The 51611-nt window shown below is 41.9% G+C and overlaps 1 protein-coding gene and 1 pseudogene across 2 annotated transcripts; both read right to left on the bottom strand.

Annotated features, from left to right (window-relative positions):
* Window positions 1–15160: 15160 nt before the first annotated feature.
* On the bottom strand, window positions 15161–18223 carry LOC117521980 (annotated as a pseudogene).
* A 16378-nt stretch (window positions 18224–34601) lies between these two features.
* dusp28 (dual specificity phosphatase 28) lies at window positions 34602–42416 on the bottom strand. 2 transcript variants are annotated; one of them, XM_034183344.1, is made up of 3 exons: window positions 42331–42416; window positions 36598–36950; window positions 34602–34946 (listed from the first exon to the last, which is right to left on the bottom strand). In XM_034183344.1, exons 2-3 carry the CDS (start codon window positions 36940–36942, stop codon window positions 34824–34826), a joined length of 468 nt encoding a protein of 155 aa, XP_034039235.1. In that variant the 5' UTR covers window positions 36943–36950; window positions 42331–42416; the 3' UTR covers window positions 34602–34823. The 2 variants fall into 2 exon arrangements, with proteins under 2 accessions (XP_034039235.1, XP_034039234.1); XM_034183343.1 differs by having other exon boundaries at window positions 36598–37016.
* Window positions 42417–51611: the final 9195 nt, after the last annotated feature.

Below are 51611 nucleotides of genomic sequence, written 5' to 3' on the forward strand. Positions count from 1 at the left end.
CACAATGCACCAACGACACAGGCAGTGTGTGAGTCACACACACACACACAGAGAGTGAGAGAGAGAGAGAGAGAGAGAGAGAGAGAGAGAGAGAGAGAGAGAGAGAGAGAGAGAGAGAGAGAGAGAGAGAGAGAAAGCAAGGAGGAGGAGAGCTTCAACAACAGTATAAAAATATTAGAAACTGAAAAAAGACTACAAAAAATCTTGGCAGGTGAGAAAAAAATGGAGAGAAAGAGCTAAAAATGGAGACCAGACAGATCTTACTGCCCGATATTAATACAAGTACACACACACACGCACACACACGTGAGGTGTGCACATTGACAAACTCTTCCTCTCGTACTGTGACCAGAGAAAGACAGCCAGAGATCAGTGGGCCTCATTCACCAGTATCATCTAAAGAATCTTCTTAGATTCCTTAAGCTGTTCTTAAGAAGGTTCTTAAGAAAACTACGTCAGATTCATCAGCATGTTCTTAGTTTTTTGTTTGTTTTTTTTATGACTGCATAAACACTAAAAACAAAAGAATTACATAATGGCCAACACCTTACACTCTAGGAGCAAAACACTGGACCAGATTTTCAACAAACACAAAGTCAGCCTCACACGTTTTGCAGAATAATACACACAGTGATTTGCGAAACACTAAACACACTTCATACATTAGACACAGACGTATATCACGATCGTGATGTTTTTTCTTTGCAATTCCAAAGTTCTCACTGACAAAATCACCACACCCATGAGCCAGTGGATTAAACAGACATGAGGTGTGCAAACACATGATTGCTTTATTGTAGACACAACAATCAGGTTTGAGCACTATAAAAATGCAGCAGGTGAGTTCACCTGCTTTCAACCAAAATGGAAGAAGTCAGAGGAAGAGTGAGGGTGAGAGGGGGAATCCGTGGAGGACAAGCAGGAGGTAGAAGTCGAGGAAGAGGAAGACCTGAAACAGGAGGAGAACGTCCTCAAAAAAAGGAGGGGACCAACTTTGTCAAATGAAATTTGTGCAACACTAGTTGTTCATGTCATCAACCATGGATTGACGCTGAGGGAGGCTGAACTAAGAGTTCAGCCAAATCTTAGCAGATCTACAGTGGCTACGTTTACATGCTGTTAATATTCGGGATAAGGTCAATATTCCGGTTTCTAAATCATTAGGAATAACCCGTTTACATGCTTAAGCAGACAGTTACTCCTGTATACGTGGTCATTGGTATCATTTGGAATATCCCCATCTAAACAGCAACGCATGTCTTCCACCGGTGCTTGATTTGGTCTGGCATTCATGCAAATCCTGCTTCGCGTAACTTTTCGGCCACCTTCTTGTAAATGTCGCTATCTCTGCATTTTCTACCGTCAATAAAAGACATTATACTCATACTTTCCTCCTCGCTCCAAAAGTGTGGTGCTGTGCTGCCGCGTCTGGATTTCCTCATGCTTGTTTACATCTGCTTCTGTAGTTGCCGTACTCAAAAGACCAAGATTCCTTGCGGATAGGACATGCGCAGAACACAAAATAATGTTCCTTTCTATGGGGATATTCCAATGCACATTTATATGCGGGTTAGAAAAGGAGTAACCCAGGGGTCATATTCTGGTTTTTAAAAACCGGAATATGAGCATATTTGGGTTTTTGCAGGTGTTTACATGGCCGTGCGCAACCGGGTTATTGCTAATATTCTGGTTATGAAAGGGTTATGAAAGGGTTATTGGCTGCATGTAAAGGTAGTCAGTGACATCTGTCATAAGGACATTTCTGTTATGTGTCGGACGCAGCTCGGAGAACCGACCAGCGTTTGAAAGACCCAGTATGAAATAAGCAGAGCACGGTACAAAGGCTAACTGAATTTAATACATAACAGTGATAATAACAAAAGATAATATAACAAAAAGGTGCGGTCTGGCGTGGTGCGCTCCCAGCAGCGTTAACGGTCCGGAGCCAGAAGCTGTTTCGGACTCAAGGACCCCGCCGACACCCCCCAGGTGGCCGCAACAACCGAGTCTGTGAAAGAAGGAACCATTATGTGAGTCCACACTCTACACACAGAACACTTAAAGGTGTACAAACAGCAAACACTTCCTGGCTTGATTGCTGATCAGCTTCCCAACCTGCAGGCATGGAACATCCCGTTCACAAAACTCCACCGCAGTGGAAGCTGATACATGACTAACATACAGCTCAATACAATAAGGTGTGAGGGACACCACATTTACTGACTGTATAACTGTTAGTCACAAAATCCAACGTACCTCAGGAAGTGTGCTGACGAGCGTGAGACCTCACCCCCTCCTCTTTCACAGACCGTGCATCAAACCTGGACATTCTCAGCGTACGCTGCTGATGAGATGGCTCCCAAGACGACGATCTCACCCGTCTGGTCACAAGGTCGAGTCTCTGGCAAATACACACTGTGCACTCCAGTCTTAAATGCCAACATGCTCCAATCCATCCAGATGCACCTCAGCTGTGAGTCCTGACGAGTCGCAGGTGATCAGGGTGAGGTCCTGACAGCCTCAGCAACACAGCCACTCAGTCCCAAATGCACGCCACCTGGGAGGAAACCAAAAGGCAAACAAACCGGCAGCCAGGCCCCCCCAGCCATATAACAATTTCAACAAGAAAACAGATAAAAAAAAAAAATCAGTCAACAGTTACAGTAATCATTTGCTTACTGTGTTATATGCACCATATCTGTTGGGAAAGTGTAGTGACACAGACCCACAACAGGGGGCGTAAATGAACGGTCAATAGATGAGCCAAAAGGTAACAATTTAATGTTGTGAATGTGCACAACGAAATACAGACAATCACAGAATTTGATATCAGTCAATATACAGAGGTGATGTGTGGGCAGGCTCGAAGACGTCTGTCCAGAGAAGAGTCGGGTCCCACACGATTTCCACTGCCAACAGATCTGAAGTACGCCGGAGTCGCCAAGTCCTGAGTCCCCAGGTGGCCACTGTCTCCAGCTGTCAGATCTGGTACTGCTGGCAGGAGGCAGAAAAACAGTTAAGGGTGAGTGTGTGAAAACACACCCAGTAAACAGTCAGCAATACGAGTCTCTCCTTTGTCGGGTGGGAACAAACACCTCCACCTCTGAACACCAGAAAACAGTTTGTGTCGGGTTAACCTTCTACTTGTTGCAGTTCGGAGTGAGGAGTGAAAATCGTTCACTCCTCGGCCATCCACGAACCCCAGCCTCCAGCTGACAGTAGTGGGTTAAACACCTGCAAACAGTTCACAACAGGAGAAAGCAAGCAACGTGCGTCGGCACAACAATGGCTGAGAATTTACCTATAGGGTAGACGATATCTCAGCAACGAGGTGGAGTTGCTGCCCGGCTTTTATGGTGATGGTGGTTTGTGGTTGATGAGTGACAGCTGGTGATGAGGTGGTGATGACTGACAGCTGTCACTCCCGGCTGCTCCTGCGAGGTGGCTGCGCCCTCTCATGCCTGAAGCCCGCACTTCAGGCAGGGCGCCCTCTGGTGGTGGGCCAGCAGTACCTCCTCTTCAGCGGCCCACACAACAGGACCGTCCCCTCAACAGGCGCCTCCTGACGCCCGACCAGGCTTGTCCGGATGACAGGCGTAGAAGTCGGCCAGGAGGGCCGGGTCCAGGATGAAGCTCCTCTTCACCCAGGAGCGCTCTTTGGGTCCATAACCCTCCCAGTCTACCAGATACTGGAACCCCCGTTGACGAAAGTCCAAGAGCCTGTGCACCGTCCATGCAGGCTCTCCGTCGATGATCCGGGCAGGAGGCGGCGCCGGTCCGGGGGTGCAGAGTGGTGGAGTATGGTAGGGCTTGATGCGGGACACATGGAATACTGGATGAAGCCGCAGTGAAGCAGGAAATTGCAGGCCGATGTGGGACCAGGGGCAATGAGGCACCGGTAGCGGCTGGAGGAGTCCTTGTGTCTTCTGGTGATCCGCCTTGCCCCTGGCGCAGGTGGTACAGGCCTGGACGTATTCCTGGGAGTCGGCCTCCATGGACGCCCACCAGAAGCGCTGCCGGACCACTGCCACGGTTCTTCGCACCCCTGGGTGACAGGAGAGCTTGGAACCATGACAGAAGTCCAGGACTGCAGCTCTGGCCTCTGGTGGGACGTAGAGTTTGTTCTTAGGGCCGGTCCCCGGGTCCGGGTTACATGCCAGGGCCTCCCGGACGGTCTTCTCTACATCCCAGGTGAGGGTGGCCACGATAGTGGACTCAGGCATGATGGTTTCCGGTGGATCTGACAGCTCGGTTTTGACTTCCTCTTCGTGTACCCGGGACAAGGCGTCAGATCGTTGATCCTTGGTCCCGGGGCGGTAGGTGATCTGGAAGTCAAAATGCCCGAAGAACAATGACCAGCGGGCTTGCCTGGGGTTCAGACGCTTGGCGGTCCGGATGTACTCCAGGTTCCGATGGTCCGTGAAAACCGTAAAAGGTACCGCAGCTCCCTCCAACAGGTGTCTCCACTCCTCAAGAGCCTCTTTCACCGCTAGGAGCTCCCGATTTCCGACGTCATAGTTCCTTTCTGCCGGGGTCAGCCTGCGGGAGAAATAGGCACAGGGGTGGAGGACCTTATCGGACTCTCTGCTCTGGGACAGCACGGCTCCTATCCCTGAGACAGAGGCATCCACTTCAACTATAAACTGGTGGCTAGGATCGGGCTGCACCAGAACTGGTGCAGTTGAAAACCGGCGTTTCAACTCCCTAAACGCGGCCTCGCACCCATCCGACCAGGTGAAGGGGACCTTAGAGGAGGTCAGGGCTGTCAGGGGACTAACCACCTGACTGTAGCCCTTAATAAACCTCCTGTAGAAATTTGCAAAGCCGAGGAACTGTTGCAGCTTCCTACGGCTTGTTGGTTGGGGCCAATCTCTCACCGCCGCAACCTTGGCCGGATCAGGGGCGACGGAGTTGGAGGAGATTATGAACCCCAGGAAGGACAAAGAAGTGTGGTGGAACTCGCACTTCTCGCCCTTCACAAACAGCCGGTTCTCCAACAACCGCTGCAGGACCTGACGTACATGCTTAACATGAGTCTCAGGATCCGGGGAAAAGATGAGGATATCGTCCAGGTATACAAAGACAAATCTGTGCAGGAAGTCCCGCAAGGCGTCATTTACCAAGACTTGGAACGTCGCGGGGGCGTTAGTGAGGCCGAACGGCATGACCAGGTACTCAAAATGATCTAACGGGGTGTTAAATGCCGTCTTCCATTCATCTCCCTTCCAGATCCGAACCAGGTGATAAGCATTCCTGAGATCCAGTTTGGTGAAAATCTTGGCTCCATGCAGGGGCGTGAACACTGAATCCAACAGGGGCAACGGGTATCGACTGCGAACCGTGATCTTGTTCAGCCCTCTGTAGTCAATGCATGGACGGAGTCTGCCGTCTTTCTTGCCCACAAAAAAGAAACCAGCACCCATCGGGGAGGTGGAGTTTCGGATCAACCCGGCAGCTAATGAGTCCCGGATGTAGGTTTCCATTGATTCGGGCTCTGGACGTGAGAGGTTGTACAGCCTGCTGGATGGGTACTCAACGCCCGGGATCAAATCAATGGCGCAATCATACAGATGGTGCGGGGGGAGAGTGAGTGCCAGATCTTTGCTGAAGACGTCGGCAAGATCATGGTACTCCTCAGGCACCGTCGTCAGATTGGGGGGGACTTTAACCTCCTCATTAGTAGTCAAACCGGGGGGAACCGAAGATCCCAAACACTCCCGGTGGCAGGTTTCTCTCCACTGAGCCACAACCCCAGACGGCCAATCAATCCGGGGATTGTGTTTTATCATCCACTGGAAGCCCAAGATTATGCGGGAGGTAGAAGGAGTCACATAAAACTCAATCTCCTCCCAATGATTCCCAGACACTACCAGAGTTACAGGTAGTGTCTTGTGTGTGATTAAAGGGAGAAGGGTGCCATCTAGCGCCCGCACCTTCAAGGGTGAAGGGAGCGCCACTAGAGGGAGCCCTACATCCCCTTGCCCATCTGCTGTCCAGCAGATTCCCTTCTGGCCCCGTGTCCACCAGTGCTGGGGCTTGAAGGGTTAGATCCCCACTCAGGATCGTAACTGGGAGACATGCAGAAATACATGTGTGTCCCACGTGAATTTCTTGGCCCACCCTTAGCCCAGTTTCTAAGGGCGAGCATTGGTGTTTAACCACTTGGGGCAGTCTCTCTGCTGATACTCGCTTGAGCCGCAGATAAAGCACTCCCCGCGGGCCAGTCTCCTCTGTCTGTTAGAAGCTCTTAATTTTGCCCTGCTCGTGTCCATAGCATCATCAGCAGGGGGAGCTGTTGCCACACGGAGCGCTGAGGCTGTGGAGCGTGGGGAGGGCGGAACCTTTTCGGACCCGGAAGGGAGAGGGACAGCGCGTGCCCGGCCACGTCCTTCGTCTCGCTCCCAACGGCGTTCTTCTAACCAATTATCTAATTTTATAACTAGATCAATAAGCCCGTCCAAATCCCGCGGCTCATCCTTAGCCACCAGGTGCTCCTTCAGGACCGACGACAGTCCGTTTACGAAGGTGGCGCGGAGCGCAGTCGTATTCCAGCCGGACCTCACAGCCGCAATGCGGAAGTCGACTACATACTCAGCTGCGCTCCGACGCCCCTGTCTCATAGAAAGCAGCACTGTTGAAGCAGTCTCGCCTCTATTTGGGTGATCAAAGACTGTTCTGAACTCCCTCACAAACCCAGTATATGTTGCTAGGAGCCGTGAATTCTGCTCCCAAAGCGCCATAGCCCAGGCGCGTGCCTCACCTCGAAGCAAATTAATTACATAAGCCACCCGACTGGAGTCTGACGCGTACATCACGGGACGCTGTGCAAAGACGAGCGAACACTGCATCAAGAAGTCTGCGCAAGTCTCCACACAGCCTCCGTACGGTTCCAGGGGACTTATGTATGCTTCAGGGGGTGGTGGGGGGGGGTCGTTGAATGACCATTGGAACGTCTATATTTGGCACCAGGACAGCAGGAGGAGGAGCTGCAGCAGCACCCTGTGCGCGCGCTTCCACCTGTGCGGTGAGAGCCTCCATCCTGCGATTGAGAATGACATTCTGCTCGGTCATTAAATCCAACCGAGCAGTGAAGGTGGTGAGGATTTGCTGCAACTCACCTACCACGCCTCCCGCTGGCGCCTGTGCACCCTGCTCTTCCATTGGTTGTTCAACAGATGGTTGACGCCCCTCGGAATCCATGACGCTGGCCGAGATATCCTGTTGGGAAAGTGTAGTGACACGGACCCACAACAGGGGGCGTAAATGAACGGTCAATAGATGAGCCAAAAGGTAACAATTTAATGTTGTGAATGTGCACAAGGAAATACAGACAATCACAGAATTTGATATCAGTCAATATACAGAGGTGACCTGTGGGCAGGCTCGAGGATAGAAGACGTCTGTCCAGAGAAGAGTCGGGTCCCACACGATTTCCACTGCCAACAGATCTGAAGTACGCCGGAGTCGCCAAGTCCTGAGTCCCCAGGTGGCCACCGTCTCCAGCTGTCAGATCTGGTACTGCTGGCAGGAGGCAGAAAAACAGTTAAGGGTGAGTGTGTGAAAGCACACCCAGTAAAGAGTCAGCAATATGAGTCTCTCCTTTGTCGGGTGGGAACAAACACCTCCACCTCTGAACACCAGAAAACAGTTTGTGTTGGGTTAACCTTCTACTTGTTGCAGTTCGGAGTGAGGAGTGAAAATCATTCACTCCTCGGCCATCCATGAACCCCAGCCTCCAGCTGACAGTAGTGGGTTAAACACCTGCAAACAGTTCACAACAGGAGAAAGCAAACAACGTGCGTCGGCACAACAACGGCTGAGAATTTATGGTGATGGTGGTTTGTGGTTGATGAGTGACAGCTGGTGATAAGGTGGTGAAGACTGACAGCTGTCACTCCCGGCTGCTCGTGCAAGGTGGCTCCGCCCTCTCGTGCCTGAAGCCCACACTTCAGGCAGGGCACCCTCTGGTGGTGGGCCAGCAGTACCTCCTCTTCAGCGGCCCACACAACATCAGCACTTTTGGTGCCCTTCAAGTGTCATTTTACAGTAGCTTACATGTATTTTTACATGTATTCCTACTTTTAAATTCTAATAAGACAGAAGTCATGGTTCTTGGTCCATGCAAGATATCAGCATAAATGTGATCAGCTAGCACTTAGCTTAGGTCCGTGTGTTATACATCATATGGATAAAGTGAGGAAACTTGGAGTAATTTTTGATCCTACGTTGTCCTTTGATCTCCACATTAGAGACATTATGAGGACTGCTTTCTTCCATTTGCGAAATATAGCGAAGATTCGTCCCATCCTGTCTATGGCTGATGCTGAGACTTTGATTCATGCATTTGTCTCTTCTAGTTTGGACTATTGTAATGCTCTATTTTCTGGCTTACCGCAGATTAGGGGTCTTCAACTGGTTCAACACGTTGCTGTCAGACTCTTGACACAAAGCAGAAAGTTTGACCACATTAAACCCGTTTTGGCGTCCCTGCACTGGCTTCCTGTTCCTGCAAGATCAGATTTTAAAGTACTGTTATTAGTTTATAAAATCGTTCATGGACTTGCACCTCCCTGTCTGGCTAACCTGGTAAGGCTCTATGTACCAGCTTGGGCCCTGCGTTCTCAGGGTGCAGGACTTCTGTGTGTTCCCAGGGTGAATAAAAAGTCTGCCGGTCACAGAGCTTTCTCCTACTGTGCTCCAGCTCTGTGGAACGATCTCCCAGCACACATTCGGCAGTCGGATACTGTGGAGATTTTTAAGTCACGTTTAAAGACTCATTTGTTTTCTCTGTTTTATCATTAGTATTATGAAGTCTTTTTATTCTTGTATTCTTTTATGGTTGTCTTTCTTTTATGGTCGTTTTTTTTTTATTTTTTTTATTGTGTTTTAAATTTTTTTAATTGTTTTTTGTGTGAAGCGCCTTGAGACGATTTTATCGTGAATTGGCGCTATATAAATTAATAAATTTGAATTTTGAATTTATTTTTTTTCTGTATTGGATTGAGGGCCAAGAAGGACAAGGAGGAAGGGGCTCATATTCACAGCAAAAGAGAGAGAGATCATAAACATGGTTTTGGCCAATAATGCCATCAGACTCAGAGGACTTCAAGTCACCATCATTGGTGACAAGGCCATTTTCAATAATGTCCATCAGGTCTCTCTGACAACACCAACACACATCCTGAAAAGACAAAGTTCAAATGAAACAACTTTATTTGAGAGGAATTGAGAGAGGACCAAACAGCTGTGACATGAATATGTATTGTTCACTTTAACATTGTCATGTTACAGATTGCACACGTAACCGTTTTTACATCTAAATTTATCGTATACTAGACCTATGGTGAACTACACGATCTTATCTTTCACTTTATTTCACAGAGTTTTACAGATGGATGCTGAGGAAATCCCGCATGAATTCATGTACATAGATGGGGCAAGGTTCAACCAATGCAAGAAGGAGAGGGGAGAAATATCATTGGCCACAGGGCAGTTTTTGCCCACTGCTTAGACTAAAACTTCCCTACTAAACTAAAACTTCAAATCCAAAACTTCTAGCTAAAACGCAATGTGACAATACCTTAAACACATTTTCTGCTTTGCACTTTGCTTGCAATTCCTCAACATAGCTGTTGTAGAACATTACACACAGTTTCCTACATTAGACACTGAACTCAAAGATAAAATACCTTGTTATCACACGTTTAAGAAAAATGCAAAACACATCTGGCAAGTGGAAATACTTATCACCAATCAGTCTGACATTTGGCGCAACAAATCGAGCTCTTTTAAGACATTTTGTCAAATCTGCAAACATGGAGGCGATAAGCCCCAGAGGAAGAGGAAGAAGACAAGGAAGACAAAGAGATACAAGGACAAAGAAAAGCAAGAAGGGGAAATGTTTCAGGTGACATTCAAGCAACTTTGGTGGACCCTGTGATGAACCATGGCCTCTGAGGGAAGCTGCACTCTAAAAAAGGTGCTGTCTCTATAACAAAAATTGATGTAACAATTTGCATATATTTTTTCTTTTATTTCAATTTAGTTATTTCATAATGCCACAAGATATCTCTAGTTACGTAAGTTGAAATAACTTTACGTAGTGACGTTACAGTAAAAATAACTTAGTTTTTTCAACTGCTTACACACATTTTCAAAGCTCTGTGTCGTTTTCTCAAAACTTTACACACAAATCCAACTATAGCTCACACGAAATGCAAAAAGTGCACTATCTCCTGCGCAGTGAAACACAGTATTCAAAATATTCTAAACACACCTCAAAAGCAAGCATTTGTGTCACACCATAAACACATTTACCATAGTATCACATACCTGTGTATATAATTTACACACTATAGCTCTAAATCAAAAGCTCTTTTTTTTTGGGCTTTTTTTTATATATATATTGCCATACAATAATGAAAATACAGTATTATGCAAATAGAAGTCAACACAAGCAATACTGGAACCAAAAATATTTTATTTTCTGAATAAATTGGCTGCTGTTGCGAATGCAGTATTGTACAGCATACAAGAAAAAAACAAAGCAAAGTACACCAACCACCACTTACGGTGATATAGCAACCAAAAAATAGACATGTATGAAAAAGTGTGTTTTTGTTGATGGGGGAGAGCTAGTTGGGTGTTTATTTAGGGTCAATCTCTCCTCCGGGCTGGGTCTGGCCACAATATTTCATCAACATTGCATGCTATATTTTTTCTTGCTAAAAATCGAGGAAAGAATCTTCTTGTGTGGCGAATCCAACCTTGGATAGAAGTAGCATCAATGTCACCACATGCTTCCTCCATTGCCTGGAGAAGTGTAAGGCGGGCATAGGGACAATGATCATACACTTTCCAACGCCATGTTGAGAAGAATTGGTGAATATGGAGGCAAGTTGACAACAGAAAAATGGGGATGGTTGACAAACCAATTTTGGACCAGCTGGGAGCAATGAAAACTGACATTATCCCATATAACCACAAATCTTGCCTGTTCTGGATTCTCTTCATTTGGAGAAAGAATACCATGAATAGTATCCAGAAGTGTCAGGATATGACCAGTGTGATAGGGACCAAGTGTTGCATGGTGATGCAGGACACCATCCTGTGTTATGGCGGCACACGTTGACATTTCCTGCACGTTGGCCTGGGACATTGACAACTGCCCTCTGTCCAATGATGTTTCTCCCCCTCCATCTTGACTTAGTGAGGTTGAATCCCACCTCATCCACATAAATGTATTCATGGAGGATGGGGTGGGCATCCATCTCCAAAATTCTCTGTATTGGACTAAAGAATAGATTAGGATACGCACAATACAGTAGTCTGTCTCAGCAGGTGAAAGTCTGATGTCCTGGTAGTGCCATGTACATACCTCCACATAGTCACGCTGCAGGTTCTTGAGTCTGTCACAATTAGGGTTGCCAACCGTCCCTTGAAAAACGGAATCGTCCCTTATTTGGAAATAAAAGTGTGCGTTCCGTATTGACCTGAAATGGGACGCAGTTTGTCCCGTATTTCTGTGAGAATCAAAAAGTCTGTAAAATGTCAATGGAATTGACTGGCGCTTTATATGGAAACTTACAGTAAATTTGATCCCAGCCTCTCTCCTGCTTTTCACCAATGAGCTGACAGACACGAGTTGACAATACAGAATCACTCTTATCTCATTGGTCGAGGGACATCTGCTCGCAAGAAGATACCGACGTCATGAGCCGACGACGGTCGCTGGATGACAATAACAAAGCAGCATGGCTGATATCGATACAGACACCGACACTAGCACTGCAGATATGTCTACGGACAGCAATGTAAAGTCGTTACTACTCCTCCTAAAAAAAACAAAAAAAAAAAAAGAATGCAAAAATACAGGGGAGAATGAGAAAAGGAAAATGGCTGGGTGGAAAAGGTGCGCGACAACAGTATTGTTTACTTTTCAGACTTTATTTTTTGCACTTTTTATTACACTAAATGTGTAAATGTGCACTGTTACATTGTTTTGGATGATGCAAATTTTCTATTGTTTTTTTTTGTTAATTTATACAATTTTAAGTTAAGCAATAGCACTACAGAGATTTATTTTTAAAGAAGACAGAATGCTCATATTGAAATTGTGAGTGAAAATTTATTTTGCACTAAAAATAAATTGCTAAATAATAATTTGTTTTCCACGTGTTCATATCAGAACAAATGCATGTGTGCATCTACCTAAATTCAGGGTCAAGTCAACAGTCAAATGGTTAAAAATCGTTTCACACAGACGCTGGGAAGGGTGAAGGCAATGGTCAGTCGGCCGGTCGGCCCTTGCGGTGAGGTGTCCCTTATTTATTTTTCAGAGAGTTGGCAACCCTAGTCACAATTCCTTTCAAATGGGACCCTGTACAGCTGCTTCATCCGTAACTGATTCCTCTGGAGGACCCGATGAATCGTAGATAGACTAACAGCAAAACGTGATTTTGAATCTCACGGATTCTAACGGCATTATTTGCCAACACCATATTCACAATTGCGGTCTCCTGCTCTTGTGAGAATATACGACCTCATCCTCCATGATACTGTTGCCTTGGGGCAACTGTTTGTTGTGATTTGGCGCTATATAAAAAAAAAGTTGATTGAAGTTGATTTCCACTCTAGAAAATTCAGAAATACAGTAGTAAGAGTGCTGTATAAAGTCAAGGTTGTGCTGCCCTGTAACCATTCATACAGTGTCGTGCAGTAAAATGGATGCTTGGAGCTACAATAGTCAAGTCAACTCAAATTTAGTTATAGCGCACATTTAAAAACAACAGACATTGAGCAAGGTGCTGAACAAATGAAAAAGATAAAAATTTGAATAGAATGTCTGGAGTTGTTGGAAGACAGCTTTTTCCAGGATCTTAGACAAAAAAGATAGTTTAGATATAGGATGAAAGTTAGAGAGAACTGAGCGATCAAGATTTTGTAGGCTGCACCACAGCATGTTTGAAATCATTTGGAACTACTGGTATAACTGGTCCTTTTGAGGAGTGGGTCTTTTTCACTGTAAAGCACTTTGGCATTCCTTCCTGTCCTTCTCCCTAACCCCTGCTGAGTAGAGTGTAACGGCCTCACTTACATAACACTGGTGACAGGCTGGGCTGTTCACAGCTGCCATTTGGCACCACCTTGGGATTTAAAGGAATAAGTGCCATTTGGCACCACTCTAGTAGTTCCATCGTGCGCACAATATAATAAAACATGCGCACAATATAATAAAACGAGCGCACAATACAATAAAACGTGCGCACATTATAATAAAACGTGCACACAATATAATCACACGAGCGCACAATAAAACGTGCACACAATATAATAAAACATGCACACAATATAATAAAACATGCACACAATATAATAACGCGCACAATATTGTAATACGTGCGCACAATATAATAAAATGAGCACACAATATAATAAAACGTGCACATCAGACCAGAGAATTTTGTTTCTCATGGTCTGAGAGTCCTTCAGGTGTCTTTTGGCAAACTCCAGGTGGGCTGCCATGTGATGTTTAGGAAGGAGTGGCTTCCATCTGGTCACTCTACCATACAGTCCTGATTGGTGGATTGCTGCAGAGATGGTTGTCCTTCTGGAAGGTTCTCCTCTCACCACAGAGGAATGCTGGAGCTCTGACAGAGTTACCATTGGGTACTTGGTGACTTCCCTGACAAAGGCCCTTCTCCCCGATCGCACAGAAGAAGGGTGGCCAGTTCTAGGAAGAGTCCTGGTGGATCTGAACGCCTTCCATTTATGGATTATGGAGGCCACTGACTGTGCCAGTGACTGTGCTCTGACATGTACTGTCAACTGTGGGACCTGATATGTAGACAGGTGTGTGCTTTTCCAAATCAAGTCCAGTCAAGCTGAATTTACCACAGGTGGACTCCAATTAAACTGTAGGAACATCTCAAGGATGATCAGTGGAAACAGGATGCACCTGAGCTCAATTTTGAGCTTCATGGCAAAAAGGCTGTGAATATTTATGTGCATCTTATTTGTTTATTTATTTATTTTCTCGTCTCATCTAAAGACCCACTTTTATTCTCTGGTTTTTAACACTGCATGAGTTGTGTGGTCCTCTGTTTTATTGTTTTTTTTATTTTGGTAGATTTTATTGGTATTATCTTTTGCATGCTGTATGTATGTATGTATTTATCTTGCACATTCTACTTATTTTTATTGTTAATTTTCTTATTTTTAATTTATTTCTTGACTATTGGGGTTTTATCTATCGTGATTCTATGTGCAGCACTTTGGAATGTCTTTGATGTTAAATGTGCTATATAAATAAAGTGGATTGGATTGTTTGTTTGTTTTTTAATACATTTGCAAAAATCACCCTCCACCCCAAAAAAAGAACTTTCATAACACTGCCATTATGGGGTATTGCATGCAAAAATTTGAGGAAAAAAAAAAGGAATTTCATCCATTTTGGAATAGGGCTGTAAAATAAAATATGGAAAAGTGCAGCGCTGTGAATACTTTCTGGGTCCACTGTACTCATGCACAGTAAAATCACCACTGTTAAATTGTCCATTGTGTCCATTCTCTGATGCTTTTTCAATTAACACTTTTTCAATGAGTTAATGGTTTAATACTCAGTTATTCCAACTCTGGCAGTGCTGAAAAATGATTAAATTCTGATCAGTGTTCATAATATCGTTTGGCTTCTCCCTTTTTGTTCTGGATCACTACAAGCAGGTCTGATGTTTTACACCAGATTTCCTTTCTGGTACAACTCCAAATTATATGCAGAATGAGCCCAGGTGGTCTTGAACCAGGAACCTTTTGTTTGAGAAGCAGGTGCACAAACCACTTAGAAACCATGCCGCCCTGCAGGAACATACACTTTGTGTTAAAAACAACACTGTGGGTTAGAATTCTGAACTTCTGCTTTTGCTGTGTGGCAGTTTACTGTGGAGAAAGTAAACACACACTGTAACCACTGATGGTATTTTATATTGTACTTTAAGACACTTTTTTAAATCATTTCCCATGAGGTAATGTGTTCAGCAGAGCATCTTAAAGATGTGATTCACAACAAATTTGGTCAATTAATTATTCACATGCCTTGAAAAGTTACAAGTGTCACACAATAAGATGATAGCATGCTAACATTAGCATTAAAAAGTCTCTTGTGTCACATGAAGTTAACGTGCTAACATTATCATGAGCTCTGTACCGCCGTTGTGAGCGAGAGGATTTACAACACGATTTGATAAAACTGTTAAAATTTTGCTTTTAAAAACTGTAGCGTAAATATTCAGGCAGTTTTACATGGTGCCTGAAAAACTGGCAAACAAACAGTGTGTTGTTTTTTAGTTTTTCACTCGACAGACTGACTAAAACATAAGAGACACAGATTTGGGCCTGAGAGAATTATGGTTTACAGTTTTTCATCCCCTTTACAAAATATTCTCTAATACTTTGTATGTCCTGTCTTTGTCTTTATAACCTCCTTCAACCTCTTTGGATCTTTCTGAGCAGCTTTTATATGCTCTAATAAAATATATTCATGGATCAAGGATTTATAATACAATATGACACCATGTGGTCAATTTGTTTGAAGGAAGAGGTTCTCAAAAACTGAGTGACTGCAAGAAGGCCACAAGTGAGGGAAGCCACCAAGACAACAGTGATGAGTCTAAACGAGTTAAAGGTTTGTCCAGCCTTGAAAGGAGGAACTGCAATATGCAACTTTTTTAAATTTATAGATGCATTTATTAAACTGATGTTTTTATGATGAGACATCAACAAAGAAACAAACAAAAAAAATCTCAGCAAAGGCTGATATGCAATAAAAGACTGAACAGTTAAAAAAAAATAAGGTGCAAAAAGTGGAGTCCAAAAGTTAATCCACAGTAATACTCAAATGTACTGAAGCCTCTGATGAGTTCAAAAATTGGAGCTCTGGGGTTCAGATCCTCACAAAGTGACCCTTTAAAGAGTGAAGCAAGTGTTCACAAGAAAAAAACAAAAACAAAAGAAACGTCAACACAACCTGAAACAAACTGAAAAAAATAAAATAATCTCTGCCCTGACTACATTCTTTAAGTGTCAGGTGACCGCAGTGAAGAGAACATCAGAAAAAGCAACAGACTCTCAGGAAAAAAAAAGGACACAAACAAACAAAACAAGAGTAACCTGAGAGCACAATATCCCCCGCTGGCAAATGTTGCTTTGGCACAAGTTCTTGGTCCATTCTGGTAACTTTTGTCAACACACATCAGCTATTTGCACTTCTAGAAAAACTTTCAAATTAACTGTGAAAGTATGAATCAGTGTGAAACAGCAACGAATCAGGAAAGTTTAATGCTGTTGTTGGAGACTTTCTGCCTCCTCAGCTGACAGCTGCCACATGACCACAATAAAATTTCTTAAATGTCCATTTGTGTTGTGCGTTGGTGGATTTTTTGAGGCAAAACTGGTGAAAATAAAAATAAAAATTTTGTTGTATCGTTGTATCAGTCTTTGATTTGAAATTTATTTCCTCTATTTGAGCTCACAGATCTCAGCAGTGTCTCCAACAGTAAAAACCCAAAGTCCAAAATAGAGCGGCTGTGTGAATGTGGTCTGGACTCTGCGGAGGAGATTCATGGTGTCAGAGACACTGTAGAAGGACAGAAGACCTGCTCTGTGATCCAGATACACTTCGAGTCTGGACGACACACGACCTGAGACTGGAGCGTTCATACTGTTATGTCTGAAATAATATTTAATGCTATTACAAAATAACACCCAAGATATTTGATTGTTACCAAATACACATTCTCTATCGAGTCCTGTTCTCTTAATATTCTTGTATGTAACTCCAACATAAAATCCCTTCCCGCTCCACTTCACCTCCCAGTAACAACGTCCACTCAGACTCTCTCTGCTCAGGACCTGAGACTTATCAGTAAATCTGTCTGGATGATCAGAATAAGACTGTTCCTGATCCAGACGTTTTACTTTTCTGTTTTCTTCAGATAATATCAACAGTTTGTTTGCTGTATTTGGATCCAGTGTGATTTCACATGAATATTTTAGAAATCATTTCTGAGTTTTGGTTCTGCTTCTGGCAGTAAAACATCCACTTCAGTCTGTGCACATGAGATCTGCATCTGTTCCTCACTCAGAATGTCCTGTAGCTTGACTTTGACCTTTGACACGGCCACCATCACTTCCTCAAAGTACCTCAGAGGACGTGTTTGGATTCTGGGTGAGTCTGTAGCTTCAGGGAGGCGTGTCAGTGAGGGGTATTTTTGGAGAAACTGGTTGTGATCCTCTGACTGTGAAAGCTGATGAAGCTCAGCTTCTTTCCTCCTCAGATCAGTGATCTCCTGCTCCAGCTTCTCCTGAAGATCTTGGATTTGACTCATTTCGATTTTCTGCTGAGACCTGATCTGCTGCTTCACATCAGATCTTTTGACCTGATCTGCTGCTTCACATCAGATCTTTTGTCAATGAGCTGGATCAGATCGGTGAACATCTTCTCACTGTCTTCCACCGCTTTATCAGCAGAGTGACTGATGACCTCCACCTCTCGCTGGAGCACCTTCACCTCCTCACCTCTGACCTGGATTCTCTCCTGGATTTGCTGTAGACTCACCTGGACCTCTCTCTGCTTCGTGGTCCTTTCTGCAGCAGCTGACACCGTGTCGTGACCTTTATGTTCATCCACAGAGCAGAGATAACAGATACACTGCTGATCAGTACAACAGAACATCTTCATCACCTCGTTGTGATGACTGCAGATGTTCTCCTGGAGGTTCTTCGAGGGCTCCACCAGCTTGTGTTTCCTTAACGGAAGCGACATCATAGTGAGGCTGGAGGTGTTTCTCACAATAAGAGACCAAACACACCAGACAGGACTTGAAGGCTTTTAGTTTTCTCCCAGTGCACAAATCACAGGAAACCTCTTCAGGTCCAGCGTAGCAGTGATCAGCAGGAGCAGCTTGGAGACCAACTTTCTTCAGTTCCTCTACAAAATCTGCTAACATGGTGTTTTTCACCAGAACAGGCCTCACTGTGAAAGTCTGCCGACACTGAGGACAGCTGCTGATCTTCTTCTGATCCTCTCCATCCCAAAAGTTCTTGATGCAGTTCATGCAGTAATTGTGTCCACAGGGCATAGTCACCGGATCCTTCAGTGGATCCAGACAGATCGAACAGCAAAGCGCTACTCGGTCCAGCTGAATTTCGTGCTGCGCCATTTTACCTCAGTGAGTGTCGAGCAGTTCTGACGTAAGCAGCACTGAGGAAGGAGGCGGGGTATAGTTCAGTGGTTTGAACAGAGGAGAACTCACTGATTGGGAGAACAAAAGGAAGAGGGAGGAGTTTTTACCAGACCACTTCATTCCAGCCATTCTGCTCAGTGCGCCGCTGCTCGTTGGAACGACAACATACAGGATGTCTCTTCCCAGATAAATCTCTTTCAGTGCAGCTTCTTCTTCTGACTTTAACACGAACACCCACGTTTTTCATCCCCACCTGTAAATGGTAATCAAAACTCCATCCTGTCAATGTGTGCTTGAGCACGTGAAGTTGCTCCTAAACTTCTTAAATATTTATTACGACCACTCTTAAAAAACTTCAGTTATCTTTATAATTTTATTACTGGTCATTTTAGAATTAATTTAGATGAGATCTACTCATTATCTCAGGAAGACGTCACAATTATCTGGGAACTAGTTTTTGCGCATGAATTCATCAAACACGTCGGCCGCGGGCGCGTATTAACACATAATATCCAGAAACTGGATAGTTGTTCGGCCAAACCGAGAGTATCCTCAAACGATGCTTAAAGATGTCAATCATGGCTCACTTTTGTGCTGATTAAAGTTACTAACTGGGACTCTTGTCTTGTTGCAGACAAGAAACGAGAATCGTCCTCCGTTCCGTTCACACAGCTACAAACGCTGCGATGCTCTAGTCAAGTTTGAGTCGGGTCGGAATCAATAACTTCAAAGCGAATCGCAGTTTTAAATCAAATGACACCTTTTTCCAAACATTCTAATACAAACAACAAACTACAATCAACTAAACCGTTTTTTTTTTCCCCTCCCAAAATGAGACATCCTGCGTTATTGAGGAATAACATTGATGCAGACGTACAGCCGGCTGAGCTTATCAATATCTTATCAATACCCATCCCAAGATCTAAAAGACATGGTGGGATGTTGAAGAGTTTCGCTTGTTCATGTCCGCGACATATACATATTATACAAATCAGGGCTGGATCCAGAGTGAAAATCTGACATGCATTTTTGCCCAGTGATAAAATAAAAATCGTACGCGTCTTGTTATTCAATCATCTTCATTCTTTTACTCGTGTGCACTGTCACACTTCTTTTAATATATAGTTCATGGACCATAGTGAACACTTAAATGTATAAATATGATGTCCTAAAAACACTATAACAAAAATTGACTGTAAACAGGATCAAATTTATTGCCAAAATCTTTCAATTATACCTGAATCTATATATGATTTTTTTCTATTGATAAAATCAATAAAAATGTGACTGCATATATTGTTAATAATAACATACTAAGATACAGACAGTTCACAGAAGACATTTTTCATTGATACCAATCAAAATTAAACAGTCCAGCAGGTAACAATATTCATCATGTCCATGAGTAAATATACTAAAACAAATACATCACAATTGTATGTGATGTATTTGTTTTAGTATATTTAGAACATTTTATTGAGTCTTAAATCAAATCAAATCATTTTTATTTATATAGCGCCAAATCACAACAAACAGTCGCCCCAAGGCGCTTATATTGAAAGGCAAAAGCCATACAATAATTACAGAAAAACCCCAAGGGTCAAAACGACCCCCTATGAGCAAGCACTTGGCGACAGTGGGAAGGAAAAACTCCCTTTTAACAGGAAGAAACCTCCAGCAGAACCAGGCTCAGGGAGGGGCAGTCTTCTGCTGGGACTGGTTGGGGCTGAGGGGAGAGAATCAGGAAAAAGACATGCTGTGGAGGGGAGCAGAGATCAATCACCAATGATTAAATGCAGAGTGGTGCATACAGAGCAAAAAGAGGTGAATAAAAGAAACACTGGGTGCATCATGGGAACCCCCCAGCAGTCTAAGTCTATAGCAGCATAACTAAGGGATGTTTCAGGGTCACCTGATCCAGCCCTAACTATAAGCTTTTTCAAAAAGGAAAGTTTTAAGCTTAATCTTAAAAGTAGAGAGGGTGTCTGTCTCCCTAATCCGAATTGGGAACTGGTTCCAGAGGAGAGGAGCCTGAAAGCTGAAGGCTCTGTCTCCCATTCTACTCTTACAAACCCTAGGAACTACAAGTAAGCCTGCAGTCTGAGAGCGAAGCGCTCTATTGGGGTGATATGGTACTATGAGGTCCCTAAGATAAGATGGGACCTGATTATTCAAAACCGTATAAGTAAGAAGAAGAATTTTAAATTCTATTCTGGAATTAACAGGGAACCAATGAAGAGAGGCCAATATGGGTGAAATATGCTCTCCTTCTAGTTCCTGTCAGCACTCTAGCTGCAGCATTTTGAATTAACTGAAGGCTTTTCAGGGAACTTTTAGGACAACCTGATAATAATGAATTACAATAGTCCAGCCTAGAAGAAATAAATGCATGAATTAGCTTTTCAGCATCACTCTGAGACAAGACCTTTCTAATTTTAGAGATATTGCACAAATGCAAAAAAAAGCAGTCCTACATATTTGCTTAATATGCGCATTGAATGACATATCCTGATCAAAAATGACTCCAAGATTTCTCACAGTATTACTGGAGGTCAGGGTAATGCCATCCAGAGTAAGGATCTGGTTAGACACCATGTTTCTAAGATTTGTGGGGCCAAGTACAATAACTTCAGTTTTTTTGTCTGAATTTAAAAGCAGGAAATTAGAGGTCATCCATGTCTTTATGTCTGAAAGACATTTCTGCAGTTTAACTAATTGGTGTGTGTCCTCTGGCTTCATGGACAGATAAAGCTGGGTATCATCTGCATAACAATGAAAATTTAAGCAATGCTTTCTAATAACACTGCCTAAGGGAAGCATGTATAAAGTGAATAAAATTGGTCCTAGCACAGAACCTTGTGGAACTCCATAATTAACCTTAGTCTGTGAAGAAGACTCCCCATTTACATGAACAAATTGTAATCTATTAGATAAATATGATTAAAACCACTGCAGCGCAGTGCCTTTAATACCTATGGCATGCTTTAATCTCTGTAATGAAATTTTATGGTCAACAGTATCAAAAGCTGCACTGAGGTCTAACAGGACAAGCACAGAGATGAGTCCACTGTCTGAGGCCATAAGAAGATCATTTGTAACCTTCACTAATGCCGTTTCTGTACTATGATGAATTCTGAAACCTGACTGAAACTCTTCAAATAGACCATTCCTCTGCAGATGATCACTTAGCTGTTTTACAACTACCCTTTCAAGAATTCTTGAGAGAAAAGGAAGGTTGGAGATTGGCCTATACTTAGCTAAGATAGCTGGGTCAAGTGATGGCTTTTTAAGTAATGGTTTAATTACTGCCACCTTAAAAGCCTGTGGTACATAGCCAACTAATAAAGATAGATTGATCATATTTAAGAATGAAGCATTAACTAATGGTAGGGCTTCCTTGAGCAGCCTGGTAGGAATGGGGTCTAATAGACATGTTGATGGTTTGGAGGAAGTAACTAATGAAAATAACAATTGGAGAGAAAGAGTCTAGCCAAATACCAGCATTACTGAAGACAGCCGAACATAAAGATATGTCTTTGGGATGTTTATGAATAATTTTTTCTCTAATAGTTAAAATTTTATTTGCAAAGAAAGTCATGAAGTCATTACTAGTTAAAGTTAAAGGAATACTCGGCTCAATAGAGCTCTGACTCTTTGTCAGCCTGGCTACAGTGCTGAAAAGAAACCTGGGGTTGTTCTTATTTTCTTCAATTAGTGATGAATAGTAAGATGTCCTAGCTTTACGGAGGGCTTTTTTATAGAGCAACAGACTCTTTTTCCAGGCTAAATGAAGATCTTCTAAATTAGTGAGATGCCATTTCCTCTCCAGCTTACGGGTTATCTGCTTTAAGCTGCGAGTTTGTGGGTTATACCATGGAGTCAAGCATTTGTGATTTAAGGCTCTCTTTTTCAGAGGAGCTACAGCATCCAAAGTTGTGCTCAATGAGGATGTAAAGCTAGTGACGAGATCATCTATCTCACTCACAGAGTTTAGGTAGCTACTCTGCACTGTGTTGGTATATGGCATTGAAGAACATAACAAAGAAGGACTTCTACTGTAATGAAACTTATTCCCCACTTCTGGGTAGTCCATTAAAGTAAATTTAAATGTTGTTAAGAAATGATCAGACAACAAGGGGTTTTCAGGGAATACTGTTAAGTCTTCAATTTCTATGCCATATGTCAGAACAAGATCTAAAGTGCGGTTAAAATGGTGGGTGGGCTCATTTACATTTTGAGCGAAGCCAACTGAATCTAATAATAGATTAAATGCAGTGTTGAGGCTGTCATTCTCAGCATCTATGTGGATGTTAAAATCACCTACTATAATTATCTGAGCTAAGCACTAAGTCAGACAAATGGTCTGAAAATTCACAGAGAAACTCACAGTAACGACCAGGTGGACGATAGATAATAACAAATAAAACTGGTTTTTGAGACTTCCAATTTGGATGGACAAGACTAAGAGTCAAGCTGTCAAATTAATTAAAGCTCTGTCTGGGTCTTTGATTAATTAATAAACTGGAGTGGAAGATTGCTGCTGCTACTCCTCCTCCTCAACCCGTGCTTCGAGCACTCTGACAGTTAGTGTGACTTGGGGGTGTTGACTCATTTAAACTAACATAATCATCCTGCTGTAACCAGGTTTGTGTAAGGCAGAATAAATCAATATGTTGATCAATTATTATATAATTTACTAACAGGGACTTAGAAGAGAGAGACCTAATGTTTAATAGACTACATTTAACTGTTTTAGTCTGTGGTGCAGTTGAAGGTGCTATATTATTTTTTCTTTTTGAATTTTTATGCTTAAATAGATTTTTACTGGTTATTGGTGGTCTAGGAGCAGGCACCGTCTCTACGAGGATGGGGTATTGGGGGATGGCAGGGGGAGAGAAGCTGCAGAGAGGTGTGTAAGACTACAACTCTGCTTCTTAAAGTAAATAAATATGAAATTGGTCACTGGATCCTTAAACTTTGGACATAATAAACTCTACATGGTGGATCCTTGATCTCTGGACATATATATAGGGATAAACAAAATCTGTACTTTTTGTCAAAAGCATTTCCTTTCAGACATTATTGACATGAATGTCTTTCCATATATCTGAGCTGATTCTTACAGCTGCTGTGCTTCACTTCAGAATGTAATTTGTAAAGAAAATACAGCACGTCTCATTTTGGGAGGAAAAAACATTTTAGTCGATTGTAGTTTCTTGTCTGTATTACAACGTTTGGAAAGAGGTGTCACGTTATTTAAAGCAGCAATTCGTTTTGAAGTTATTCCAACCGGACTTTGTCTCAGCAAAGAGCCACGCAGTGTTTCGAGCTGTGTGAAAGGAACGGAGGACGATTCTCGTTTCTTGACAGCAACAAGACAAGAGTCCCAGTTAGTGACTTTAATCCACACAAAAGTGACTCACGGTATTTTAATGGCTTTGAGAGGGGTTAAGAAGCGCACTTGCTGTTTCTGAAGAGCAGTGAATCAACGAACCAACGAGCTAGTGGATCGAAGCATTGCTTCAATGGTTCACGGCTTCAAAGTGAAGCCGCGCCAGTGTTGCCAGATGTACGATAATTATCGTATTTGTACGATAGTTTTGCCCTCTGTGCGATGTACGATCAATAATGGGAAAAAATCTGAAATGTACAATAATTTCAGTTGGTTACCCAAACACGCATCTCTCTCTGACACCCAAGAATCATTTCGCAGGTGTTGCACTCAGGCGGCATCAAAGACACAACACACACAGGGCTGCTGCTAGCTTTGGCCGGCCCGGGACAAAGTCATTTGAAAGCCCACCCCCTCTCCATACAAAGTAATGAGTTCCCAATTCTCGGCCCTGCCCCTCCCTGGGCCCGAGACAACTGACCTGTAATGTAGACTGTTTTGGCTGCACATGCACACATACGTAGCTTAGCCCACCCCCGTCAATATTGGAAATTAAAAAAAACCGCTAAAATAGCTACATTGTATGCGTTTTGTTTGTGTACGATAATTTCTCCCAAAATACGATAATTTTGAGGTTTGGGTACGATAGTTGCATATTTCCTATCCTACAGAGCCGCTGCAGACCAAACCCTGAATATCCGACTTTATTTGTACGTCCATATGACTCTGAAACTCGGAAAAATATGTATAATTTACGGACTATAGGCTGACATGAAAACCACCGAAAAGCTGTGTTCACCGCGGGGACACGTTCGGCACTATTTGGGATTATTCAATTTTTTTTTTTTTTTACCAATGACGAACGATGCGTAAAAAAAAATTGACCGATGCAACTGCATTGGTCCAAACCGGTCTGGATCCGGGCCTGCAAATAATGAATGTTTATAAGTTCAATGGTATAAATCTTTCATGAGGTGAAAGATGGAATGTTCCATTTCGCCTCGTTGAATGGAACATTCCATCTTTCACCTCATGAAAGATTTATACCATTGAACTTATAAACATTCATTATTTTTATAGAACAGCTAAAATAGATCCTAGTCATTTGACGTATTAATTTATAAACAACAGACAAGGGACTTACAGTTCATCAGTGGTGCTTTGACATCCAACAACTTTAAAGGAGACCTGCATTGGAAAAAAATGCAGTCAGATTTTTTTGAACAAAAAATGACTTACATTTACACATGAGATCCTTCTGAATGTAGTAAAGTAAATCTGCAAGCCCAGATCTGTCATTCAACGGAGAAATCTTCATTTGAAAATGACAAATTTACAGCTAACATTTAGCCCTCCGCAAATTGTCCCTCTCATCATGGACGCTGCCGAGACGTCACGGACAAGACCCTCTCCCAGCATGCATTGCGCAAATTGTAATTTGTGGATTTACATCAGTTTGCATCTGCACCTTTTTCTTGTCTTATACGGAAGGATCTACTTTTTTTAAAACTTCATATTGTCTTGCGGCACGTTTGGTGAGTACACATTTCTTTTATTTGTGCTTGAAAATTATTTTGGGGGACTTTTTCATATGCCCGTTTGATTGAGTGGTGTCACAATGAAAATCTACTGTCTTTCGCCTCCGGTACCATCGCGGGATATGGAGGCGAGACCCGCAAAGAATACCAGTCATTAAAAATATATAAACCTCTCTCAGCATCCATGGAGCTCTGGGGCTCCGATTGCCGAGACGTGCGGTGCTGTGGATTTTGCCGCAAGAAGTCTGTCCTTGCAGCAACAGGTGTACCGGCCGCTTCGCATTAAAACAGCGAGCGTAATTTCAGGACTTGTGCCAAGTGTGCTGCAGCTCCATTCAGTAGACAGAGAGGTGATGCCGGTGTTGTGCGCTGAATCTGGCACAACACCGGCTGCAAAGCAGACATGGGCGGTGTGAGTGGGCCGCGTCAGCGGTTAACGAGCTCGTTAACGAGCCCGCAGACTTAATAAGCGCAGCGGAGGCAGAGAGCGGGAGAGGAAGCTGTCGGTGGTTTTTCCATCAAGTGATTATCCAAGAAATTGTGGATGTGCCTGGACATGCCAGAACATGTCCCGTGAGGCTTCATCACGGCGTTGCTGTGCGCCATGCGGCACTGCCACGACGCGCGAAGCCTCCGCTCCTCTTTCCATGACAAAAACTCTTGTAACAGTGGAATGTGCCATTCATTTCCAAACTGGACGCTGTGTTTTATCCGGGACGTCGTCTGACTAGCACAGGAATTGTGAAAAGACGTGGACATCAGCACTTTTTCGGCACATTGAGACAGACGTGCGGAGGAATTCCGCGCGTTGCGGCGGTGCCGCATGGCGCACAGCAACGCCGTGATGAAGCCTCACGGGACATGTTCTGGCATGTCCAGGCACATCCCCAATTTCTCGGATAATCACTCGATGGAAAAACCACCCACAGCTGTCTGAACGCCATCTCAAAGCCGTCCTGTGAGACCAAAACGGAGGTGGTTTTGTCTCGCTCCAGTAGCGAATCCATAGTGACGCGCGAAGCCTCCACTTGGCTTTCCATGACAAAATCTCTTGTTAAAAGTGAAATCTGCCGGAAAATGGTTGATGTCCAGCTCTTGTGATAACCAGAGAAATGGCACACGATGGTCATGGATCCAGACAGCCATCCGTTTAGAAATGAAATGGTCGTTCAGCCTGTCGATGGCGGCTTCGGAGCGCGGTGCGCCCCACAGCCGCTGGGGGCTGTCCTTAAAGTGACAGTAACACTCCTTATTCTCTATCAAGCCCGTAACATTTTCACCGAAAGCCAGATAAATTTTTCTAATGGTTTCCAGCTGCCAGTCTCTAACAGTTTCTGAAAAAATTCTGATGGAAAAAAAGCCCAAATCATTCCGCCTTTCCTGACAATGAAAATCCGCCGAGGGGATGGACCACTCCTCACTCAAAGCCTGCTCAACAGGCGAATGACGCAACCGACAGGCGTGGAAAAACTCACACATGCGCACGAGGGTTCAAGCTTGTCTGACGCAATCACACGATTCAAATCCATATGGTTTGTGAAAAAAATAATAAGGTCGGATACTTTTATAATAGACCTCGTATTTCTTATTGTTACATGGGAAACAAGGTACCAGTAGATTCAGTAGATTCTCACAAATCCAACAAGACCAAGCATTCATGATATGCACACTCTTAAGGCTATGAAATTGAGCTATTAGTAAAAAAAAAAAAAAAGTAGAAAAGGGGGTGTTCACAATAATAGTAGTGTGGCATTCAGTCAGTGAGTTTGTCAATTTTGTGGAACAAACAGGTGTGAATCAGGTGTCCCCATTTAAGGATGAAGCCAGCACTTCTTGAACATGCTTTTCTCTTTGAAAGCCTGAGGAAAATGGGACGTTCAAGACATTGTTCAGAAGAACAGCATAGTTTGATTAAAAAGTTGATTGGAGAGGGGGAAACTTATACGCAGGTGCAAAAAATTATAGGCTGTTCATCTACAATGATCTTCAATGCTTTAAAATGGACAAAAAAAAACAAAAAAAAAACAGAGACATGTGGAAAAAAAACGGAAAACCATCAAAATGGATAGAAGAATAACCAGAATGGCAAAGGCTCACCCATTGATCAGCTCCAGGATGATCAAAGACAGTCTGGAGTTACCTGTAAGTGCTGTGACAGTTAGAAGACGCCTGTGCGAAGCTAATTTATTTGCAAGAATCACCCGCAAAGTCCCTCTGTTAAATAAAAGACGTGCAGAAGAGGTTACAATTTGCCAAAGAACACATCAATTGGCCTAAAGAGAAATGGAGGAATATTTTGTGGACTGATGAGAGTAAAATTGTTCTTCTTGGGTCCAAGGGCCGCAGACAGTTTGTGAGACGACCCCCAAACTCTGAATTCAAGCCACAGTTCACAGTGAAGACAGTGAAGCATGGTGTTGCAAGCATCATGATATGGGCATGTTTCTCCTACTATGGTGTTGGGCCTATATATCACATACCACGTATCATGGATCAGTTTGGATATGTCAAAATACTTGAAGAGGTCATGTTGCCTTATGCTGAAGAGGACATGCCCTTGAAATGGATGTTTCAACAAGACAATGACCCCAAGCATACTAGTAAATGAGCAAAATCTTGGTTCCAAACCAACAAAATTAATGCCTCGCAGATGTGAAGAAATCATGAAAAACTGTGGTTATTCAATTAAATACTAGTTTATTGATTCACAGGATTGCTAAAAAAGCAGTTTGAACAGAATAGTTTTGAGTTTGTAGCATCAACAGCAGATGCTACTATTATTGTGAACACCCCCTTTTCTACTTTTTTTTACTAACAGCCAAATTTCATAGCCTTAAGAGTGTGCATATCATGAATGCTTGGTCTTGTTGGATTTGTGAGAATCTACTGAATCTACTGGTACCTTGATGCCCATGTAACAATAAGAAACATACTCAAAACCTGGATTAATCTTTTTAGTCACATAGCACTACTATTATTCTGAACACTACTGTACCTTAGTTCCTTCCTGTGAAGGGGTCCTGGGTTGTGCCTTGTGTATCAGACGAATTGGCAAGAATTGTTGTAAAGTCCACAGCACCACATGATTCAGAGCTCCAACTGTTCCTCTATGCTGATGACTTGGTACTGCTCTCACTCACTGATCAAAGATTACAGCAAAACCTGGGCCTGTTACAGCAGTACTGCCAGACCTGAACCCTGGCAGACAGTAAACCTAAACAAAACTAAACTAATAATAATAATAATTTAAAAATACAGATCTCAGGTACTAAAACATAATTTTACAATACAAACAGATACAATTGAACACACAAATAACTATAGATATTTAGGTCTAAAAATCAGTTCAAATGGAAAGTTTAATCTTGCAGTGACTGACCAGAGAGAAAGAGCATGCAGGGCTTTGTATGCCATAAAACAACAAATTATTATAGAAATTCCAATCCGTATTTGGCTGAAAATCTCCGAGTAATTGAATGAACTGTCCTTTAAGGCAGTGAGGTGTCAGGTCCACTTACAAAGATTTCAGCAAATGTAAGAAGCATCCAAATGAGACCATGCATGCAAAGTTCTCCAAAAACATCTTAAAAGTACACAGAAATGTCAGAAACAATGCTTGCAGGGCAGAATTAGACCCATGTCCATTAGTCCTAAGAATACAGAAAAGGACAATCAAATTCTGAAAACACCTGAAAAGTCATCACCCCAGCTTAATTATAAAGTCCATTATAAAGCCCTGCTGTGACAAAAGGTGAGCAAAGAAAAGTGTCCCCTCACTGAGCTAGTCCTGAGTTCTTTAGACACACCCACACATACTAATGCTCGACGAACCCCTGCTATAGACTCAATAGAAATCCTTTAGATTTTTCTTTAGAACAGCCTTTTCTATAGAACACAGAGCTGGTTTCTTTAGAAATGCTATTGAAATTGCTTTATAGAAATGTTCTATCAAACTTCTAGAAAAAAAGCTACAGAAATTCTTTACAAAACCCTTTATAGGAATTCTTCATCTGTTAAACTTTCTTCAGAGTGAAATACAGATATTTCTCTAGAAATTTTAGAACATACTCAGAATTCTACACAGATTTCAGTACAAAATTCTTATTCTATAGAATTTTCTTTATAAAATAATACTGCAATACAAATTCCTTAGTATACAATAGAAATCTCATGTAGAACTTTAATATTTAGAGAAAATATACTTTTGAAAATACCAAAATCTATTAATAAGATTTTACCAGTCGCATTGAAAGCATCACAGGTGAGCTGTTCCTGTGTTTAGAAATATAATGCAGTGATAAACTGTGACTGTTAATATTGTGATTTATTGCTTTTTATAAAGATGGTGCCTGTGTTTGGGAGTTTATTTTTTATTCATTTATTTTTTGTGCATTTGTTTTCCAAGTGGTTAATGCGCTTGGTTTCAGTGCAGATGGTTCCGGGTTCAAATCCCACCCCTGCCACATTTCTCCATGTAATGTGGAGTTGCGTCAGGAAGGGCATCCGGCGTAAAACCTGTGCCAATTAAACATGCAGATCCACCTTGGATTTGCTGTGGCGACCCCGAGTGCAAACAAGGGAGCAGCCGAAGGGACTTACTGTTTTGTGTTTGTGAAGGCAGCTCCACCCAGTGGTGACTGTGTGACAGTGAACAGCCCTAGAACAAAAAAACTATGCCTACCTTGGAATAAACAGCACCACAGGCAATTTCAACAAAGCTGTAAATTACCTTAGAGACAAGGTAAGAAGAATCAAAAACAACATCAAAGAAGACATCCCAATTCAAATCTGGCTCAAAATATTGGATTCCGCCATAGAACCCATTTCTCCTAATGGTTGCGAGGACTGGGGCCCACAAGCCAACTAAGAATTAGTAAAATGGGATGAACACCAAATTGAGACTCTGCTTGCAGAATTCTGTAAATCCATCCTCCATGTCCAACGGAAAACATCAAACAACGCATGCAGAGCAGAATGATGAATGACCCAACTAATTCTTAAAGTTCAAAAGAGAGCAGTTCAGTTTTATGAGCACATTAAAAATAGTGACAGCAGTACACTCCATAACAAAGCCCTGATCCACAGAGAGACTCTAAAGAGATGCCCCCTCAGCCAGCTGGTTCTGGCACTCTCTACGCAAACACAAACCCTAGTAGACCAAACCAAATTATAAGAAAACAAAAAGAAAACTATGTGACGCAAATAAAATCAATCTAAACCCAGAGGGAATTTAAATGCTATTTGGCCCTAAACAGACAGTACTCTGTGGCAGAATACATGAGCACTGTGACCAATCCAAAGCTCAGGAAATCCTTGACCAGGTACAGACTCAGTGAGCACTTTCTGATTGGCTGCACGTCACATTCAGCAGGCAGCAGGACACAACACACACTGCGATATCGGGCCAAGACAATCCAACATGTTGAATATCCCCAATTTGTGATCGGAGCGCCCCAGACGTCCTTCAAAGCAGATCAGAGCGCTCTTAATACACCACACACGGCAGGAATATCTGATATTATCTTTCAATCCAGTCAATCCAATCCACTTTATTTATAAAGCACATTTAAACAGACTCGAGTCTCCAAAGTGCTGCACAGCAAAAGCATAAACATGCATAATAGTAATAATAACAATAATAATAGTAAAATAGATAAAAATAAATAAAAATAAATAAATAAATAAATAAATAAATAAAACCATGATAAAACAATAAATTTCAATAAAATAAAAAACAAACTAAGCCACGAGGACCGTACAACTCACACGGTGTCAAAAGCCAAACAATAAAAGTGGGCCTTAAGCTCTTTAGCATCATCACGATTGTCAGGGTGCCCTCAAGATCGTTGGAAGGGGAAGATCGGTCCGATATCGGCCTAATTAACTTGCTGTGTGAACCAGGCATAAGACACCAGAAACACGTACTTCCCACAGAGCACAAACACCCAACCAGACTTTGAGAATATGACCAACATCAACAAACTTCCATATCTGTTGGATGAAGTACAACAATGTGCAGGTTTGTGAGCTGCTGCGACACAAAAAGAAGGAGCAACAAACATAAATCACCATAAACCCATATGTATTTGTGGTGTATTCAATTGAATATACAACCCCAATTCCAATGAAGTTGGGACATTGTGTGAAATGTAAATAAAAACAGAAAACAATGATTTACTAATCCTCTTCAACCAATATTCAATTGAATACACCACAAAGACAAGATATTTAATGTTCAAACTAAAAGACATTTTTTTTTTGTGCAAATATTTGCTCATTTTGAAATGGATGCCTGCAACACGTTTCAAAAAAGCTGGGGCAGTGGTATCTTTACCACTGTGTTACATCACCTTTCCTTCTAACAACACTCAATAAGCTTTTGGGAACTGAGGACACTAACTGTGAGTGTCATGATTGGGTATAAAAGGTGCGTCCCAAAAGGCTCTGCCATTCACAAACAAAGATGGGGCGAGGATCACTACATTGTGAACATAACGCCACTTTGTGAACAACTGCATCCCACTCACACATCTGCATTATTATATACTTACCTATATTATATATCTATATCACATCTGTATTACATATTTGCATTTGTATTGTTATTGCACTACTACTACACTACAGTCTCTTTCACTTTGCGCCGATATTTTTTTAAACTGTAGAACATGTATATAGCCCTCCCTCCCCTTATATCCTCCAGAATTTAACTACTGTGTACTTTAAATTTTACTTTTTTTTTGCACAATCTTTGTTTATTTTTACGCAATTTGGGCATGTTGCACCATCATTTCACTGCTTTGTGTGACAGACAAATCAGAAAACTGTTTACTTGTACAATATATGTTATATGTACCACCTATATTTTTATTTTGTGTGCATGTACTTTTTGTTCTCATATACACTCAGAACATATTTGAAAGTGCATATTCTCCTCAGAAGAAAATTTCAATTTTAAATCTAGAGGTTTTCAAAGAATTGAAATGTAATTTGATTGTGTACATACATATGTATATATGTGTGTGCATTAAAGAAACTTAATTATCAATCAATCAATCAATTTTATTTATATAGCGCCAAATCACAACAAACAGTTGCCCCAAGGCGCTTTATATTGTAAGGCAAGGCCATACAATAATTACAGAAAAATCCCAACGGTCAAAACGACCCCCTGTGAGCAAGCACTTGGCGACAGTGAGAAGGAAAAACTCCCTTTTAACAGGAAGAAACCTCCAGCAGAACCAGGCTCAGGGAGGGGCAGTCTTCTGCTGGGACTGGTTGGGGCTGAGGGGAGAGAATCAAGAAAAAGACATGCTGTGGAAGAGAGCAGAGATCAATCACTAATGATTAAATGTAGAGTGGTGCATACAGAGCAAAAAGAGAAAGAAACACTCAGTGCATCATGGGAACCCCCCAGCAGTCTAAGTCTATAGCAGCATAACTAAGGGATGGTTCAGGGTCACCTGATCCAGCCCTAACTATAAGCTTTAGCAAAAGGGAAAGTTTTAAGCCTAATCTTAAAAGTAGAGAGGGTGTCTGTCTCCCTGATCTGAATTGGGAGCTGGTTCCACAGGAGAGGAGCCTGAAAGCTGAAGGCTCTGCCTCCCATTCTACTCTTACAAACCCTAGGAACTACAAGTAAGCCTGCAGTCTGAGAGCGAAGCGCTCTATTGGGGTGATATGGTACTATGAGGTCCCTAAGATAAGATGGGACCTGATTATTCAAAACCTTATAAGTAAGAAGAAGAATTTTAAATTCTATTCTAGAATTAACAGGAAGCCAATGAAGAGAGGCCAATATGGGTGAAATATGCTCTTCTGTATCGTTTTCTATAAAAATGTTTCTAAATTGAAAGTTAACATACAAAATCTGAAATGAAACCACAGGGAAAAGATTTAATGTCTCTGCCCCTCCCTGAGCCTGGTTCTGCTGGAGGTTTCTTCCTGTTAAAAGGGAGTTTTTCCTTCCCACTGTCGCCAAGTGCTTGCTCACAGGTGGTCGTTTTGACCGTTGGGGTTTTTCCGTAATTATTGTATGGCTTTGTCTTACAATATAAAGCGCCTTGGGGCAACTGTTTGTTGTGATTTGGCGCTATATAAATAAAATTGATTTGATTTGAATGTTGATTCTTACCTGTTACAAACAGTTTGACACCAGAACTACACATTGACTCACAAACCACAATCAAACAAAAACGGGTCTTCACACTCCCTGATGTTTTAATTTTCAAATCAACATTATCGTCTTATTTTTTCTTCATCGCGTCACTGATGGGCGGAGTCACAGGTAGAATAAGTCTGTTTACCAAAATATCTCTGGAACAGATGCTGGCACAGAACTAAAAACATAAGGCTGTGTTATGACAATATATATATATATTTGACTGACCTTTGACCTTCACAGTTAGCTTTAAAATTGGCAAAATATGCCAATTTTGTCCACCTGTACTTTCTCAAATTGGGAAGTTATATTTCTGTGTAGTACTTGTCAAAGGTCAATTTTAAGCTAACAGAAGCAGTCTTTTGGAGGAGCTCCCCCACAAAATCCATGACCATATCTCACTTTGAATTTCAGTCACATCTGATCCACAGTCAGGTTTTGCAGGGATGAACTGTGTCTGATCCTGATGCAGTGAGAGCAGGATTATACACAGGAAATTTTGCTGAGTAAAATTTACTCTGCTGGGATAACATTTGATCCCAGTCTAAATAAAGTAAATTACACTATCATAGAGTGAATCAGCTCGACAGCTGTCACGGACTGAACGGTCCGCCTTGCCTCCACTGTGCATGTGTCACGCTGGAGCCCAGCCGCCCGTGTGTGACAGAGTTTCTCCACCCAAAGCAATCAAAGGGATTATTAACCATCAGATGACAAAGTAAAACCTCTTGAATCATTCTAAAGTCAATTTTAAGCAGAAATGAGGCTTTAAACAGTGACATATTGAAATGTCTGACGTTCAGTGAACGCATCAGCTAACAGCTTGTGCAGCTGCACCAATCTGATCGCTTCCTCCCTCTGTTATTATAAAATGGTAAATGGACAGCATTTATGTAGCGCTTTTCCATCTGCATCAGACGCTCAAAACGCTTTACAATAATGCCTCACATTCACCCCGATGTCAGGCTGCTGCCATACAAGGCGCTCACTACACACCGGGAGCAACTAGGGGCTGGGATTTGAACCAAGGATCTTCTGGTCTCAAGCCCAATGCCTTAACCACTGGACCATCACCTCCCCATGGAATAATGCTGAATTTATGCGGACAGGATTGTTGTACATAAGCTTCAGATATCTGTTGCTGAGACAGATGATGACTGGAGTGCAGATTTAAGCAAAAACGAGGTGATTATTAGTGAACCATGGCTGATGACGTAAGCACAGTGAAGGCGGAGCTGACAGAGGACCGTTCAGTCTGCGACACTATCTGTTCAATGCAAGTGGTTTTACTCCAATAAGAGTTGATTTTACACTGTTTTGAGTTGATTTAGCTCTGTGATAGAGTATAATTCATTCTGTTTGGACTGGGATCAAATGCCTAGCAGAGTAAATTTTCCTGGTTAGAGTGTCACTGTGAAGATGAAGATGATGATGAAGGACAGAGCGTTGTGTCCGCCTCTCGTCTTTGATTCCAGACTTTGTTAAGAACTAGATCAGGCCTGTACGTGGACTTGGTCCACCCCCCTTCGTCTGAGGTACAGTTCTTGTTCGTATTTCTGTAGTTGGATCATGAAGCCGGCGTTTGGGTCGATCGCATGACGAGCCGCCTTCACTTTCTGCAAAAACAAAGCAGCTTTTAAAAACCTATATTTAACTTTTTGTTCATTTTCGTTTTATTCAGGAGAACTTTTCCCCCTGAGATCTTTCCCGCTAGGCGCAGCAAGTGCTGGGGGAAAAGTTCTCCCCCAGTCCACACAAGAACCTCTGTGCACTGTCCCATGGAAAAGGCACGTTATGAGTAACGATAAACAATTCTCCTTTCTTGCCTGCAACAACAGACGAGTCGCGGTAGTAACTTTAATCAGCAGAAAGGTGAAACACGTTTGACATCTTTACATGGCTTTGACAGAGGTTGATGAATAAACTGTGAACCCACTGCTTCTAAATAACAACCAGCGGGTTCACAATCAACATGGAGAAATGATCATTTTCCCATTGCACACCCTTGGAAACAGCGTAACAGCCCAACTGCAGCGGAATTTTTTCAGGCAGCACCGTAACGGGCCATTATGCTGTTATAACACTAGCGAGAACCCTGTGGAGGTGCACTTCCGGCTCATCCTTCCACAATCGCGACATGCCGGCAGGATTTGATGTGCCTGTTCACACCGAATTTCCCTCAAACACAATAAGACTGTTTCAAATGCTGTTTTGACACTGAGAATATTCAGAATGCAGTCAGAGTCCACTTTGACTACTGTTCGATATATATCCATCTCAAACGCACCTCAACAGTTGGGTGTATGTGCTCAACATTCGGGCAGGTTGCACAACTGTTTGGAATGCTCCTCGACACTTCCTGAATGTGGATCGAATTTAGGCTCCTTCAGCCTCTAATGTGACGGGGGGTATTAGTAAAGACTGGAAGGACTTTTCTTAATTTTGCTCCCTGAGTGACACCAGAACGATGCATTTCACTTAAAAATGCACATGCCCATGAGTGTTTCTTAATTGGCTATATAGTGTGCTCCAAACGTATTGCAACACTTAATATTTCACACATTTTAATTTGTTTATGCCATTTCAAATACAAATTAATAATAAAAAAAAAAATTCAAAAATGATTTTCCTTAAACTCAAACTGAAAGCAAATCTCTACAACTCGATATAAATTAATTAAAAATATAAAAGCCAAGATGATGGGTCCCTTTGGTATAATACATGTAAATAATCAGTTTTACTAGGATCACATCTGTGAGGACAGAGTCTGAGATTAACGACCCAATTTATGCCTCAGACATCTCAAATTCACCTCATTGTCCTTTCGACAGAGATGTGTGATGACATCATCAACTCAGTCTATAACTAAGTCTTTCTCCTTCTTTTTCTTGTTATTATAGTATTTTCTGTGTTGCTGCATTTTTTAATCTTTTTGTGAACCTACTGCCCCTGTGGTTGATGGGGGTATTGCAACAGATGTGCACTGATTTTCAGATCCAAACACAGAATTGATTCTAGAGCGTAACCATACAGTCAGATCTGGCCCCACCCTTTTTTCATTGCTCACACCTGCTTCCAGCACCAATTTATTGTTGCTCTCAGAATGTTAATAAAAAAAAAATAATAAAATAATAATAATCAATCATAATAGTAACAGTTCCTGATTGGCTGGAAGGTGTCACATGATCATCGGTTTAACCTGCATCCACCAGTGCTCAGTACTGACCTCCAGGTAACCATAGCAACAGCACCCATGATGAGTCTCACCTGTAACGCCTCCACCATGGACAGCTTCTGGTGCTTCATCAGGTATGCCACACAAACAGAGGCTGAGCGGCTGCGGCCGTTCTTGCAGTAGACGACACTGTGACCTCCCCGGTTCGCCTCCTGCTGGATGGCGTCAGCACAGCGGTCAAAGTGACTGTACAAGTCTTCGTTCGGGTCATCATAGACAGGAATCCGTAGTGTTGCCACACAAACGGTGGGAAATGGCTGCTGCTTAGACACATTAATGCAGAATGTGACCGCCTCCTGCTGGATCAGCTCAGCACTGCAGCCTGAGCGGGCATTACCGATGAACAGGGAGTCGGTGATTTTACACAGCTGGAGCATGCTGGGAACTAAACAGAAGAACTGACCTTCACAGGCTTCTTTGTCACTTCAGTGATGCTCACAGGAAGCCCCACCTGCTCAGAAAAAAAGACGGAGGGGTTAATCAGTTCACCAGAGATGATTTTGATGTTTGACTCTTTGGAGGCTTCTATTCTCCCTCCTGTTTATACTGATTTACAACCCCAAATCAAAAACAGCATGGAAAATGTAAATTAAAAAAAAGAAAAACAGTTGCATATACTTTAATTTCTATTTCAGAAACTGTTTTGTTGAATTGCAGACAGTCTGAACCCAAAATATACTTCATATTTCTTTATCTAATCAACTTCCATTTCATTTGTTAATATTCATTCCTTCTTGTATTTAAGGCCTGCAACACATTGCATTTTTCATTTCAAAATTCTCCACACATTCTCTATTGCGGACAGGTCACAACATTTCAGTACCCTTACCTTCTACGTCTGCAGCCATGCCTTGGTAATATGTGCAGAATGTGGTTTTGCATTGTCTTGTTGAAAAATGCATGAACATCCCTGCAAAAGATGTCACCTTGAAGGCAGCATATGTTGTTCTAAAATCTCAGTGTATTTTCTACATTAATGCTGCCATCACAGAAGTGTAAATGAACTTTGCCAAGATCACTGACAACCCCATACCATGACAGACCCTGGCTTTTGGACTTCTTGCTGACAACAGTATGGATGGTCCTTTTTATCTTTGGTCTGTAGTATATAGTGTCCATTTCTTCATAAAAAGATCTGGAATACAGATTTGTCTGACCGCAAAACGTGTTTTCATTGTGTGATGGTCCAGCCCAGATGCCACTGAACTGAGAGACGTTGACGCTGCTTCTGGACAAGGTTAAGATAATGCTTCTTTTTTTGCACATTAAAGCTTTAACTGGCATTTGTGAATGTAATTCCATATCATAGTACTTCACAAAGGTTTCCTAAAGTAATCCCTTGCCCATGTAGTTATATCAGATATTGATGCATGATGGATTAGAGATTATGGGTGATGATGGAGTAGAGATTATTGATGTTAAATGTAGGCTGTGGTACTTACCCTTTAGGCATTGAAATTTGTCCAGATTCCTTGAACTGTTTAATGATATTATGCACTGAAGAGGGAAATATCAAATCCCTTAGTATCTTTCTTGAACATTATTTTTAAACATTTGAATAATTTTCTCACACATTTGTTGACAAACTGGAGATTCTCTGATCTTTGGTCCTCAGAGACTGAGCCTGTGATGGATACTGCTTTTGTACCAAATCACAATCACTTGTTTGAAATAACAATTATATAATTTTTACCTCATTACTCACCCTAAATTGCCTCCATCCCAACTTTTGTTGGGATGTGTTGCAGGCCTGAAAGGCAGGAAGGGCTGTATATTAAGAAATTAAATGAAAAAAAAAGGAAATATCTTTGGTCCGTACGGTCTGTAATGAAATACAAGTCAAAATAAATGTAAGAGAAAGGTCCCACAGCTGATTCAGGTGACTGCCCAGCATGGTTAACATTTCTTTTGCAGAAATACTTGACTCGCTCTGTTAAAAAGCCCTACCAAAGTAAAGGAAACAGCCTTTTGCACCAGCACTATTTTAGGAAATACTCTGAGAAAATGGAGTCATATCAGACAGATGATACACAAAAGCACCTGTTACTCATTTAGACAACCCGATATGCAGTAATCAGGCCTTCATCCCTGGTATGAGTGACTCAGGCTTGTGATGTGGCAACAGAAAGGGATCAGTGACTTAAATACATAAATGGTCATTTTGCTTCTTTTGCTCAGCGTCAGAGTTTGTACAGCATCCCCACGTCCAATCTGTCCAGGTATCTTCAAATACACTCAACAAAAATATAAATGCAACACTTTTGGTTTTGCTCCCATTTTGTATGAGATGAACTCAAAGATCTAAAACTTTTTCCACATACACAATATCACCATTTCCCTCAAATATTGTTCACAAACCAGTCTAAATCTGTGATAGTGAGCACTTCTCCTTTGCTGAGATAATCCATCCCACCTCACAGGTGTGCCATATCAAGATGCTGATTAGACACCATGATTAGTGCACAGGTGTGCCTTAGACTGCCCACAATAAAAGGCCACTCTGAAAGGTGCAGTTTTGTTTTATTGGGGGGGGGGGGGGGTACCAGTCAGTATCTGGTGTGACCACCATTTGCCTCATGCAGTGCAACACATCTCCTTTGCATAGAGTTGATCAGGTTGTCAATTGTGGCCTGTGGAATGTTGGTCCACTCCTCTTCAATGGCTGTGCGAAGTTGCTGGATATTGGCAGGAACTGGTACACGCTGTCGTATACGCCGGTCCAGAGCATCCCAAACATGCTGAATGGGTGACATGTCCGGTGAGTATGCCGGCCATGCAAGAACTGGGACATTTTCAGCTTCCAAGAATTGTGTACAGATCCTTGCAACATGGGGCCGTGCATTATCCTGCTGCAACATGAGGTGATGTTCTTGGATGTATGGCACAACAATGGGCCTCAGGATCTCGTCACAGTATCTCTGTGCATTCAAAATGCCATCAATAAAATGCACCTGTGTTCTTCATCCATAACAGACGCCTGCCCATACCATAACCCCACCGCCACCATGGGCCACTCGATCCACAACACTGACATCAGAAAACCGCTCACCCAAACGACGCCACACACGCTGTCTGCCATCTGCCCTGGACAGTGTGAACCGGGATTCATCCGTGAAGAGAACACCTCTCCAACGTGCCAAACGCCAGCGAATGTGAGCATTTGCCCACTCAAGTCGGTTACGACGACGAACTGGAGTCAGGTCGAGACCCCGATGAGGACGATGAGCATACAGATGAGCTTCCCTGAGACGGTTTCTGACAGTTTGTGCAGAAATTCTTTGGTTATGCAAACCGATTGTTTCAGCAGCTGTCCGAGTGGCTGGTCTCAGATGATCTTGGAGGTGAACATGCTGGATGTGAAGGTCCTGGGCTGGTGTGGTTACACGTGGTCTGCGGTTGTGAGGCTGGTTGGATGTACTGCCAAATTCTCTGAAACGCCTTTGCAGATGGCTTATGGTAGAGAAATGAACATTCAATACACGAGCAACAGCTCTGGTTGACATTCCTGCTGTCAGCATGCCAATTGTACGCTCCCTCAAATCTTGCAACATCTGTGGCATTGTGCTGTGTGATAAAACTGCACCTTTCAGAGTGGCCTTTTATTGTGGGCAGTCTAAGGCACACCTGTGCACTAATCATGGTGTCTAATCAGCATCTTGATATGGCACACCTGTGAGGTGGGATGGATTATCTCAGCAAAGGAGAAGTGCTCACTATCACAGATTTAGACTGGTTTGTGAACAATATTTGAGGGAAATGGTGATATTGTGTATGTGGAAAAAGTTTTAGATCTTTGAGTTCATCTCATACAAAATGGGAGCAAAACCAAAAGTGTTGCGTTTATATTTTTGTTGAGCGTATATGAAGAAATGATATACCAGTAAGCATGTACACTGTTACCAAATCCAACCATGCTATGAAACCTTCAATGCCATCAACAGGTGTCACCCTCTCAAATGTGGGCCATGTCTGATTTCTATCAGCAGCATCTATGGATTCCTCTGCTCACAGACAGGTACGGGCCAGCGAGCTGAATGAGGAGATAAGTGAGCGTTTTTGGGAACAATGTCTGGCAAACATAAATGACTGTTCAGTAAATGTCCAACTCAATCTGATGCTGTTCAAGATGCTACATTGTTTGTACTATTATAAGTTTGGCCCATCAACATCATCACTCTGCAACAGATGTAAGATGTTTGAGGGAATGCTTGGGCAATACTCTTTGGTCTTGTACAAAGTTGTCACCTTACTCGTCTGATATTTTTCAATGTTTCTCTAACGCATTTAAAAAGAACTGGAAACCAGATCCACTTATTGCTGTCTTAGGTGGGACAGGGACTCTACTTATGGCCAATACATACCAAGTTCAAGCTGTATCCTTAAGTACGGCTGTTGGGAAAAAATTAATTTTGCATATGTGGAAAAACAACTGCACCAAGCTAAGAAATGTGGCTCAGGGAAAATGGGGAATGTGTTATTTCTGGAAAGGATCAAAAACCATATAACAATGATAGATTAAAAAAATAGTTTGATAAGATCTGTCACCCTCTACTAGTGTATTTAAATGGACAAGTCTGACAAACTCCTGCTGTTTTACTTTTGCAAATTTTGACCAATGTTTTCTTTGCAATCTATTTTTGTATTTATTCAATTTTTACATTCATGATTGTGTTGAATGAATATGTGCTTTGTTCTACTTATAACCTAAATAATAAAAAATATTTAAAAAATAAATAAATGTAAGAATCAGTGATATTCTTTTTTTTTTTTTTTTTTACATTTTACATACCTTCCCAACTTTTTCTCATTTGGGGTTCATTTTATGGATCATCTCTTCAGAGATTCTCACATTTTTACGAGACACATTTATCATCATTTTCATGTTTGGGCTGTTACAGATGGAGAACACTATCTGTTTTAAGACATATTCTGCCAGTTTAACATTTTTGTTAATTTTATTAAAGCTGTACAGCCTTTCAGATTTCACAAAACTGACCAAATGTAGTTTCTGCTGAAATCCAAGCATTATAATGTCGGTTTATTTTTGAAACGTGTGGCAATATTACATATTTGTCTGTGGAGAATTCCACAGTGAACACTTTATTTTCCTTTTAACACTGTCTGCAGTGTTAAAAGTGATGACGGAGTGCCACCATCACTTTTAACACTGCAGACAGTGTTAAAAGTGATGGCGGCAGTGATGGCGGCGCTCTGGCAACAGCCAGTGAATCACGGTGGTCCTCCATCTGGCAAGTAAATAGAAATTGATGTTTTTTACTGAAAGGCTATGATACAGTCACATCTTATACATAATTTGTGATTGACTTTCAAATGTTTTTGCAGATTTTTGAGTGGAGACATTTATTTTTAAATTATTGGTTTTACTTATATGTTGAATGGATATATAAACAGACTTTGATTTAAAAATCCCTTCAGTTTTAATCATTTTTATTTATTTAAATTTTACTCCGATAACTTGGCAGTTAAATATAATTTCTATAAAGGTAGAAATATATTAAGAATCGAATCTTTGTATTAAGATCAGTTTTAGAGCTGTTAATTTACTGTTGTTTGAACTCATAATTAAACGTCACATAAACAACAAACAAAATCATAAATAAACAAAATCACAAACCTCTGCGTGGAAGAGAGGTCACGTGAGATATTTCCAATCCTTAAAATAACGGACAGAGTGAGTGGTCAGTGAAGGCACCACTCTCAGAACAACACAAAGCGTGCGTACGCGCACGCATACACGCACACACCTTTCAACTGATCGAGTCCAGCGGGTTTCAGCTGTTCAGACGTGCCGGTGTTCGGTTCTGGTTCTGCTCGGATCTCCTCTGGATCTTGAACGCTGTGATTAGCTCTGCACAGACGGCTACTCTGGGTCCTAGCGCCGCCCACATCTTAACTGACAGCGCCATATGGACCGATTTCCGTGTATGGAAGCCTATTAGTGCCGATATTAATGAGTTGCTTTAAGGGGTGGGGAGCAAGAAAAAAAGAAACTGCAGAGGTGCTAATCTGGATATGCAAAATAGATTTTAGCTTTGTTTATTATCACATACAAGACAACATGATTTATCACATAACTGTCCAGAGTAAGTGCACCTGCTTTCATAACAAAGTTACCGGTTCAGGACCACCCAGGCCCATTGTCCATGTAACGTGAAGGTACAGTTGTGCTCAAAGGTTTACATCCCCCTGTTCTTAATACTGTGTGTTAAATGTGATTCTGTAACACTCTTATTTTGATACGGAATGTTATCAATATGTATATGGTTCAGCCAATCAGTCTCATTGATGTGATGTAGCGTGTGATGTAATCACGCATCCTATGCAGTTGAGTTCAGCATGTCCTGAAGAGTGGCCATGCTCAAGTTTATTAAAGAAAAGATAATTGTGAAACTACGCTCCACTTATTATTCACCACGTAGGTAAAGTCTGCGCAAGTCGGACACCTTAACAGGTTATGGGCCCAGGGCTGAAGATGAGCGAGTGTGAGTAGTAAGTTAGTTAAGCGTGACGTATTAAGCGCTAAAGTTTGGAGCTGAGAAGAAAAATTGGCAGGGTCACGGTGAAAGATGGCTAGCCGAGCCACTGGAGTTCCAGCACCACAGCTGCTGTTCGACGGGTCCGAGGAGAAATATGACCTGTGGGAAACACGGTTTTTAAGTTGCCTACACATCCTGAAGCTAAAAGGGACAATATTAGACGAACCACCTCAGTCTAACAACGATGACCGGCGAAAGAATGCTGACTGCTACGCCGAACTGGTAAGGCTAATCGACGACAAAAGCCTTTCCCTAATCAGACACAAGGCTGCTGAAGATGGCAGAAAAGCACTAAAGATACTGAGAGAACATTACGCCGGGAAAAGCAAACTGAGAATCATTAACATGTACATATCGCTGACAAAATTATGAATGGAGGGAAAAGAGACTGTTACAGTCTATTTGATAAGGGCAGAGAACATCATTACAGCATTAAGAGAAGCAGGGGAAACCCTCAGTGATGGACTGATCGTGGCCATGGTACTAGGCGGGCTACCAGACTCGTTTAAGCCGCTAGCTGTGCATGTGACACAGAACGAAGAAAATGTCACATTCGCCGACTTCAAGAGAAGGCTGCGAGTTTATGAAGAGTCGGAGAAAATGAAAATGACAGAACAGTACAGATAATGTGATGAAGACGCATGCAAGACAGGGCAAAGGCCAAAGCAAACCAGAAAGTAGCAGAAAAGATGAAGATGCAGACATTACGTGCTACAAGTGTGGAACAAAGGGGCACAGGGTGCGAAAATGCTACAGGAAAGTGTGGTGCGGTTACTGCAAGAACGCCACGCATGCAGAGTCACATGGGCAAGATGGCGCCAGGAAATTTGCGGAGAAGTAAGATGGAGACCACGATTCCCTCTTCATGGCCAAGTACGTCCAGAGAGAGAGAGACCACCGGGCAATGTAAAGATGAAGGGGATTATGGTGGACGCAGGAGCAACTTCCCACGTCGTGAACGACATCAACAAGTTCGAGAGCTTCGACCACTCGTTCCAGCTAAGCACCCACTCCGTGGAGTTAGCGGATGGAAGCAAGTGCAGCGGGATGGCGCAACAGAGAGGAACCGCGGTGATCCACCTGCTAGACAGCGCTGGAAAGCAACGCAGAGCGCAGCTACAGGATGTACTCTACATGCCTTCATTCCCACACGACATCTTCTCAGTGTCAAGAGCAACCAATGGAGGCGTGACGGTGATCTTCGAGAAAGGGGACAGTATACTCACCAAAGACGGTCGCAGGTTTGACATACATTTAAGTGGTAACTTGTATTACTTACCAACTGTTGAGAATGATGCTGACCAATGTAAAGTGTGTCATGATGTACAGACCTGGCATCAGATATTGGGTCATTGTAATTATGAGGATGTGAAAAATTTACAAGGTGTGGCGAAGGGCATGGAGATTAAGGGAGGTTCATCTGGGTTGAATCAGTCATGTGAGGTGTGCACACAAGGAAAATTCACACAGACACGATATAGGGAGCCAGATAGGAAAGCAAAGAAGCCCCTAGAGCTAGTACACTGATTTAGCAGGCCCCATGCGTACGCCGAGCATGGAAGGGCACCAATATGTGCAGTCCTCTACGGATGATTATTCAGGCACTATGTTCGTGTACTTTCTCAGTCAAGGCCACAGAAAAATTCTTGGCAGATGTAGCCCCCTACAGGCAAGTCAAGTGTATCCGTTCAGATAACGGCACTGAATTTACATGTCACGACTTTCAGACATTGTTAACCAAAAACAGGATTAGACACGAGACATCTGCGCCTTACTCGCCCCACCAAAATGGCACTGCAGAAAGAGGATGGAGAACACTCTATGAAATGAGCAGATGCCTACTGATTGAAAGCGAGTTACCTGATAACTTGTGGAACAACGCTGTTCAGACCTCCGCATATGTGAGGAATAGGTGCTACAATAGGCGCACAAAGAAGACAGCATACGAGCTGTTCACAGGCAATGTACCCAACCTGTCCAAATTACAGAAATTCGGATCTGCGTGTTTTGCTTACAAGCAAGGGAAGGACAAAATGGAATCTCGATGTGAGCAAGGGGTTTTCATAGGCTATGATAAAAACAGCCCGGTGTACCTAGTGTACTACCCAGACACAGAGAAGGTCCAAAAGCATAGGTTGGTGAAATTCACAGCTAAGACAAATAAAAAGGGTACACAGACAGCTGAGTCAGAAACAGATTATGGGGACATGCATACCATGGTTGACAACACTGATGAGAGGGTTGATGAGAAACCTGAAAATGCACAAGGTCAGAGTGTTCAAAGTGGTGGTGTTGGTGCTTCACCTGAAAAGACTGAACGCACACAGCCAGGTGAAGTCACAGAGACTGTAAACAGAAAGAACCCACCAAGAGCCAAAAGGAGACCGGCTCACCTATAGGACTATGAGACAGGTGACACAGAGAACAATCTAAACACTTGCATGGACTTTTGTTACAGGGCAGTTTGCGATGTGTCTCATACTTACCAGGATGCCATTGTGTCAACCAAAGCAAGTTAGTGGAAAGCTGCTATGAGAGAGGAGATGCAATCTCTCAAGGAGAACGAAGCCTTCACCCTGACCCAGTTGCCACCAGGCAAACAGACACTGGGGGATAAATGGGTTTATGCGCTGAAAACAGAAATTGATGGGTCTGACAAATAAATGCAAGGCAAGGTTCATAGCAAAAGGCTACAGTCAGAAACCAGGTACCGATTATGATGAAACATTCTCGTCCACAGCTGACATAACGAGTGTGAGGGTTGTGATGCAAAAAGCAGTCCAGGATGACCTAGTCTTACACCAGATGGATGTTAAGACAGCTTATTTGCACGCTCCAACTGATTGTGAAATTTATATGGAGCAACCTGAGGGTTTTGAGAAGAAATCAGATACGGGTGAGAAACTAGTGTACAAGCTACAGAAATCCATTTACGGGTTAAAACAATCAGGGATAAATTGGAATGCAATGTTGCACACATGCTTGGTTGAGAATGATTTCATGCAAAACTCTGTTGATACATGTGTGTATACACGGGAAAGAAACAATGAGAAAGTAATCCTAATAATTTGGGTTGATGATCTCATCATTGGCAGCACGGTGGTATAGTGGTTAGCACTGTTGCCTCACAGCGAGAAGGTCGTGGGTTCAATTCCCGTGGCCTTTCTGTGTGGAGTTTGCATGTTCTCCCTGTGTGTGCGTGGGTTTCTTCCGGGTGCTCCGGTTTCCTCCCACATCCAAAGACATGCGGGTTAGGTGGATTGGAGTCTTTCAAATTGTCCGTAGGTGGGTGTGTGGGTGTGTCTGTGTTTGTTTGTATGTTTGTGGCCCTGCGACAGACTGGCGTCCTGTCCTGGGTGTACCCCGCCTCGCGCTCTATGACTGCTGGGATAGGCTCCAGCCCCCCGCGACCCTTGATTGGACTAAGCGGTAGAAGATGGATGGATCTCATCATTGCTGCTAACAATGAAAGTGTGATGAAAAATTTGAAGCGGATGCTTACTGAAAGGTTTAAAATGAAAGACATGGCAAAACTGAAACATTTCCTGGGGATTGATTTTGAACAAACAGATGGTGTAGTGAAAATGTCACAGGAGAGATTTGTGAAAAAGGTTATAGACAGATTTGGGATGCAGGATTGCAAGTCTAGAGAAACACCATGTGAACCAAAACTTGAATACACAGAAAATGCAGAAAAAATGCAAGAGCCAAGAAAGTACAGGGAGGCAGTAGGAAGTTTAATTTACTTGTCCACATGCACTAGAGCAGACATTAGTTTTGTGGTCAGTAAACTCTCCCAGCACTTTGCTGAACCAACTGTTGAGCACTGGAACACTGTTAAACATGTGTTCAGATACCTCAAAGGTACAATGGAAAAGGGATTGTACTTCAGGAGAAATGACACAGAAAAACTGGGTAGCTCTTTGATTTCCTGGAAAACAAGAAAACAACCAACAGTGGCTTTATCAACCTGTGAGGCAGAATATATGGCCTTAGCATCAGCCATACAGGAAGGCATTTACCTAGAGCAACACACAGTTATCAATATGCACAGACAAAGGTGTACGAAGACAACCAAGGTGCCATAACATTGGCCAAGAACCCAGTGAACAGACAGCGGTGTAAGCATATTGACATTAAGTACCACTTCATCAGGGAAAATGTAAACAATGGAAGGTTTATTTTGGAGTATTGTCCTACTGAGCAAATGATTGCTGATGTTTTGACCAAGCCAGCTACTAAGCTGAAGTTGAGAGATTTTTCAAGAAGCATGTTTGGTAATTGAATGTAATGGAATGTTTTGCTTCAGGTTTAATGAGTAGTTATTTTGTTTTCTATGTGATGTGATGAGATAAGAGCGAGTGGGGGTGTTAAACGTGATTCTGTAACGCTCTTATTTTGATACAGAATGTTATCAGTATGTATATGGTTCAGCCAATCAGTCTCATTGATGTGATGTAGCGTGTGATGTAATCACGCATCCTATGCAGTTGAGTTCAGCATGTCCTGAAGAGCGGCCATGCTCAAATTTAATAAAGAAAAGATAATTGTGAAACTACACTCCGCTTATTATTCACCACGTAGTAGGTAAAGTCTGCGCAAGTCGGACACCTTAACACTGTGTATTGCCCCCTTTAACATCAATGACAGCTTGGAGTCTTTTGTGGTAGTTGTGGACGAGGTTCTCTGATGGTAAAGCTGCGACTGAATATGTTTCGGACTTTATTTACATAAATTACAAAGAAATACAAACAGTATGGCACTCTATGGTAAATCTGCATAGAGTAGACAGTTCTCAAAAACTGAGTGACTGTGCAAGAAGTAGAACAGTGAGGAAAGCCACCAAGACACCCAGACAACACAGAAGAAGTTACAGGCTTACAGTAGTGCTCAGAATAATAGTAGTGTTATGTGACTAAAAAGATTAATCCAGGTTTTGAGTATATTTCTTATTGTTACATGGGAAACAAGGTACCAGTAGATTCAGTAGATTCTCACAAATCTAACAAGACCAAGCATTCATGATATGCACACTCTTAAGGCTATGAAATTGGGCTGTTAGTAAAAAAAAAAAAGTAGAAAAGGGGGTGTTCACAATAATAGTAGTGTGGCATTCAGTCAGTGAGTTTGTCAATTTTGTGGAACAAACAGGTGTGAATCAGGTGTCCCCTATTTAAGGATGAAGCCAGCACCTGTTGAACATGCTTTTCTCTTTGAAAGCCTGAGGAAAATGGGTTATTCAAGACATTGTTCAGAAGAACAGTGTAGTTTGATTAAAAAGTTGATTGGAGAGGGGAAAACTTATACGCAGGTGTTGGAATCAGTGTTGAAACAGATTTAGGCAAATTTGATGCAACCTGATTGTTTCTTAAAACCCGAGTTCATGCTGATCCTGAACATCAAAATAATCACTAGGAAAGATGTACAATTACAAAACAAACAAAAAACATACCAACCACTCAAACCAATTACTGTATATTAAAAAAATAGGTAGAAGTTAAAAAAATTGGTAGAAAAATTCAAATTCTAAAATATGTTTCATTTTGAAATACAACAGTTAAAAAAACAATACCAACAGCTTTTTCAGCTTCAACAAAAAATACTCTTTATGAAGTTACAATTTTAAAACAAATTAGTACAATAAATCACAAACTCCAAAATGTTTAATTCCTCAGTACAATTTAGTTTAAAACTAAATATTAAAAAAATCATGATAATTGATTCAAAACAGAAAATGGTGTTTACATTATTACTTTTAAATCTTTTTAAGGTCTAAGTGACATTTAAACACACTTTGAAAAACCTACAGTAATCAAGATTATCATAAAGTATTTTTTATACAATTATTACAACTCTTCAATTACATTGTTTATTTATATGGAGCCAAATCATAAGCTCTGGACCAGGACTAAACACAGCACACTGGTAAGTGTGCTCATCACATCATTTAATATGTTAGTTATATATGTATTTCTGATGCATTATATTTCAACATTTAAAAATTAAGTGATGAATAAATAAACATTTTAAGGTGTTCTGGTTCTGATAAACTGCGGGCTGTAAAGAAAAAAAATGGCCACATAATGATAATTTAAATATTATTCAGGTCCAGATAAATACAAACCAGTGAAAATAAAGCATTTTAAAATGTGAAAAAACAGCAGTGATTCACACAAGATATAAAATATGAATAAATTAGAAATGCTTTTAAATCAATGACAAAAACCCAAAAGCCAGTGAAGGGAGTGATTTTTATTTGATGGAAAGTCTTCACACATGCAAAGAGCAAAGCTGTGGCATCGTCAACATTTTATTAGCAAACGACAAACAGGAATTAAAAGATCAATCTGTTTCTGTACATGTCCAAGTACTCTACAATATATACGTTTATACAGATGGATTAAAATTCATGTCGTTAGTACAGCAGTCGCAAACATAATTCAAGTCTGTTACAGCGCCACCATCTGGCCAACGTTCACACTTTGCTTCAAATGTGAACATCAACTTTATTAAAAATAAAATAACTTCACATTTTATGCAGAGAATTGGTGAAAACAAAAATAATTTATGGCCAAATTTAAGCTTAAATATTAGTTTGACAGAGTTTAACTTGAATCCAGCAGTTAAAAGCAAATGAGTTCATAATCAACTGAAAAGATTTTCAACACCAGCAAATTTTTTTGAACAATGTGTGAAATCAGCACCCACATAGAGATGATTTCATACAGAAGTTGAGATTTGACTGTTAGCGTTTGACAGGTCATTACTAGAAACCTAAAAATCTAACCAGGCAATTGCCATGATAGATCAATTATATAACAGAGGGGGTGGATCATTGCTGGATTCTTGTGTAGGGCAGGCATGCACTCTATGTGCAGTTTTAGTGTTCCGTTTTATTATTATACAACTGAAAATGATTTTTGTTTTGGATCAGATTTGATGACACTTTCAGGGCCAATACAGATGAGAAGGCAGAGTCAAGACACGTCAAAAAGGGTCATATTGAAGAGAATAAATGCTCTAACAATGATGCCACACTTTTAATAGTGAGGAAACTGATTGGTGGCCACATTCAGAAAAAGGGGTGGGGCCAGGATCATTAGAAAATCTTTGGCATTATGAAGCTTTAAAATTAAACCATGTTTCTACAAGCCTCATGAAATAACTTGCTTGAAGCTGGAACCAAAAACCCAGAAACTGTGAGGTGGAGGAAAGCATTTCTATTTTTATTTCCATTGTTTGAATATTTTAGGTCTTGGTGGAGGTCTGCACTCTCAGTGTCATTTGTGTTAATTTTACTGTATGAAGAAAAAACAAATTCAACAGGAAGTAGTTTCAGGCATATGTTTGGACTTTTATCAAATGTACAGTAGTGTTCAGAATAATAGTAGTGCTATGTGACTAAAAAGATTAATCCAGGTTTTGAGTATATTCTTATTGTTACATGGGAAACAAGGTACCAGTAGATTCAGTAGATTCTCACAAATCCAACAAGACCAAGCATTCATGATATGCACACTCTTAAGGCTATGAAATTGGGCTATTAGTAAAAAAAAAAAGTAGAAAAGGGGGTGTTCACAATAATAATAGTGTGGCATTCAGTCAGTGAGTTTGTCAATTTTGTGGAACAAACAGGTGTGAATCAGGTGTCCCCTATTTAAGGATGAAGCCAGCACCTGTTGAACATGCTTTTCTCTTTGAAAGCCTGCGGAAAATGGGACGTTCAAGACATTGTTCAGAAGAACAGCGTAGTTTGATTAAAATGTTGATTGGAGAGGGGAAAACTTATACGCAGGTGCAAAAAATTATAGGCTGTTCATCTACAATGATCTCCAATGCTTTAAAATGGACAAAAAAACCAGAGACGCGTGGAAGAAAACAGAAAACCATCAAAATGGATAGAAGAATAACCAGAATGGCAAAGGCTCACCCATTGATCAGCTCCAGGATGATCAAAGACAGTCTGGAGTTACCTGTAAGTGCTGTGACAGTTAGAAGACGCCTGTGTGAAGCTAATTTATTTGCAAGAATCCCCCGCAAAGTCCCTCTGTTAAATAAAAGACGTGCAGAAGAGGTTACAATTTGCCAAAGAACACATCAATTGGCCTAAAGAGAAATGGAGGAATATTTTATGGACTGATGAGAGTAAAATTGTTCTTTTTGGGTCCAAGGGCCGCAGATAGTTTGTGAGATGACCCCCAAACTCTGAATTCAAGCCACAGTTCACAGTGAAGACAGTGAAGCGTGGTGGTGCAAGCCTCGCAGATGTGAAGAAATCATGAAAAACTGTTATACAACTAAATACTAGTTTAGTGATTCATAGGATTGCTAAAAAAGCAGTTTGAACATAATAGCTTTGAGTTCGTAGCGTCAACAGCAGATGCTACTATTATTGTGAACACCCCCTTTTCTACTTTTTTTTTTTTTTTTACTAATAGCCCAATTTCATAGCCTTAAGAGTGTGCATATCATGAATGCTTGGTCTTGTT

The sequence above is a fragment of the Thalassophryne amazonica genome, chromosome 12, assembly GCF_902500255.1.
Source record: "Thalassophryne amazonica chromosome 12, fThaAma1.1, whole genome shotgun sequence".
Lineage (NCBI taxonomy): Eukaryota > Metazoa > Chordata > Actinopteri > Batrachoidiformes > Batrachoididae > Thalassophryne > Thalassophryne amazonica.

Excerpts from the sequence above, each read along its gene's own strand:
- dusp28 (XM_034183344.1), bottom strand. The coding sequence starts at position 36,942 with ATGCTCCAGCTGTGTAAAATCACCGACTCCCTGTTCATCGGTAATGCC. Across the intron at positions 34,947-36,597 it reads CCATGGTGGAGGCGTTACAG|AAAGTGAAGGCGGCTCGTCA; the intron begins GTGAGACTCATC and ends TTGTTTTTGCAG.